This window comes from Pseudopodoces humilis, chromosome 1 (assembly GCF_049639895.1).
Source record: "Pseudopodoces humilis isolate 2021_Gansu_Grassland_sample_001 chromosome 1, ASM4963989v1, whole genome shotgun sequence".
Taxonomy (NCBI): domain Eukaryota; kingdom Metazoa; phylum Chordata; class Aves; order Passeriformes; family Paridae; genus Pseudopodoces; species Pseudopodoces humilis.
In genome coordinates this window covers 30,606,109-30,678,197 of record NC_142200.1, presented here as the reverse complement: position 1 = coordinate 30,678,197, position 72,089 = coordinate 30,606,109, and the positions used below count along the sequence as shown (strand labels likewise).

The following is a 72,089-nucleotide window of genomic DNA, read 5'->3' as shown; positions in this document are numbered from 1 at the left end:
AAGAGATTCTCATAAATTATCTTGTGTGTTCTTCTTCATTTCAGACTGATGTTACCCAGCAAGTCAGGGTGATCCTGGCAGCCACTGGAATCACAGTTTATCAGCAGCCATGTGACAGATCATAACCCACTAAGATTTCCTGTAACCTTAACTAGGCCACATGACTGAAGCCAAGTAATCTTTTACTTGTACTCTTCTTCATTATGGCATAAAGAAGAACTAGAAGTAAGCTATGCCTTTGCCAATACCAAAAAGAAGAAATGATGTAGCTTAAATTACTCACTGCATATAGAAGCTATCAGAAAACCAAAGAAAGTATACAAAATGAGGTGCTTTCACATTTTATTTGTTAAATAATTTCTGAAGGAAATTGTAGATGTTAATAGCTACTGTTATTTATAAGGGTAGGAGTGAAAGTGCTAGGAATCAGTCCACTGGCAAGGTAAAGAAGATGAGAAACCAAGACAAAGAACAAAAAACGAGAGTATTTTCTTCAAACCATTACTCAATGAAGACAAATTTACAAGAAATGTAGCAGTCAGTACAAAATGTGGATTGAGGTTTACAGATAAGAGAAGTTTGGAAGTATCACCAGAATCCATGAGAACACAGCTAAAAGAAGAGATACATTTAAAGTGTCTTTGTCAATACTTTGTTAAATGAGATCTGGTGATTTTCAGAGACACTGAGAAGAGGTTATTTGCACCTCCTGACTTCAGGCACCCTAAACTGGGAGTCTGGACTCGTGTACAGTCAATGCAGGCTGCCTTAGAGGGCTGGCCAAAATCAGGAGGTTAACTTTGATGTTTAAAGTCTCCTTCACAATGGATACAGAGGAAAACCATCCTTACTTAGCTACCTACCTCAAGTGTTCCTAGTAAGAGATTGTAAATAATTTCTATCAGATGCTGTCATGTTAATAGTCAGCACATTTGCTAATGAAGCAGATACAACATTCCAGGTATGGCCATTTGACCTTGTGTTAGGAATATGTGTTCTGAAATTGTCACTTCAATTCACATAATTAACAAATGGATTATTTGTGTTATTGCTGATAACTAGGTCTAAATAAGGTTATTGAAATAAATTGACTCTGCTGTGTGAGGAGAGTGAAAACCATGTTTGCCAATGAAAACATTAATAAGTAATCAAAGGACAGAATAAGATTTAATTAAAAAGGCATATAAAGGAAGGCAGAAAGCCAGAATAAAAAGACAGAAAAGTAGCAGTAACTAATAAATACAGATGAGGTGTTGTATTCAGCAGTCCAGGAAGGAAAAGAGACAGACAGAGACAAGAGTGTTTCACTTATTTTCAAGTACAAAGAATTACCAGCTATAGTACAGCCCTGACCCTTTATTCCAGTAAAATATTTTTTGTTTTAGGTATGAAAAGATGATGATGCAAATCAGAGTTCTCCATTAAATTGCTTAAAAATTGGCAAATTGTTAAGTCCAGATTCTATTAATAGTTTTCTGACTGGTACATTAATTCCCAAAAATCAAACATCTATCTGAAATTAGATCTGCAGAGATCTAGGATAGTCTTTTAAGTAAGGAGAATTATTTCACTAACAAAATATTATTATAGATTTTTTTTAATGGGGAAAAAATGAAGTTCATTAAAATCACTTTCCTCACCAGGAGAACATGGCCTAAAAATAATGTAATTTAATTTATTATGGGTTGTTTTCATCATCTCATCAATTTTCCTGTGCCACATTAATGTTTCTTTTAGTGGATTGAAATGCTTACCAAAGAATTTCTTTTTTATCAATCATGTTTTCAGATTTTGGTAAGACATCTAAAGATCTTCTTCAAAGACAAATCACATTTGAAATGGTTACAATTAAATGGCATACCTGAACTAAAAACAATATAAATATTGTAACAAGCATATCAGTTTGTTGCTCTTTGTGTATGATCACTGAAGATACTTTCAAACAATGAAAACATGAAAAACACAAGGTAGACTAAAGTTTTAAGTTCCTTACAGAGAAGTTAAATGCTTGCTCTAGTTCTTCACTCACTGATATTCCACAGTATGTTTAATAACAATAAATTAATCCATCAATCAAGGACACTGAAATCAGGATCCATATTATATCCTGTAGCCAAGTGAGAGACTGAAGAGATGGGACTGTCACCTGAAGGGGAGGGGTGGGAGGGTGGGATTTCCTAAAATCCTTTTTGTTTGTTTGGTCTGTGAGCATCCCAGGAAAGCTGAGATCCTTGTGTCTGACCAGTCTGTCTGTGTCCCATTATGGGCACACTCAGTGCTGGATCAGAGGGTGGTTTGAGTAATATGTTCAGGGTCACAGCACAAGAGGCACCCCTGCAGAGTCTCCACTCTTTGTCGAGTATGTCACCCGCTGCCGGTGACTGCCGTCAACACTCACTGTGCATGGAATAACACACTTGATTTATTTACACCCTGTTAGCAGAAAAGTGTGACAGGTTAAGGTGTGAAAATTTGAAAATTTTAAAAGGTTTGAAAAGGTGATAGTATCTGACTGCAAAAATGTATTCAAAGCAGTATGAAGACATGCTCTAATCACCAATAAAGTTAGCTCTAGGTAATAATTTAGCTAGCATAGAATATGGTTCTTATCCAATGGACATCCCAATGGGGGAGAAGAGAGGTTCAGCCCATCAGCTGATCCCAGAAGTTACAGTGGGGTCTTCCCTAACTTCTCCCCATTCTTAACTTACTCTTAAACTATTTCTTTATGTTTAGTTGGAGGTTGAGTGGCTCTAGTCATGCATACCCTTGTTAATGATGGGTTCACTCTAAAAATTATAATCAATAAAATATAGAGCACGTGCTCAGTGAAAGGCAGTTGTACCTTTACAGTGAGTAATTTGGGATGTGTGTTAGTCTAATAATTAGATTATAATGATCCCAGTTCATCCTAGGAGAGCCATTTCATCCCAGTTGCTGGTTCAGCTCCATACCCTCCCTACAAGCGATGCAGCTTCTACTTCCTCTCTATTAAATATTTTGTAGCAGTGATATTAAACTGATATTGTACTGCATTGCTACTTGAAGGGTAAAGATGAAAGCAGACATTGAAAGAAAGAAAATACAAACACTTTTAATGATCATTAAAAATCATTTGATTATTAAAAAAAATTAATAATCAAACTTTTTCTGAAAAATCTGTGTAACAGGGCCCAGTTGTCTTCTGTCATTGCTATATTTGGCATTTATAGAAGGAGGCATGTCTTCCTGAGTTTCATCCAGTGGTATTAGCCTGACCTACCATGTCAGGCTGGGGGAGTATGAGGAAAAGACAGATGGAGAGAAGATGAAAAATAAAGTCAAGTAAACGGGGAAAAAATGTTGAGGGATTGAAGTAAGAGCGACAAAGAAACAAATACCTGCTCTGTTCCAAGAATGAAAAGTGAGAATAAGAAAGGCAAAAAGGAAGATTTCAAGCTTGTAAAACAAAACTGTGGAATGAAAGAGACTGAGAAACTTCATTCTAGCAGGCAAGAACTGGCTGGAACAATATTGTGGTGAGCAGATAATGGGAAATATTTTAAACGTGCTAACTGGAGAAAAATACAGAAGGTGAACAAAGACAGTTGTAAGTGCCCAAAGTAGAGGGTATAGTATTGAATGCTGCACACACAAAACAATCAATACATTCCAGTAAAACTTAGTGGACTCTTTGTATTCTGTAGATGGTATGTAACTGTTTATAAGTTATTTATACAAGCCCTCTGGGAAGGTATCAAAATGTATCAGTCCTGGTTAGACATATTTTAGGCTCTGTCATGGGTAGATGGTTGTTTACAAGTTCTGAACCAGCAGCTGGTCTTCCTGAGGGTTCTCCAGGACAACCAGATACTTTCCACTTTCATAGGAGATGCAGTTGCAGGAGGCAATGTGCAGCTTGCCTTGGCCTATGTTACCAAATGTACCCTGAGATTAGGGAAAAATGTTGAACCACCAGAGGTCCAAAGCATGGTTTGAAGAATACCTGCAGTCCAAGAAAGAATCAAGTGTTCCCAAAGAGATTTGGAAGTAGCATCTCATGCAGAAGAAAAGGCTGGGTACAGGCATGAGGTATCTATATGAACTTGCAAAGGTGCTGGACTAAAAGAGCAGCCTGGAAGGGTATGAAAGTTGAATAAGCAGCTGGCTGTGGGAAATGAGAAACAGAATAGAAAAATTTTCACTATGATATTTTAAATAACTCTTCTACACGTGAAAATATATACAGTATAATTAAGCTACTTATTACAAGCTTTATAATTAAGAGGACTTTGGGCTATAGTTTCCTATCAGAAATCCCTATAGACATTGCCAATTCCAAAACATCTTTCTGCACTTAATGCTCTTTACTTTATGTGCCTTTTTACCTTAAACTGTCTTAAATGTTGAAGAAACTGCTTTCTTAGCATTTTTTAAAGAAGCATGATATTTATTCCACATCTGGAAACAATGCATTATATAGCTCCCTCAGAACATTTTTTCTAATGTATATTTTGGGAACCTTAGAAATTTCTGTTATTTTTATCATGATATGTTAAGTATAGATGTTGAGTCTTGCTGACAAGTCGTTTTTCAAAACCTTATCATATGTCAATGAGTGGGTGGTCCTGATGTCAGGAAGTGATTGTGAAGGGAAACCTGGTTGAGGTAAGAAAACACGAAGAGTTAAAATCTGCCCAGAGGCAGGTGGGTCACCACATTAATGTTGTGTGGCTTTTTATTATGATAGTATAATTTTGAGTATTTGATATGGCATCATTCATACATAGTAATTCCGTTGTAAATTCACGTGATATGAAATATTTAGGAGAAAAAGGCCACAATATATAAAAAATGTCATCCACAAGTTTTCACCAAAACCACAAGGATCAGTTTTCACAATCTTCTAAAAAAACTTACAATTTCTGAGAATTTTCTGTGAAGTATTTACCCCAGGCATAAGAACCTTTTAAGAAAACCTCCTTAATATGCACCTTGACAACTCTGCACATAAGTGGCAGTATTTTACTGTTTTACTATTTTTCAAGGTCCTATTATGAGACTTAAAAACAGCACAAACCCAAAACCAAACTGCTGTACACCTCTTGCAGATTATAAACCCAAAAGTACTAAAACGTCACTTTCCTAATAACAGACCCGAGACCAGAAATTTTGTGCTATTCTATTACAAGACTGGCAAGCAATAGCAAAGGACTCAAACACAGCAGTATTTTGATTTGCTAACTGCTATCAACAATATGTGAGGGATAACTCCTTTTTTTCTTCCATTACTGAGTCAATATGATTTGCACGGAGGAAATGAAGAAATCAAACGTTGCCCTTTTTAGCCATGTACTCACGTGTGGGCAGATCTGGTGGTAACATCTGTGACATTGCCAGCTACACACCTCCATAGCACGGTCATGCTGTGACAGCCACAGTCACTTTGGCATCCTATTTGATGTGTGCCAAAAGGATGATGTGAGGAAGCCTTTCAAATCCCTGCCTCCTGCAAGACCCAGACCATGAGTCCTACTGCAGTTTGAACATTTCACACCTCCTCCCTCAAATAGTACAAACTAATGAAAATAAAACCACATCAAATTTCTTTCCCAAAGGAAACAGGCTTCGAGTAAATGTTGTTATGTTGATTCCACTTGGCTGCACTGAATTTTATAGCATCCTTTGGAGGATCATTTGCAAAAGACCATATGGCTCACAAAGTTTTTCCTCAGATAGGTCAGGTACTACTGCAAAGATGCCAAGATCCCAAAGCTCTCCTCATCAGGAAAGACCTGTCCCTTTTTCCCTTTTTTCAAGGCAAGAAGGAACTGTGGTGTGTAAATATTGCAGTCCATACCCTCTGTAACTGTCTTGTTTGCACATATGAATACTGCTTCTTTAAGAAAAACAGACACTGGCACCAGTGTAAGAATGTATGTTTTAATATTTGCACACACAGATATCGGTCTGTTCAGAGCGAAAAGGCTGAAGAACAGGCACACACAACTGGCACAAAAGGGGAGCTGACCTTTCAGTATTTACCCTGGTGGTGTTTGCAGTGGCACCTACCTGGCTGACGTTGGCGACGCCGTTTTGGAAAGCGCCAATAAGACTTTGCAAACCTGAAAGCTTCTTTGCAAAGCTTACTCTATACTGCTTGCTTGAACTTCCTCTGCTGGGCCCCCACTTTCTGTAAGCAACTAATTATGTTTTATAACATAAACAGGTCAGTATTTTGATGTGTATATCCTGCACTCCCTTAAAGGTGCTATTCCTTCAAAGCAGCAACTCAAATCCTCACATACCCTCTTGCGGCTGTAGCTGTAGCAGTAGCTGTGTGGATTTACCTTCCACTGCAGCAGCTGTGGATGCAGAATTTTCCCCAGTCCTTGGCTGTGGTGCTCTGTTTTAACAGTGGGTTCAAGGAAAGAGGAAGTTTGCATTATGGGATGCAGAACATCAGAACATGGAAGACTGATGAAATGGGAGCTTCCTAGGAAAAAGCAGTTCTCTAATAAACATCCCTTTATATTTTTCAGCCACCTGTATACCCAGGCCCATACTGCTGCTGAATGTAGGATTTTTTTAATGCACAGACTTGTTATACAGGCAAAAAAGGTAGTAAATAAATGACATATTTATTTAGAAATGTGTACAGTTATTCTCAGTGGCAAGGGAGGAAGTTAAGGAATTGTAAAGACATTGCTCCTGAGGAGTATTCATATTTCCCAATATGAGGCAGGTAAGCAAACTCAGTAACAAAGTTGAAGATAAAATAAAGGGCTGGGTCTTGCTCTGAGAGATTACAGAGTGTGGTTTCTTGTGGGTGGAAGGACACAGCAGACATGTGGAAGGAAGGGGAAGCGTGGGACTGGGATAGAAGAAAGTAGATAGGAGAACTGGCTGATTTCCTTCAATTAACATTTGACACTGTTTAGTTTAAAGAAGAAATGAGGGAAGAATGTACCTGCACCACCTGCATTGGAGGCACAGAACTGAAAGCTGCTGCTGCTGCTGAGGGTGACAGCCCATCCACATCATGGTATCCTTGCACTGGTTTTAGTCTTCCATGTTAATATCTGCATCTCCTTGATATTACCAAATGTGCCACATGAATCAATTCCCAAAGCCACCATTGCCTTAAAAAAGACACTGCAGAAGAGCCCTCTTCCTGATGCTGGAAAATAATTTACCCAGCATGAGGAATGAGTATTTAGAGGTGCTAACAGTCAAGGTTACACACTGAATTGTAAATGACTGGCAAATAAGCTATTAATTAAAATAGAAATTGATTCCATCTTGTGGGATTTAAGGAGAAATAAGATTCTCACAAGGTCTCTTTTGAGTGCTCTTTTAGTACAGCTAAAGGCGGTATTTTAATTTTCAAATAATCCAACCCCATAATTAAAGTTACATTTTTGCCACAAATTTTAAAATATTAATGAAACTTGAATAAGTCTGGCTGAAGTGCTCCCGGGCAAAATATAGAAATATGCTAATAACCACCTTCTTCAAAGTTCTATTTATGAAAGAGCCATATTCCTACTGACAAAGTTCATTGCTTTCATTGTCCTTCATAGTTCTAATTAAAACTTCCTTTATGAATCAATTTTTAAAACATTCCTTCCTTTCATGAGCTTGTGGAAACTTATATTTAATTACATTTATCTGGAAATTTACAGGGAATAGTATAATAACAAAAATTAATAATATTAAAATATTTTTTTAAATATTGTGTTGATTTTTGTCATTTGCAATGAGTTGGTATTGAAAACTGAGGCGATATGTAGGATGACATAAATTAATTCTTAATAAGTTGACCATAACTGCCCATACTGGTATAATCTATAAAGACCTTGTTTTGCACAGCAGGGTATGAGTGCTTTATATAGAAGAAAAAAAAAAAGGATTACTAACAACCCATAATGGCTTATTCATGCCAACATAAAAACAGAATTAGATATTCTTACTGATTTTGCCCACATCAAAAAGATGTGATTAAGACCAAACAAGGTCTGAGACTTGTAAATTATACTGTTTTTTACTGTCTGATCTGATAATGAATATCGGGTACCTCCACCATGGCAAACAGATTTCAAGGACCAGGATGATGTGAGAAGAAGAAGATGAATCCAAGACAGCGGCACAGACATGGCAGGGTCTCTCCCAGGGTAAAAATGTGTTCTTTAGAGATTATTCCTGACCAGTCAAAATCCTCTGATTATGTTGCAGGAAGCTGTGAGTAAAGAGTAGCAGCCTATGTAGAAGCAGTTCCATAGGTCCTTTTCAATATGTGTCTGATTTCAAACCAAACAAATGACACTTGGGGATGTGTTCCAGTGGTGGACTTGGCAGTGCAATGTTAACAGTTGGCTCGATGATCTGAAGGGTCTTCTCCAACCAATGACTCTGTGATTCTGTAAGTAGGTACATTACAGGTACAAAACAGACCAAAGGATTTCTGTCAGCAGGAAGCATTTATGCCTTGCACCATTTCTAGCTCTGGGGCAGGGCAGTGCTATTTCCTATACTTCTCATCACCTCACCCATGCATATCTCCCAGCTTACTTACAAGAGCTCGGAACCTGCAGGGTTTGGAGCGCTGATATTTGTTCAAGGTACCTCACAGTGCTTCATTCCAGTGCTGCGTAACTGCTGCTTTTGCCAGAGACAGGGTGATAGCGCTGCTGAAATCTGACAATTTCACATGAAGTTAGAGTTTGTAACCATCTGCCTTACTGCTACCATGAGGGACAAAGCACACTAACAATAATAGGATGCCATGTCTAACACCAATGCATCTTCACCTTCCTTAGAGATAGCAAAATGCACAATTCACATGCAGTCACGCAGTAAAGGTCAACCCGGAATTTGCTGGCATGATAATATTTGGAATCCTAAGATGGTGGCTTCTAGACAGACACAGCATCTTCTTCACTGTCAGTGGGACACTCTAGTTTGCTCAGTAGTTGAAGTAGCTCAGCACAGATTGTCTGCATCATTTTTCCCGCACAGTAAAGATCACCGGTCATTTCTTCTCCAAGATTCCCGACCACTTTCAACACGGAGTAGAGATGAGGCCCTGCAGACATCACCATGGGTAATGTGTGAGGCTGACACTTGCAGACTGTGTGTGCCATAGCTGTGCACAGTTTGAGCTGCACAGGCCATGCTGGAATTCTCCCCAAAGAGGTCACACCTCTTCCTGTCAAGCTGCTCTTGCACAATTGTTCACCGGGTTGAGCGATATCTCTCTTCACATTTCATATAAAATATGAGAAAAATAATAAAATTTGATACTAGGTTTTGTTCCAAACTTATCCTGAAAAAACTCCTCTCTTGAAGTACAAGTTAGTTTTTGGCAAAATGCTCCAGCCCTGTCTCTGCAGCAACACTGTGAACAAGAGCAACACTTAATTCGGTTAATTTCACAGGACAAATAACTGGAGACAATAACCTCCAACAAAGTTCTCAGTTGTATTTCAAATCAATCAGTGGCAAAGGGATTTAGAACAAAGTGTTTTGGTGCTTAAGGCTTGAATTTATTGGAGCTGTCTGGGTATGTCTGTCTAGGCAGAAAAAACAACATGCTCATAAGTCCCCTAATCCCCCAAAACAAAAAGCATATATTTGTGAGCTTGAGAGCGAGCATAAAGTGAGACTACATCAATAAGAATATATATGGTATCATAAACCTGCCCCAATTAGTACTTTATTTCAAATACATTAAATGTAAATATTGTTTTTCAATGTGACTTCATTTCTACCAAAAGTACTTTCATCACTGGGTTACAGAAGTGTTACTACACATCCTTCTGGCTCAAAGTATACTTGATTATTTTGTGAAATAGAAGTGACAGAGAGAATGTTGTTCTGACTCACTGTAATGTACAGGTTGGGGAAATTAATCATGGGCAATCTGGCCCAAATTCTTTTAGAGAGGGGTGGAAATGGAAGCCTACTCCTTCAGATGCTGGCTGATTATCTCTTGTGATACTGTATAAAGGAAAAGGCAGTATGCATTTGTCTTTTGTTTTATTTTATGAACGGCCATATTGAAATCATGATTCTATGTGCTAAAATCTAATGTCAGAGACTATGTCAAAAGAGCCCCATTGTTCTTTATTTCAAGAGTTTTTGTTTGGTAAACAAAATACTTTTTATCTTGATGCACTTAAGAGGCAAGTGGAAAAAATTAACCAGTTTTATAACAAACTGCAGTTCAGAAATCAGAACAATTTCCTGTATCTTTCTTATAAAATGTATCTTCGGAGTAATTTAAATCATGACATTTTTCTTTTTAATGATATCCTGCCTCACATACACCCCAGCTCCCCAGTGGCCTGCTGTTCTGACATCTCCATTGATTAAACTCTTTATTGGATTTAATACCAGTTGAAGAATGTTAATTGATGATAACTTTTGTTCATTGTTGATCTTAGACAAAATCAAACTAAAAAATTAAACTGTTCTTAGTCTCAATTAGAAGCAGAGTAGAAGCTCCCCTTAGTAGAAATAATTGTTTCCATCCCTGTAAATACACTAGAATGCCTTTTTCAAAGTAATACAATTATATAAAATAATAGTTCTGTCCTCATGCAATCACTGTATTAACATTTTAAAATGAAACTTTTTGAACTAGTAAAAAAATAGTAAAATTCCATCCATTCATAACAAGTATAAAAATCTTATGTTCAACTAATTGTTCTAGGAATCATTGCATGACTTTACTTCATAGATTTCATATATCTTTATATAGCAATTTATATTTGACTTTTACAGAACTTTATGATTACTTTTTCAGTTACTTTTGTGAAATAACTGGTGAGGATGGTGCAGAAAAACATTTCTGCCAATCTTGTTCTTTATCTTAGCAATGGATAGTACATGATAATAGATATGGTTAGTGAAGGCCAGGAACTGTGATGACCTACAAGAACCTGTTAAATGCTGTTCTTTTAAATATTTTTCTGAGAGACCAATGGGGAAACACAATCCTTGTGAACTCTGCTGGTACAATACCAAAAGCAATGAATACAAAGTTTTCTCTATGATGCTCCAATGTCTAAAGATGACCTACACTTGAATGAACAACATGTAGCACAAGCTACTAGGGAAAGTACAGTAATACAGAAAGGAAAAGGTATGGAAGATAAAGGAAAATGCATGGAAATGCTACCTGGTAAATGCAATATGTCCAGGCACTTGTCCAACTGCTGATAGATGGTATGGGATATTAATGAATATTTTTATTCTGGTAAATCTAGCCAGAGGAAAACTATTCCCCATTGTTTTATTGTGGGTTTTTTGGAGTTTTTTTGGTGTTTGTGTTTTTGTGTTTGTGGTTTTTTCCCCCTGAGTTCTGTCTCTGAATTACCAATATAGCTGTGCTTCTCAAGAAGAAGACAGTTCACAAAGTCCTTAACAATGGATGTGGCCAAGGCATTTTTGGCTGAAATAATGTATCAAAAGATTTTGAAGCACCGGAATAATCTTGCATATTACACACCCAGAAGAGCAGGGATACTGACCCCCGTTATCTCTTTACTTCATTTTTTGTCCTCCCCAGAAGTTTTTGTTTGTTTGTTGTTTTGTTTTGTTTTTTAATCATAAAAAACCAAAAACACAGTTTGGGTAAAAGCTTAAAACAGTGCTTTAAGCAGAGTTCATCCATTTTAGTCACCAGCCTTCACATGAATATACTTACCTTCTCTAGTTCAATGTATATTTAATTTTGGAAAAAAAATGAAAAAAAAGAAAAAAAGAAAAAAAAACCAGATTAAACAAAGGTCACCAAAACCAAAATCAATTCAGACCATTCAGCGCCATGGCAGGCATACTAGATCTCAGAAAAGGAGCATTCAAGAAACTGCTCCACATTAGGAAGAGATTGAATCTGAAAACTGGTCTCTCACCATACACACATCTCTCTTGAAATGTCTCCTGCTTGGCCATTTTTGTGTGAGTCTGAAACAATTGGCTGCATTGCTAGTTCAGACAGACAGATGGGGTCCTGATTTGGGAGTCACTGGAGTTTGTGTGCCTGACAGCAGTTTTGTGATATATGCAGTAATGTACACCTCCAGGGCTTAAACTTGAGGTGTACAGCAGGTCTTCCTGGCAAAAACACTTTTTTATTATTGATTATTAGTTGCCTTTTTAGTCACCATCAGGACCAGGTAACAACTAAACACTGTTTTTGTGGGTCTAGGTTTTGGGTAAAAAATAAGATGTTCTCAACTTTCTGTAATGGATCAGACTTTTTAATGGGTATTTTAGTCAATACAGCACTGTGATGTTATCAAGCAAAAAATCAAAAGGTGGATTAACTAAAGACACTTAAAATCAACAGAAAAATGGTCTGGATCTGGATTCTTCCTTCTGTTTTCAATTAAAAGCTCAGCTTTTAATATTCCTAGAATTCCTTCTGAATTTAGCAGATTTGTTAAAGATTCTTTATATGTATTGCAAGTCTTTCCTTGCCTTCTTTAATTGGCAGTGTAACTTTCTTAGCCCAATTATCAATGTATTTTTTCTTTTAGGAAAACAAATTGATGATGAAGTAAAATTTCTTTTTTTTCGTGCCCTTGTTTACTTACAATGATTGCTGGAACTTGCTCTCATCAAATGCAGGAAAATTCAGACAGCAGAAGATATCTTTTTCCCTCACACTTTAAATCTCTTTTACCCAAAGTTCAGAGTAAAATCTTCCTTTCCAGGATTTTCTTAGTGTCATATTCTCTGTGTTTGTGCAGCATGTATCTGGTGACTTCTTACTAATTTCTTTCAAGTGGGTTTTTGGTTGCAATTTTTGTTGTTGCTGTCACAACTATTCGGAAAACAGTTACTCAGTCTATCAGTTTGCATATGCACTGTGCCTTTGGTAAGGGAGGATATTTAGTTTTAGTTTCAGGAGATGTAATGGTGCTTAACTGTTTATTATAATAATTTTTAATTATGCATCACAGTTATATATCCAGTGGCAGAGGTTTAAACCAATCCAGAAAAACAAAAACAAAAAAAAAAAAGAGAAAAGAGCTTCCCTCATTCTAATTAAGAAAAGAGATCCAGCAATGTTTAATTATATTAATACACAAAAATTAGTAGATGTGTCAAAATATTGTGAAAATCATATTACTTTTATGTGGCCACAAACCATACAGCCATAAATCAAACTCAAAGGGCACAGTCATTGGGTACACAGGATTTATTTATTTGCTGAAAAATTATGAGAACAAAAAAAATCCCAACAATTTCAACGAGGCCTACCTTTTTTTTTATTAGTATTTATTTTAATGAATCTAAAACTTGCATCTTAAAACAATGTCTTCAATTTGACAAAGACCAAATATAATCAAGTTCTTTCTAGAAGTATGATGAATAGTCAAAATCAAAGACAGTAAGTGATTTTTGACCTATATTCTGTTTGAAGCACAACAACTATCCAGTGCTGATGGAAAGTTGATGTGAACCCCATAAATATCCTCACTCTTTTAACATTTTTTAAGTTTCTTTTGTGCAATCATTACTGGGTCTAATAATAAAGCTATTCTGCTGCTTTACAATGAAATAACACTTGTGCCAGTACACAGAATAAATGTCACATACTCTTTACTAGGTGATAATGCTAAGCTATGCCTCGATGGCACAGAATCTGCATCTTGACCATCTTTAGAGGCCTAAAGAGGATGGAAACAAGATATAGCAATACAAAACAATGTGAGTATTAAAAAAAAATCCAGATCTGACATATAGACTCCATCAAGTACTTTGCATTTTTTTGTTTCTTTCCTGTTCCTTTAAACTCTTCAGCATGGCCAGTCTGTAAGTATGGCTCATTCTTCTGTATCCAAAATGACAAGTGGTAAGTTATCCTGGTGTATAAACAGAGAAAAAAATTGCATCTAGTCCGTGTATCCAGCTGCACAGTGGCACTTTACCTCACAGTTTTGTTACAAAAAAAGTTTAGTGCCCAATAGTTGAGCACAGAAATCCAGTTCCAAGATTGCAAGAAAAAAAGTGATAAAGATCAACCAATACGGAGCATAAGACTTTTTGCATATCACGGTGTGTGAGTAAAAGAGTACCTATAGCATCCTGCACTTAATTCTAGAGTCTTTAGGGAAATTATAACTAAAACTGAAAAAGAGAGAGCTCAAGAAGCAGCAGTGTGTTACTTGCATGGCATTGTTTCTCTTGGGCCCATGAAATTTGGAAGCATTTATAGGGCTGGTCTGAAGCCAGCTGGATTCTGATGAATTTTAACCTCAGCCTCTCAGTTTCTGAAAATGAAAATACAGAAAACTTTTGGAAGCTGATACAGCAGTCCTGTGAAGACTGGAAGTTGGTCAATCCTGCCGTTAGCTCAATGTAACAAATTATACTAAGTAAATGAAACGTCAACCCCATCAGCTCGTGAAAAATTTCAGTCCAGAAGACTTCGATACAACAGAAAGTATGTATCCGATGCCTATTCTTGCTTGGCACAGAAATGAGCGGTTACAAACTTTTGATTTCTGCTTTGTAAAGTCTCATGTGGCTGGGTTTGAACCCACAATAAAATTCCTGTCCTGTTACCTCCAGCCATATTCATACGTTCTGGACTTTTGCGGAGCTCACAGCCTTTTCTCTTTGCTGCGTCTCAGCGGGAACAGGCCGGTTTAGCATTCTCTTGCCTGCTGCCAAGGATGGAGGCGGTTGGGGACGGGGCCCCCCTAAACTCTTCTGGGCGATAGCTTTTGCAGGACCGCGGCCAGCTTCTGGCTGAGGCTGCGCTCCCGGCCAGCCCTCGCTGCCCGCCGGACTGCAGGTATCGCCCCTGGGGCTGGTGCGAGGTCCGCCGCCCCCGGGTGCTGCTGCCGGGGCCGGGCGCGGAGCCCGGAGCGCGGCCGTCCCGCCCCGCGGGGTGCCGGGGAGGGGTGGCCGCCGCACGTCACCGCCGCCTGCCATAAATGCCCGGCGGGGCGGGAGCCGTGGGGAGAAGCGTGGAGCGACTCGGGGCGGTGGTGGCGACCCGGAGGCGGGCGGGGGAGGCGGCGGCGGCGGCGGCTGAGCTCGGCGGCAGCCCCGCTCCGCTGCTCCGCTGCTGGACACGTCCGCGCCCGCCGCGCCGCTCCCAGCGCTGCTCCGCCGCAGCCGGCGGGACAAGGCTGTGCCCTCGCCCCCCGGCCCGAGGCGGGCGTGGCGAGGAGGCGGGCGGCGGGGCGAAGCTGGCTGCGGGGAGAGCAGGCAGCCGCCGCCGGAGGGGTAAGGGCAGTGGCGGGGGGAGCATCCTCCCCGCAGCCCCCTCCCCGCGGCGGCGGGAGGACGGGCGGCCGGGCAGGCCCCACGGAGAGCGGGGCCGGGTGCGGGAGGCGGCGGCGCGCTGGGGAGCGCTCGGTGGTGCCCGAGCGCCTCTTTGTGTTTCCCTCCCAGCGGCTGGTCCGGTGTGGCGGGATTCGCGCCTGCTCACCCGGGGTGAAGGAGTGACCTCGGCTTTCCTACCTAGAGCGCTCGGTCGTTGTTAGAGTATCGCATTCTTGGAAACGGTACTACTTTTTCTGAGTTTTCGGTGCTTGGGAAAGCCCGTCTCCCCCGCTTTCGTGTACGAGATCGATACCTTTAGTTTCATTAGGGTTTTGGAAATCGTCAAACAAAAGCTTTAATCAAAGTCATATTTTGAAGTGCACTAAGAGGCGATATTTTGCATCAAGTTAATTGTGGATTTCAGTTTACTTTTTGGCAATGACTGTGAGCCCTTAACCTTAAGTTCCAATACTGGAAGACCTTATCTACAGTCTAATCTTCATTGATGTCTGGCTCTTTTTAAGTAGCTATGAAAAGCATGCTTTTTGCATGCAGGCACTGAAATGTGCATGCCAATGTAATGTGTAAAACCACTTGAACAAACTGAAGTTAGTAAGGCTGAAGATAAGCTCTCTTCCCAAATCAACAGTGTGCACTTTTAGAGTAAAAAATGCAGCACCCTGCTTTCTCCCCCTAGAACAACAGTTACAAAATCTGTATGAACTAGAGATTCTGTTGCTTCATAAGGACAGGCCAGTCCTTCAGTCTACAAATCACATTACTCTCTCTTATGCATTTGCAGCCAGCAAACCTGGAAGAAAGACTTTGTCTTGGAGCTAACTCCTGAACATTTTGAGATCATTCATCATGAAGTATGTAGTACAGGAATGGCTCAGAGTAACTACCTTGCTATTCATAGCTCAAGCAGTTTCTGCAATGGTTCTTCCCAATGCCACGCTCTTAGAGGAACTTTTGGAAAAGTACATGGATGAAGATGGTGAGTGGTGGATCGCCAAGCAGAGAGGGAAAAGGGCTATCACAGACAGTGATATGCAAAGTATCTTGGATCTTCATAATAAATTACGGGGTCAGGTGTATCCACCAGCTTCCAATATGGAATATATGGTAAGGAAAAACGGATAGTGACATGCAGAAAAAATGTTTTTAGAATAGTTGCTATCACTTTATAAAACAGCATACTTTCAGTCTTAGTTTGCTTGTTTCCTCATTTAAAGAACTTGTCACTGTTTGTCTTTTTTTTTTTTTTGTACAGGTATGAACTGTGAGATAAAGATGCTTGTTTGTGGATCAAGTGTCATGCTCTACCTATATTAATGTGTTTAATTTCTCATAGCTCTCCTAAATTTAAGTGGCAGTTCCTCAGTGTTAAGGGCCAATTTCCAAAATTGCAGTACTCAATAAAGTTGATTATAATTGTGACCTAAAAAGTTACCATCTGAGAAGAGTACTGAACTATGAAGTTTCACAATAGCATGCATGTATATTTTTCCCATGCTTCTAGGTTGGATGGAATTTATGAGCAAAATGAGAGTTTTACAACAAGAAAGTCTTCTATTTAAGTTGGCATGTGTTACTGGAGGGCTGCATATTTCTGTGTTCAGATTAATAATGTAATGCATAATATCTGTTTATTTTTTTTTTCCTTAAGAAGCGTCTGTGTTTGGACTATTATTAGTGGCATTAAGTTCCATGTTTCTGAACTTTGTTTTTATGCCATAGTTCAAGGCTATTTCTATCTCTCCTTCCTAAGTAGATCAAATCAGATCATTAGAGCTTTTAAGAAGTCCAGAGGTTTGACAAAAATGGGCAACTTCTATTTTTCTGCACTTTTTTCCTGTATCCACACAGTATATTGTTGACTTATCTATCCATGCACCAGAGAAATAGCATTGTATAGGTTGTGTAGGTATAGATTGAGTTGTTTATATCAAATATTATACAGGTTTTTTGACAGTTTCCGTGACAGAAATTTATATTAACACATTTCCAGATCAAAATATCTTTCCTAGACTGGAATGGTTTCAACTCTTTCAGGTTGGATATTTGGTTGAACTGAGCATGTATATGTCCTGGAAAAATCATGCTTGCTTAAACCATCAGTAGAATCATAGGATGGTTTAGGTTGGAGGGGACCTTTGCAGGTTCTCTAGTCCACCCCCATTACAGGCAGTTTAACTTAAGTTTACCTATATGAGTGTCACTGTATTATACTTATATAATTATAATAGATATTATAGACTAAGAGCCATCAGAAAATTAGTTCATGGAATCACAGGATATGTTGCCACATATCATCTCCAAATAAAGGCATAATAATACCTGAAACCCCTTTAACCTGTTCAGTTACAATTGTCTGCAGTATTTGTAAACTTTGTTTTCTCTTGTGACTTTTTCAGACCTTGTTATAATAGAGGTTAACATTTTGTTCCCAGTCACTCAGGTTGATTTTTTTTTCTGGGAAGCTCAAGAACAAGCTATTAAGTCTCTTTGTAAAAGAAGAATTAGGAAAACTGTTGCTTTCCTGTGTTAAAATACTGCAAGCCTTTTTCTTGAGATTCTGTGAAAGCGCAGCTGATTTGTAGTTATGCGCCTTTTTCCATTCCTAATGCCATACTACATTTGCCTGTCTTATATTTCTTGGAAAGGAGAATTTGGATATATTCACAGAAGTAAGGTTTTTAACAGCTATATTCAAAGATTCCTCCAGCACTGCACACACTTGGGCTTAGACTCTGTGTTAGGTCTACATCTGGAACAAGTTTTTTTGGTTTTGTTGTTTTTTCTGTGCTCTCCAATTATGCCTGAGCCAGAGAGTACAAGTAGCATGGAAAAACAATTACCCAATTTTAACATCAAGGATGTTACTCAGAACAGGGCAGCAGCTTTCAAGGGGGTGGGATTCAATTTTGGCATAATACCCAAGGGAATGAGGGATTAGGATAGGCAAGGGTTTGAGACCTGTGAAGGCAAAGGTAAAGTGTGTGGTCAGAGAGATAGATACCTGTGGAGGGACAGGGACCCATGAGAAGGGTCTGGAGAGAGCCTGAGTGGTCAAGAAGGTGTTGAGAAATCGTTGTGATGGAGAGAAAGAACATTTGAATAATAAATATGGTTAAGCTAAGACCAGTAACTGTGATTTGGATCAGAAGTTTGTGGTAGGAGGTTAAGAGCACAGAAATTTGCTAAGAGTGGCTATTTAAAAAGTCTAAACCTGTTAGTAAGTGGGGAGGAAGATTGTATCTGGAGGAAGCAGGTGGGAGTCAGTATTGGGAATGGAGACAGGAGAGTTTAGAAGCCTACTGCATGCTTCTTGAAGGAACTACATGCTGCTTGAATAGAGCAAGGAAAGGACAGGACTTCTGAGTGTATGCACATATATTTTTATGGTGCTCTTAGAGATTTTCCTTTCAGTGTCTTACCAAAGATAATTATTAGTGCTCCAGAAGAGGGAAACCATCCCTCTAAATGCTTGCCTGATGTTTAGTGAGATAGATGAGTGCAGCTGAAATGCTTTTGTCTACTTTTGATGTGGTTTATTAATATAGACATGCTGGCAAACAGGTCTCCTGCTACTGGCGCAGTCATGACCCTGTATTCATGATGAGACTGATCCAAGTACTTAAAGAATCAGATTTTGTTTTAAAAAATGTAATTTCAGTGGTTTTTTCATTCTGAGTCATGACACTGTCTCCCTGCATGGCAGAATCAGATAATTACCAGTGCTGATAAAAGAACATTGGAATGCATAACTAAGGAATGGGTGGGATGGAGAACCACGCTGGGTAGGATCTATTGGCTTGATTAATTACTCACTTACAAAGTCCAGACTTACCTTTGAGATAAGGCCTGCAGTGTAAGATCTTGGTTCTATTAAAGACAAACAAAAAACCAACCAAACAACAACAACAACAAAAAAAAACAACCCAAGGAAAGCTAAAAATTTGCATGACTAAGCTGTACACTCTTGCCATATGCTTTGGAAAAGCAAACATTACTTGGCTGTCATAGTTCAGAGACCTAAAGTTACAGTGCAGTAAGGTTCACAGTAGCTAGGTCTAATGAACAAAGCGTTCTCATGGTTGTCTGGCTGAACTTACTGGATGAAAAGTTCATCTTCCCGAGTACTGTGACTCTGGTGGTGAGCAGTAATGGATTCCTAAGATAAGAGGATAAGAATAAAGCATGTGAAAAGAGAAACTTCTGCAGTGAAGCACTCCAGCTTCCAGCAAACAGCAGCTTAGGGACTTCCTTAATCTGCTGTTGTTCTTTTTGCATCAGATGGAATACTCTCACATGGAATTTTCTTCATGAGTTTGAAAGCTTCTGAGTCCACTTGTATTTTTTAAATCCATGGCATCAATTTGCAGAGCTCTATAAATTTAATTATGCAATGGGTGAAAAAATACATTTGTTTTCCTTTAAACTTGCTCTTCTATTTGATGCCTTATTTTTCTTTATCGTGAGAAATAGTAATTTCCTCAGTGATGACAAGGTTTTCAGCTGAAGAATCCTATTTCCTTTACTTGAAAACTGTTCTATCTGAAAAGCTGTTCCATTTTGCTATGATTCTCCTGTTTTCCTTTTAATGCAAAGGGGACAAACCAAACTGTGGATAGTCATGGCATACTGCAAATTGTTATTGTTGTATTTATTTTCTTCACTTCCTAATAGTTTCTAACATTCTTTTACTTTTTGACTTAGTGTTCTACAGCTGACATGTTTTATAGAGCTATTCACAATGACTTTAAGATCTTTCTAATGTGCTAGAGGTCATTTACTACACTACTGTGTATGTAGAGTTAGCTGTTATCTCCAGCAATGTTCTTATTACTTTGTATTCATTCACATTGAATGCTATAAATAATTTTGTCTTCCAATCACTTAGCATTAATGAGTCTCCTGTCTTCATATTTTATTTTTCCTATCCTGTTTTCACCTATCTTAAATAGTAAATACTATACTATGTTATCTTTTCTTGGGCTATTGTGGAGAAGGTATGCTGCAGAGACCATGAACACATCTTGCAGGGAATCTGAAAAATTGTTTTGTATTCTTAGATCCCTTTAAAGTAATTTATCACTTCTTTCTTTACCTTATGATAGCTTGATTTTGTTTTTTTGCTTGTTAATTTTTAAGTAACTTGGGAACTCTGTGGAAAACTTAACTGCACTTAACCCTCTTCCACATGTTGACACTTTCAAGGTGTAATATATGGAGGACTAATTATCTGTATATTTCATTTTTTTTTTAGCTTACCCTATAAAGTCATCCCAATGGAAGTCAGTTTTAAGTCTGTGGTTTCTCAGGATCTTTTGAAGCTTTTAAAAAATATTTTTAACAATGTGCTGGTTTTTGTTAATGCAATAACAAGAGAGATAGTGTACTGCACAGTAATTAGAAGTTCATTTAGCAAGTTCTTCCATGTTCTTGAAGGATATTGTTTGGTCCTGGCAATTTGATACTGTCAGTATTTTCAGTTTTGGCTACTGTTTCTTAAGGCTGATTTGGATCCTTCACCTTGTCTTCTGTCTTTTTTCCTGTATGGAAGGATTCTGGTGTGAGAATGTGCATAAGCTCCTCTGTAGGAAACAGTATTAGAAAAATTCATTAAACTCCTCTGCAGTGGCCTTACACAACCTTATGACTGCATGTTAGATCATTCTTTCCTAGACCTCCTCATTCAAAGCTGAGAGAGTCTTTGGGCTGTTGACTTAAATAGAAAAAGAAAAATCTTTTTCTGAGGTTATGATGAACAGTGTGTTATGAAAATGCATGGCAAATGCATATTGTGTATTTTTTTTTATCTGGATTGCTTCCTTTTAAAGAAAGATGCAAGGAGCATTTCCTTTTTGCTGCACACATGTATTTAACAGCACTGGAAAGAGAGGAGAGAGGAATGAGCTTTCCCTGCTCCCTTTCTAAAGCACCTGAACAGAGCTTAGAGCAACTCCTAATATTTTTTTTTTAATTTTTTTTTTTTTTGGAATGAACAGAAATTGCAAACTTTTTTCCTAATAATTTCATTAGTAACATTGCATCTTAGTAAATCTCAATATATTAATGAAAACTGATTTTCTTCATGATTATTGCAGTCAAGACTTTAAAAATCTTCATTATTATTTGGATAGTGGAAGTTGTTAATTCCTCTATATTTCAAAGAGTTGTAGTTTGCAAAATAGAATGGTTCACCAAGAAGAATATTCACAAAAGTAGTTTTGGTTCATGAATTTATAATGCACTCTACCTTGAACTTTTCTTTTAGTATTTGTTCCTTGATTTCATACATATTTTCCCAAACAAATAAGTCAAATGATTCATGTGAGATCCTCATTCCATGCATGTGCCTTTGCTGTACTAAAGAGTATTCAGCTTTCAGCTTGATAGTTTGCAGAGCATTTCAACTTGGTATTTCTTGGCCCCAAGCCATGCACTGCATTTTATAATTACTGAAATTGGAGACACCGGTGTCTTCTAGGGCAAGGAAGTCTTTGCTTATTTCATTATCTCTAGTCTTTTGGCCAGACCCTGCCAATAAATACCAGGGATGTCATTGCAAAGCCCATAACTTTCTTCTATAAAGTTTTACATTGGAAAACTCGTGAGGAAAACACAGAGTTCTAGAGGTGCTTTTAAAACAGTTCAGATTTGAACATTTATTTGGTATAGTTGTGTGGTTCTTCAGGAAAATTCTGGATGCGTATCTGGCAGCAGTATTGGACCCATATTTTGTTCACAGAAAGGGGAAAACCATTTTTTTTTCTTAGTTTGTTATAATTTTGGTATAATACCTCTGAAGGTCTTAGTTTGAAAACCTTGATAGTGATGTGTTGAAAGTGCTGACACCATATAATTCCTTTCAAAACCATGACTAATTCAAAAATTCTGTGGAGGGCCTTATATTTTGGGAGGCTTGAAGATTTGCCTCTCCATTTCAGTAGCTTCAGGAAGAATTGAAAAGAAAAAAATTAAGAAATATAGCTTATTTAGATTTTCTTAAAATTTTTCTGTAGGCAGTCTTCTGTTATAGTTATATAGAAACCATTGGACTTTGGATTGTATGAACCCAGTAGTGGATAGAGCTCTTGCATGATAATAAAAGGCTATTCATGGCATCATAGGGACTGAATAGGGATCAAAATAAATTTTATTGCTGTTTTGTGATGCATTTGGCTTCCATGGTCAGTTCAAGTCAGGGAGTAGCAGATCCTCTGTATGTGTATCTGTAAGTTCCCAGCTGAGATTTTTTTTTATTTTTGTAGTATTCCTAGGAGACTTGAAACAGCATTAGGAAACATAAAGGAAGACCTTGTAGTGGACATACATGTTTTGGTGAATTCTTCTGTTCTGATGTGCCCTGTTAAATTTCTTAGACCTTTCTGACAAAATATTTTGATATCTCTGTTTAGTGTATCTTACCCATCTTGCCAAAACTCTTTGGGGATGCTTGATTAAAAACAATTCTTATTCCTTTTGAGCAGAGGGCTTTGGTTTGTGGAATTCCCTAAGTGGCTGAAGAGCACTTTTGGGTGCCAAGAACAGAGCAGCTCTATTCAGAGTGAACCTGCCTGCTTTCCCTCTGGTTTTCCACTTTTCTGCTTCACTTCAAAGATTGGTAGAAGTTCTTCAGCTTCTTTGCCTGTGCTCAAAGGCTACTGACTCTGCATCAAAGAGCGCAGTGACGTTGACTTATCCTCTTATTCTCCCTGGCAGTTTTAGCAAAGGATTGTGCAATGTGAAGTGGCCAAGAAAAAAAGTGGCATGACTTCTATTGATGTAATGCCAACAACAACTAAGCAACTCCAAGTAAAGAAACTGAAAGTGGAAAGCAGCAAAAAGGCTCACTGTCTCAAAGTTTAAGGGAGCCTTCCCAAAATAAAATAATTAGCAACACAGGACAGGCACTGTTCATCTTTTATTTTTTCTGTCAGAGAACTCCTTTGTCCCCAAATTAAAGAAGATCGTTATTTTTTATAATATATATTATATATTAAAAATTTTAATATTAATCAGTCATAGCAGAATCTAAGCTTAAGTACAAAATATGAACAGAACACATAAAACAATAAATGAGATTTATAAAAGTAGCTCCCTGTTTCCTGTCATCTTCATGATATTTGCCTCGGAATCTTCCTTAACTGATTTTTTTCTTTTTAAGTGAGAAAAAAACCCCAACTTATTTCTTAACATTATTTCAATGAAATGCTAGATATGAAGTTATCCTGTTCTATGTCAATATAATCAGCCTTAAATTTGGCATCAGTGACCATGATAGAAAAAGGATCATTCATTCAAAAGATATCCTCTGATAATACACAGATGGATAAATTTCACCTTATTGTGGAAGAAGATCAGAGATTCTTAAAATGAGGCTGTTAAATCCAGAATTTGGCTGCCTGATACATATCACAGTAGATTTTTCCTGAATTTCCTGTTGGTCAGGGATTCCTTTAATACATTTTCCAATGTTTATTTTAAGATTTTATATGAAAATATTTCTTGACAGTAGTGCCAGGTCACATCATATGATAAATGGATGCTTTCTGGCAGTAAGTTATATTCACTTATGTCAAAACACAGTGGTCATCTTTTAAAAGCATTTACTTTGACACGTATTTGAGATACCACGGCTAATTCGTGTTCAAAGTCCAGGAAATTCTGTAACATCTCTAAAACTGTTGTATGAAAGCAATCAGTTACAGTGAGTTTAACCTGGTAATCACTACTAGGATTTGAGGTAAGGACCTGTGCTCTGGTCAGTTTGTGATTAGCTATAAATATTCATGAATACTATTTGCAATGAATGCGTGCAATTCATAATTTGACAATGGACAAACTAGAGAAGTCAAGATCACCTTTCATGCTGTTGCTTCTCTTCCATTCCTGTTAGAATATAGAAGTAAATAGATGATTTTTAGTCATGTTCTAATAGGAAGCCTTAATGCACTGCTTTTAAAAAGTAGCAAAGTAAATGCAGTGTTTCAGAACACCTTGGAAAGCTGAATATTCCAGCAAGGTTTTTTAACATGCTTAAAGTACACAGAGAATTAAATGTGATTACTCATGTCTGCTGGTTCCTATTCCTGGTTTTCCTTCTTCAACACAAAAAGCTCAAACACATGAAGCTGTAATAAGGAGATACTTCTAAATATTGGTGCAATTTTTTCAGTGTTTGGGAACAATATTTTTGGCGTTATACCACTTTCCTGTTTCCAGGCAAAAGCCACAGTTTTCCTGCTTTTTGCTCTTTTCCAAGAGAGTAGCTGAAACCTCAAGGTCTATTCAGGGATCTCTGCCCGGTTTAAAGCTCTATAAACTCCAGTCTGCCACATGGTAGCATGTAAGTTCCTTACCATTTCACTTCTAGCCAGGTAGTAGTTTTCCAGCAGAAAATGCCTGTCTTAACTTTCTTGGTAGAGGAAAGTTTTAGCTATTCTTTCTTTGTGCTTAAAGAATGTATGGGTACTAGTTAGTATTGTGGGTTGTTTTATTTTCAAGGGAATTTTGCCTGGTGTTGCAGTACTCCTGAGTTTCTGTGGTCACTGCTGCATAAGGGATCTCAGGCTGTGGGGAGGCCACATTTTTTTCTGACTTAAATGACTGGAGGTAAGCATCTCCACTGAGTGCAAGTTATTTACTTTTCAGATGTGCTAATTATCATTAGTTTTCATGGACTTCCTTCAGCTTCTTTGATGAAATTGCCTCACTGAAGCATGACTGAAAGAAAAGCTAATGAAAACTGCCAATGCCTGTAAATCAAGGAGAGATCATGTCAAATCAATCCATTTTATTTTTTAATGACCCAGTAATTTAGGGAAGTATTAGGTGCAATATTTTGACTGGAAAGTTCTTGATACTCTCTACCCTAGTGTTTTTGTGAGAGAAAATTGTCAGAACCTCCTTTTAAACAGGTGGAAGGTTGCAGGTGTTGGAGCCTCCTTGGTTTTGGTTTAACACTTCTGACTTGTGTCAGCAAAGAGTACACCTGAAAACTTCAGTATATATATATATATATATATATATATATATATATATATAATGTGGGCACAGGATAGGATTGTTTTAAAGAACATGATCAAAATTAGAACTTGAGAAGTAGAAGTAATGGCTAGGGATCAACATGATGAAACTTAACTGCAAGGCATGGAATGATGAAGAAATTAAACAGGTGAAATACAACGGATAAAGCGTAGAGGTAAAACTGCAATATAAAGATGCAGGAGTTGCACTGACTTAAAAAATTATATGTGGCACCAATCTGTAAAAGGAGTTGTGTGTGAAACTGATGAGAACTTATCTGAAATGCAAATGTCCATTTTTGGTAATTTTAAAAGAATGGTCTGCCCATTCTAGAAAGTATGAAAGAGATTAATAAGATTGATTGTCAAGACAGAATATGTGATTTATGGGATGATTCAAGGAATGAAACAGCTTAATTTGGTTAATCTGGGAAATAAAGAAAGGCAGATTCAGGAAAGAGAGAATTTCTTTTTATATGACAATAAAACATCAACTACTATTGCAGGGCTGGAGGTTTAAGTTGCATACCAAGGGGATCCTCTTTACTCTTATAATCATAAAATTGAGAAGAAAATGAAAGTAAATAGGTTTTCTGAAAATACTGTTACTATTTTAAATTATAAAAATGTGGATAATGCACATGTATTTGCCTCAGTGGAAAAGGCTACATTACAGTCAGGATCAGCCTCTGGAAGTAATTTTTAACTGTACCTTTCTGCTTCTCTGTGTTGGTACCATGCTGGTGATTTCTAGTTTTCAGCTGTATTTCTGTCAAATTTGCTCATGGCATCTCTCATTCTATGTTTCATCTTCCCTTTTTTTTCCTTCTCAGTGTCATTAGTCTTAATACAGTGGATTCTTTAAAAAAGTAAATAAATACCCATACTGTACTGTGGTATTTACTTTACCACTCTTTCCCTATATTTAGAATGTATACAGCAATGAGGTATTTATACTATGCCATGGTAAATGTTTGCTTTCAGTGGTGCCCACTGTACTTACTTTTCCATCTTTGCTGAGCTTAAATTTTAGCTCTTCTTTAATTTCCATATAGTCCCAGTCCATATGATTTTTTCTCCCTTCCAACATATGTGAAAATATCTCCAATTAAAATGTTACCTCTGTTGAGGTGTTTTTTTTTTTTTTTTAATTGCTTTTACTGGAAAATATTTTTTGAGCTAGTGGCCTTTGCAGTTCTGTTGCAATACCTTTTGGTGTAATAGATGGCCTCATGCTGGTGTGGCTTGGATGAGAATGCACATTTTTGATTTAACACTTGCTCAGCACAAATGGTGGGATTTATCTCACAAAACTTTTGTTGTCTGTGGTGTAGATGTCTGTATTTAGCCAACCTCCTTTAATTAATACAGAAAAATGAGAATCTCCAACATACAGTTTTTCTCAGTTAAAGGTGGGTGGCTAAAATTATCTCCCTCTATAGATGCCTATTTGTCTATGTAACTGCAAAAGTTTAGATAATTAGCTCAGATATAGCTATCTGCTTTGAAGCTGTTTAAATTCAGGTGAGGTTAATTCCACCCCATTGATGTTGATGGCTGTTGATGAATTTTAATTTAAGATGTTGTAGCCTCACTGAAACAGCAGCTCCTCCAATAAGCAGAACATTGGTTCAGGTCTACACTCTACCTGAACCCCATGTTGACAGAGGTTAAATTCCAAAATTTGTCTGTAAAGCTAAACTGGCATTAGTTTTGGTTTGTTTTAGTGTGATAATTTGTAAACCAGAATCAGGCAGAGGATCTGTATTGTCTGCAATATCCCTGCTGCAGAATGCAGTGAAATCTTCTGAGGTAGAGGAAGAGTCAGCAGCTGGAGGCAGTAACTGCTGCTACCACTCAGTCTAACCTGCTCAGCTGGGTTTTGGCTTCAGCCAGGGTAGTGTTTGAGAACATTTGTGAACACTGAGTGTCCCATATCTGTGTGTCTTCGATGGTGCACTAGTTTTAACAGGATGCTGATGAAAGAAATGTCCATGTTGACAAGTGCTGTTGTGCCATTCAGATTTGTAGAGCAAAATAATTGATGCTGAGAACCTGACATTCATACTAATTCCATTTCAGGGTTTGTTTTTTTTTATGCTGTGTCTTTCTGTGTGGAATGAATACCCATGAACAACTTCAAAGTGCACTCTAGCAGTGTTCTGCAAAACAAAAGGAATAGTTTCAAGGAGGGTCATACCACTGAGCAGTTTGTGATATTTTCGATGTGTGCCTTGTCTCAGTGTAGAAAGCCAACTCTGATGATACCCTTTCCAAAAGATAGATCTCATGTCGTTTTCTGACAATGGGAGCTATACTTTTTCTTGATAAACAAGTTGAATTACCTTGCATGTAGTACCAAATGATTCCCAGTCAAGGTGCTTGTCAGACCTGGGAATCAGCTGCCTTGTTGCACTTTCATCTTCTTGTGCTCGCTTCAATACCCTGTATTTACCAAGGAAATCTGATAGAGCAAAGTCATTGAAACCTGGTCACATCAGAGCATGAATGAGGAAACTAATGGATGAGAAATCAGGAGCTATGCACACCTATATTTCAAAAAACTACAGTCTCTCTTTTTATGAAATTTCCAATATTTTTAAGTAAAGGTGTTTGAAGATTTAATTCATCCTTTGGCAAACAAAAAGAACCTTGCCTACAGCTATGCAGAGATTTCTTTTCAACTTTACCATTTCTTTCAAAGAGTTGTTTTAAAAGTGTCCTTAGTTTAAATCTGTAAAATACCAACTTTTTCAGAGTAGTGTGGAAGAACTTCTTGAATTAAGCTTAAAGCTTAATTCAGGCCAGCTCAATATATATTTCAACAGTCAGATTTTAATATCACTAATGACTTTGTTGTTAAAATTTGAGAAATGCTTAGTTCTGGTAGGATGTAAAATAAATAAGTTGCTGTGACTCTTCATATTCTTCCATTTTTATTCTGGCTTCCTTTAAAATGCCAAGCATTTTGGCATTTTAAAGATCGCTAATTAATTTTGTATTTGTTTGATGTTCTTCATTGTTATTTGATCTGAATGAACATGAAAACTTAGGTGTTTATCTTTCTTTGTATATGGAGATGCTTTCATTGTTTGAAGCACAAAAATTGCTATCAGTGAAACAAGGGAATGCTATTAAAAGCACAAGAATAAAATTCCTGTTGCAGTAAAGAGGTATGTTTTAAATACTTAGGCAGATTATTGTACATGTTTGTTTCATTTAGCCTGCTTTGTGAGTGAAATGCATTATATTTAGAACTAATCTGACACCATTAGTATGAAAAAAACTTTAAAATAAACAGTCTTTTAGCCTGTGTAGTAAGATACACAGTTTTTCTTCATATAACTTCAATTAGAATAATTTAGGAGAGAAATTTGGATCTCCTGTTTTAATTGCTGAAAGAAAAGAACAAAATTCAAGGTGCTATCAAAAATGTAAAGCAACTTCTTTCTGTTCTTGATCTCATCTCTGATGCAATGATTAGGCAATTTGATAATTTAGTAGAAAATCTTCTGAATTCTTCAAATTCCACCTACGTGTAGACTTGGCCTTTAAAAATACCTTTAAGCCAATTTTCTTGGAGTAAGATGTGATACGGCATTGCAATCTTACAGATTTCTTGTACAAGTTTTTAATTTATATTTAGAAATTTCACACATATTCATCTTACTAGCACCTGTGTATAATTTTTTGCATTACTGGAGTAGTCAGATACAAACTGACGATCATTTTCCTGGTGGTTGCACCAGGGATTGTGATACCATTTACAGAATCACAGTGTGGGTCAGGTTGGAAAGGACCACAGTGGGTCATCTGGTCCAACCTCCCTGCTCAAGCAGGGTCATCCTAGAGCACATGGTACAAAATAGCATCCAGATGATTGTTGAATATCTCCAATGAAGGGGACTGTGCAACTTTTCTGGTGTGTCTGTTCCAATGTTCAGTCATCCACACAGGAAAGTTATTCCTCATGTTCAGGTGCAACTTCCAGTGCATCAGTTTCTGCCCGTTGTCTCTTGTCCTGAGACTACCCAGAAGAGCTTGGCTCCAGTCTCTTGGCACCCTCGAACCTGGAGTCATTATTCCCAGGTAATCTGCATTTGCCTTTCCTGAATTTCAGTGGTTCTTCTCTCCACCCTGTCTAAGCCCTTCTGAAGGGCTGCACAGCTCTCTGGGGTATTGCCCACTGCTCCCAGCTTTGTGTCTTCAATGAACCTCCTGAGAAGACATCTGCCCCTTCATCCAAGTCATTGATAAAAAAAAACTAGTATTGGGTCCACTATTAAATCCTGGGGGACACTATGTGTGACAGGCCTCTATCTAGACCTTGTGCCACTGATTACAACCCTCTAGGATCTGCTGTTCAGCCAGGTCTCAGCCCACCTCACTGTTCACTCCTCCAGTCCGCAGTTTCTGAGTTGGCCTATGGGCATGTTGTGCAAGACAGTGCAAATACCTTGCTGAAGTCAAGGTAGATGATATCCACTGCTCTCCCCTCATGCCTGGTAGTTTGCTTATCATAGTGGGAAATCAGGTTGGTCAAGCATGATTTACCTTTAAAGAATCTGTGCTTACTATGCCTGATCACCTTGTCCCTCACATTGGTAGAGATGGCCTCCAGAATGGGGTGCTCCATTGCCTTTCAAGGGGTTGAGGTGAGGCTGACTGGTAATTTCCTGGGTCCTCACTTGTGTTTTTTGAAGGCTGGGATGACGTGATTTTTTGCAGTCCTCAAGCACCACTCTGACATCCACAAGCTTTCAGACATGATTGTGAGCAGCCCCACTGTTGTGTCTGCCAGGTCTCTCAGCACTTGTCAATGCATCCTGGTAGGGCCCATAGACTTGTTGATGTCAAGTTTGGCTAAATGTTCTCCAACCCAGTCCTCCCTGACAGAGGGAAAGCCTTGATTCCATTACTCTGGTCTCCTAGATCAGAGATCCCTGGTCTTGTCAGTGAAGCCCAATGCAGAGGTGTTCAGTACTGTCTTCTCTGGGTCCTGCTACCAGGGCCTCCCTCCATCTAGTAACAGTTATTGATATATTTGAATAAGTCCTTCATTTTGTCCTTGTTGTCCTTGACCACATTCTTGAAGGGCCTTGGCATTCCTTCTCTCATTTTTGTTTACTCTGGCAACCTCTCTATATTCTTTCCAAGTGGCCTGGCCCTGTTTCCATCTCCTGTGTATTTCCTGGCTATGGCTGAGTAATAACAGGAGCTCTTTATTCATCCACACAGGTCTCTTGCTCCTTTTGCCTGGTTTCTTGCTCATCAGGATGCCTCATCCTTGAGCCTGGAAAGTCATCCTTGGTCCTTGAATATTTTTTTCCTCTTTTTATTGAAGGTCATTATAGACATCCTGGAGATTGGGACGCCTTTTCATTTCTACATGAGTTTGATTTGTGATTTTTGGCTTCTGTCTTGGTAGGTCTTGGAGACACAAGTAACTGGGTCTTCTAGCACTTTTATCTCTTTTTAGTCTGTTGGATGTAGGAGATTAGTGATGCTTTATTCACATTTTTTTCTTTGAAGCCTCTGATAATCAAGAAAGTGACTCTAATCTCTAGAAAATTCTTTGGAACTGGGACATTTGGACATTATTCCAGAATGTTTTATAAAATTTTCATTCCTTAGTAGAGTTTGTTGTGTGTTTTTTAAAAAAAAATTAACTTCTATTTAAGACATTTCAAGAAGTGGAGGTTTTGATGAGAAAATAAGCCCACTTAAGGAGTTTTTTTTCTTTATAGTGCAGTTTACACTTGACTGATTTTTTTACACCTGAATACATAACACTTTTGATATTTATTCCAAGTGATTAAAATGAGAAAGAAATTAAGTTGTGTCTTGGTAATCAGAAATTAAGCTTCTTCAAGAAAAGTGCATTATGATGAGGTCTAGAAAGAGGGAAGTGTGCTTATCTGGCTAGGTAAGGTAAAGGGAGTAAAGACAATATTTTATACTGTGGATGAAGGCAGGGAAACAGTTAAAGAAGATGCAATTTTTTTTGAAGACCATATCCAATTTCAACAGTACTTAGAGTGTGGGTGTTCATCTGTTGGGAGGATTGATGATGAATTTAAGTTTTTCATCAAAAAGCTGTTCTTTCAGAGTTCTGGATGGCTCTGTCATGCACAGCTTTCATTACTCTTTAAGGAAAATTTTGTTAAAGGTAACTATTTCACAAGATTGAAGAGTTGATTCAAGCAGCTACTGATTGCCTAGCTCTAAACATTTAAAAAAAACCCAGTATTCTTATTTCAGTTAAAATAGCTGCATAAAATATTTTTTTAAATTGGTGAGGTGAGAAAAATAGAACAGTAGTACAATTCCTTTAACCATGACTTCTGTTTTAAGAGTGGAAAATGTAGGGGGATGCCTTACAAGAGATTATCTTCTGGCTTTCTGAAGGTCATAAGAGCGATAAGAAATTGTAGCTAGCCCTGGAGGTAGGAAGTTCTAAAACTGAGCAAGTGCCGAAATTTTGTTCTATCATTAAGTCTAAATTATTCTAAATTTGTGTTTCGGAGTCCAGTTGGCAAAACCATTCTTAATGGCAATTATTTGGGAAATATATTAACTTTATGGCTGGCTCATCCTAAGAGCTAAATTTACACATTATAAGATTTTTAGATGACTTAATATCATACAATATATGCAACAAAGATGAATTGTAGTGGCTTTTATATTAAAATATTGTGGTCTGGTGGTTTTATGGTAGAAGATGAAGCAACTCTACTACAGCTTATATGAACAAAGTATACATGTGGAGGAAGTGTGTTAATCTTCATGTGTTTTTACAATGGGTACAATAGGGAAGAACATTTTATGGTGGTGTGACAGCTAATGGGAAGAGGAAGAGAATTATACAAACTATCATATAAGACTTCAGGATTTAAAATTAGAATATTTTCTTCTGGTGATTACAAAAAAAAAAAAAAAGTAAATATGGTTTATGACACAGAATTAATGGCCCAGGAGAGTGAATGGAAAATTCATGCAGTTTTCTAAAGTCAGTGGTCTTTATATCCATAAGTGGGTTAAAAGATTTATTCTGTCATTATTATATGTTTATTTCTGTCAAAATAAAGGTTGTATTTTGAGAGTCAAAATATACCCTGTAAATTGTTTATTTGCTGATAATATTAATAATAATAGACAAAATGCTTTCCAATACATTAGAGACTTCTGAAGAAGAGAAGCTAGAACAAATATTCTAGGATTAAACTGAATGATAATAAAGTCTTTACATAATAATGGTCTTGCATAAACAAGGACATACTTGTTTTTAATGTGTTATCCGATTAATAATTTGAAAACTGCATGTCAAAATCCATAGAAAAATAAATTTTAGCACATGGAATTTGTCTGTTATATTTGTGTAATCTTTGTCTGTGTTGAGGAGTTTTCTACCTTTCATCTGTGCCAAAAATTAGTAGACATGATCTCCAGTGTCTGCATGGGAATTTGGATCTGGAAATATTGAATTACTGTTATTTAAATAGCATAGTCTCACTTTTTGAAATTTGGTCTGAATGTATGATGAAATATTCCAAGTTCCATCAAGATGTGATTATTTCCTGGAAATATTCTAGTTTCCTAACCTGAGTGTTGGTATTAGAGAGTCAGGAATCTGGAAACTGTTTCTGCAGCTATCAGGAAATTGCAAAAGCCAAGAAAAAATATGGATATTTTGGGCTAGAGTGATGGACCGCTTTGAGCAAACCCCAGTTTAATGCATAAAAACTATGCATTCACAGTATGGTATGACTTTTTAAAAAAAAAGTATGTCTTAGTATGCTTTTGAAAAAAAGAATCTTGGATTTGCCTTTCAGCTGCAAGCCTATTCTTCCATCTCCCTTAAAGAATAAGAATTAAGGATAAACAACAATTCATAAGCTTTTTTTGAACTTCTAAGCATGCCTATTTGCTATCATGGATGCCAACCTATCCATAAAATCAATGAACCTTAATCTAGTTCTCATATTTTGTGTTTTAATTGTGTATTATTCCAAGAAAAGGTGGTTATAGAAAAGGAAGAGGAAGTCTCATTCATTCCACATAAACTATTAGTTTAGACTAAATAAAGCCTTGTTTGAAAGCAGGTTGGATAATATCCTTTCGGTTAAGAAAAATGCCCATTACTGAAACAATCTCACAAGACAGAAAATGCACTCAATTTAGCTTGGAAAGTTGAACTAAGCCTTTCAGTTTCATATTTGTGCTTTATTCACTGCAGTGTGGCTGCACGTGGTTTCTAAAGGGAATGCTGTGAAGGGATTAAAACTTTTTTTCTCCTGGTGAAAGCATTTTTCCTTTTTATGTAACACAAATGCAACACACATTTTTCAATTCTTACTTTTCGGTCTTCTGCCTCAGTAAAAAAAAAAAAACTTCAAAAATTAAAAAAATGGATTTTTTTTTATTTTTAAAAGAATAAGATACACACCAAATATCTCTAAGAGGATTTCCCTTTCTTTTCTTTTAAATTTCAGACATGGGACACAGAACTGGAGAGATCTGCAGAGTCATGGGCTGAAGCCTGTCTGTGGGAGCATGGACCAGCAAGCCTTCTTCCATCAATTGGACAGAATCTGGGGGCACACTGGGGAAGGTAGAAGATTTTTAAAAATCTAACAAAATTAGCTTGTTATTGAAAGGAAAAATGGTAGAAGCTTCAACTTTTGAATGATCTAATACACTGCTACTGGCTTTCCTAGGTACAGACCTCCAACATTTCATGTCCAAGCATGGTATGATGAAGTGAGAGATTTCACTTATCCCCATCCTCATGAATGCAATCCATATTGTCCATATAGATGCTCTGGTCCTGTTTGTACACATTACACACAGGTATGTAGGTGTGCTTGGTTTTGATCACCTATGGAAAAGTGGCAGAGACTTCCAGCTAGGTTGCTGTCTGACACTTAAAGCACACTAAACTCGCAGGAAATACCACAGCAGAAAAGCCCAAAAAGGGCTTGTTTAGACTCCATAGTTACAAGCACTAGGTATTACAAATATTTAGATTTCATCTTTATAAATATCAGCAGGATTGAGGAAAAAGCTCACAAACCCTAGTGTTAAACTGAGTGTTACTGCTCAGTGCGCTTTGCATAATATGGACAGCCCTTCCCATAATATGTTGAAGAAACAGCTCATTTAAAAGAAACCAAAAACTTTACTTAGGTGAATCCCTCAGATCAAACACTAGTTTTTAAGACCTTGTTTTAACTTCAGGAAGTTTTTAAAATTACACAGTGATCATTTATTTCATACTTGTGAAATCTGTGTATCTAGCCTGAATTTTTTTTCAGGGGTACCACTCATGCTCTCAGTGAATGGGAAATACATGATCTTCAGATTATACTATGGTCCACATATGATTTTTGATATAACACTGGAAAACTTAAAAATTATCAATTTTCAAACACTTATTTTCTGTTTACTAGCATAATTTACAGTCATACTTAATTTTAAAATAAATTTACCTCTCTATTCTTATTTACCGTGTCTATAACCTGTAATTACATTTACTATTACATGCAAGATCAATACATATACACAGTTTTTTGTGGTACTAGTTCTTCACAATACTTATCTCTTTCAACTCTTAAATCTTGCTAGATCTACAAATTTGTCTTACCTTAAAGGAATAGATTTTCAACACCTGTCATATTTTTATCATTTGAACATTACAGAATTTGTCATTTTGATTATTTTTGAGATCTGCAATAAAAGGTGAATAAAAGAGTACAGCCACCTTAGATTGCAGTGCATGAAAGCATGTTCATTTAAAATCCATTACTTGGGTCTATTCAGTATATTAGTATTTTTGTTAATGTTTTTATCCATTGTTACCTCCTTTTACTGCTGAAAAATAATTTATTGTCTAAGTCCAACCAATCCAAACCCCTCTGGGTCCTTAGGTTGTAGTGGAACTCCAGCACACAGGACCGTAACTTCTAACTCACAATTATCAAGTAATTGCGGTTCCAAGAATCAGTTCTTCAGATCATGTTTTGTAAATGTTTTGAGACACTTTCAAATATATGCTTAGAGCATTTGTATAAAATGAGAGCCATATCTTTTCCATCAAGGTGAAACTTTTCACTCTAATAAGGGCATAACTGAATGGCTTTTTGACAGTTGTAATTAGGCCACTTCGAGGCATTTATAACAGAGGGGAATACGTCACTTTGGTAATTTGAGTTTTGTATATTGGTGATAATTTTGATTTTAAGTTGATCATCTTTGGTTTTCATGTTTTCCTCCTTTATTTTCCATAGGTTGTTTGGGCTACAAGTAGCAGAATTGGCTGTGCAATTAATTTGTGTCATAACATGAACATCTGGGGGCAGATTTGGCCAAAAGCAGTTTATCTTGTATGCAATTATTCTCCTAAGTAAGTACATTGACACCCAAAAATATCTTGAGGGGGCAAGATACTTTATAATAGTCCAGGAAATAATCTGCAAGGAAATCAGTCTGGATTTTCTGGTTTTTGTACTGTTGTTACAAAATAGAGCATTGTTCCCAAACAGCCTTCAGCTGCACAAATACTCTTGTGAGATCTCTGGTGCTTCAGTTTTCTGGTCTGTGTTTTAGTGCATATACAGCATCAGAGACCTTTATTATAGTGTGATATTTTTCTGAAAAATAAAGTTATCTCCTCACTGTGACTTAAAGGAAGGTGTAACAGGAAGCCCATGGTTAAGGTAAAATTTGATAGAATATTTCATCTAGGAGAGAGTGGTGCCTGTTCTCATGAAGTGGAGGAATTTTGTCTTATGCTGCTATGCAAGTCTGAAAAGATCTTACAGCAATTTATGTTAGTTTTTAATTTTTTTGCTTCATGGACTTCTCAGTGAGATCCTGTGTATTTGGTGTAGAATCATAGAATCATTTAGATTGTAAAAGACCATTAGGACCACTGACTCCAGCCAGTTGCCTAACGCTGGCAAGTTCACCATTAAACCATGTCCTTGAGTTCCACATCTACACACCTTTTAAATACCTCTAGGGATGGTGACTCCACCAATTCCCTGGGCAGCCTGTTCCAGTGCTTGGCAACACTTTCAGTGAAAAATGCATCCTAGTATCCAATCTCAACCTCCCCTAGCACAACTTCAGGCCATTTCCTCTCATCCTATTGCTTGCAGCTTGGAAATATCAGAACAATGTTATGGTCTATGTGCCTGCTGGTTTTCATAATTTATTTCTCAATATATTAAATGCTGTTTAATATTAATACATTAATACACTCATTGATTAATGCATTTTTTGCTATTTTTTTCTGTAAAGGGGTAACTGGTGGGGTCATGCTCCTTATAAACCCGGCCGTCCCTGTTCTGCATGTCCCCCTAGTTTTGGAGGAGGTTGTAGAGAAAACCTTTGTTATAGAGGTATGTACTATTTCACCATTGCAACTAGAAACAGGAATAGAAATGTAACTTTTCTTTTGATTTTTTTCCTTATTGTGCTTTAACATAGTGGAATAAAGTATATTATGTGTGTGCCCAAAGACCAGTTATGCCCTACGTTGCTATGATGAATGGGAATACGTGCTTGTGATACGTGGGGCTGAGCTCTGCCAGAGGGAATGGAGTGCGCTGAACTCCTGCTGATAAGTGCTGATTCAAGGGTTTTCAATTTGTTCTCACAAATTTGGAGACTCATTGTGTGCTCTTTATATGCCTTTCTGTAATTACACTGGAAGTCTGTGCAGTCATTTGTAGGGAAACATTATCTCAGTGACACGGTCCTGTGGTGTGTGTGAAAAATCAGGAACAAAGCTAGAAGACGTTAGTAATTAAAGAAAATGTCAGCTAGGATGATTATTAACTTACAATTTTTGAAATAGCATTTGTAGCATTGAAACACAGCGTATTATGAAGCTGCTACTTCTTTTTGTTCTACCCTGTGAACAACCCATTTAGCAATTTTAATTAATAAAGCTGCATGTGTGTGCCCAAATAGCTTCCTTATGCTTCTAAGTAAGAAATGTAGATACAGTTATGAGCGTTTCAGAATTATTTTCACTATATATGAATAGAAGGGTCTCATTTTCATGTGTATGTTACTATGAAATAAGCTTTAATTGCATGATATCAATGAACTTGGTAAAACTTTGCCCACGTGTAACAGAGATTTTCTTTGTCGAATTGGTTTTCTGATGGCATAAAAATATTAAAACAGGAGTGTTAAGAGCAGTTTCATACTTCAATTGTGCTACATTTGCTGGGAAAAAAAAGTATAACTTTTCTCACTATCACAAACATGCTTGAGGTGTTTTATTAATCTTGAGTTCTCCATCTTATGAAGTAGTGGAGAGTTTTCCTTGCTTTCTTCCTTTTGTCCACCATCTTATGAGAACAAAGCAATTTTACTGAAACATGGTAAGGGATTTACATTCCAAACTGATATTTTTTTTCTTTTCCTGAGAGATTGTATTTTTTTTTTTAACCCATTTTCTGACACAGAGGATTCAGAAAGACCTTATTCCCCCCATGAACCAGAAGAGGAAACCAATGAGATTGAACGTCAGCGATCCAAGGTCCAGGATGAAACTGTGCAAAGCCGGCCAAGAACACATCAACCTTCAGCCTCCACAGGCACTGATGACAGTGAGAAAAATGAAGTGATAAGCACACAGCAAATGTGTAAGGAATTTACCTGATGTGCAAGTGGTCAACAAAATTGCATTATCTAGTATCAAATTCATTGCAGTGAATTTGCTTTTTGCTTGTTTTAGCTCAGATTGTTTCATGTGAAGTAAGGCTAAGAGATCAGTGCAAAGGAACAACTTGCAATAGGTATGGTAAATTTTACAGTTGTCATTTTGAGACTTTTCTGAAAGGCTATATTTGTACGTGAGCTGGAATATTTCCACTTTTTGTAATCCCAGGATTTAAAACCAAGTTGTATTTAATTCTCTTAGGTATGAGTGTCCTGCTGGCTGTTTGGATAGCAAAGCCAAAGTTATTGGAAGTGTACATTATGAAATGGTAAGTACTTTTAAATTGGATTTTGTACCAGTACAGTGTTTAATGAAATGTCTTTTCTGTAGGCATACTAGTTAAAATCGTATTAAAAATAGATTTTGAGGATGTCAGCATTCACCAAAAGTAAAAGCTTGCACCAAATGTTTAAGAAAGCATAGATGACCTAAATATGCATCTGCTATTCTGTGTGTACTGTACAAATGTACTCCATATTTATACATACACAGAAGTGGAACTTTTTCTGTCCACATATTTACATGCAAATACGTGAAGGTGCAACTAAAGGAGGAGTACAGCAATTTGTGAGTGTGCTTGTAAAAATTGTTTCAGTAAGATGGGCCTGCTTATGTATAAGCTTAATACTAGCTGAGAGTATTCCATTTACAAATGGGAAAACAGCATAGGAAATGACAGCTATTGTGACCAAGTATACTGAAAATGAGAATAGTTTATCTCTGAGTAAGGCAAAGTGGTGGTTTATTTGCTTGAAATAACACCTATATGAACCAAGTCAAACATAGGAGACTCTCTACCAAGCTTTTAATGACACATTGTCATTAAAACCTGCTTTTTTGTCTGACATGGATCTGCTTTTCCTGCTCTGTTTTTCAGCAATCCAGTATTTGTAAAGCTGCCATACATTATGGCATTCTAGACAATGAAGGTGGTTGGGTTGATGTCACTAGACAAGGGAGGAAAAATTACTTTATCAAGTCTTACAGAAATGGTGTTCAGTCAATTGGGTAAGTTTTTTCATAAAATTAAAAATGAAAATGTAAAATGTAAAATAATTAAAATGTATTATGTTCATCTGTTTATTTTTATTTCATACGAAATATATCACATTTTTAATAACATTTTGCTATGCTTTTTTGTCATAATGAATATGAAATTGCTATAAATAGGCATGTAGATATAGAGATATTGTATTCATTCTGAAGCTTTAGCCAGTGTTTAATGGTGAACAGAGAGTTGGCACAATAATAATGGGAAAGAAGGTTAAGTAATGTACAGGATGACTCAGGCACTAAGTTAGCATTTGTAGTTGAATAATGTTGGGAGTATTCAGTTAATTAATTGGTAAGAGTATATATTTACTGGCAAAAGCTAGCACATACTGGCAGAATATTTTATGTGTTTTGGACATGGACAGAGCAATCTATGACAGTTAAGCAATAATATTAAAAGGTTGTGTTTGTAAATGGCCCTCTTGTAGTGTGCGTATGGAAGAAGAAGAAAATACACCTCTTCCTGTACGGTTCGGTAATTTCATTACAGTTCCAAAGTTTACATATGACATTTTGCACAAATATTTTACACAATTTCTACATTGGCTGGTGATAGAATAATATTCCATACTGTGGAAACTTAATTTGGAGGTGTACTGCACTTCTGAGGTGCCTTCCCTAAGACTGATATGTGAAAGCAGCTCCAAATACTTGTAGACATGCTAAAGAAAAACTGAGAAAAGCAACACACAGAAATGGAGAATGCTTAGCTGTTTCATATGTAATTATCCAATGATAGATAAACATCAATATTAATATATTTGAGTCTATGATATTGTTGGTATTTGCAAATTAAACTTCACTATATCATAATGTATTCTTTAGAGCTTTATATTTCTGTATTTATTGTATGCATGTGTACTATGCTGTATTTAAAAATTTATGTATGTATTTATTTTATGTATTTATTTCTGTCTAGAGTTAGTACATGTGTAATACTGGCATATGTGTAGCTCATAGGGGTAATATTGAGCTGAAAGAAAACAGAATTTTTCTGAATGATACATTTAGCTTCCATGTAAACCCAAGAGTCAAGGAGATAGGTAATCATCAGAGGCTGTGCTTTCACTCTGTGCTGTGCAAACAAATGACACAGGCTATGACACCTGTCATCATTTCTCTTTTCAACAGATATGTCTAACCCAGCATAGAGAGGAGCATTGACATGGCAGACTAAATTCAGTGGCCTATAGTTTGGTCTACCTGGGTAGCACTTAATGCATTGATATCAATCAGTTTCTTTGGGTCATCTGATGACCTGACTCTGGTTTGATTTACCTGCCTAAAAATGAAGATAGAGACAAACATTTCTCTTTTTTTTTTTTTTTTGCTTGATACTTGCTCTGATACAAGGAGAGAAGTAGATATTGATTATAACAGAGCTAACATATGAGAAGCCAGCTTACTTACAAATATAGGAGTAGATAAGCTATAAAATCTCTCTGAACTGGAACCAATTGATTTCCCATCAGCTGAAATCTTTGTGTTTCTATGCTATATGGAACAAAACTGTATGATTGTCCAGCCTGCATAGTGTATTTAGCACCTGTCCTCTGAGAACTGGAACTAAGGGCGAGTTATTTTGGCTATGGGATAAATAAAGATTATTTGCCAAAGTTTCAAGCCTTCAAAAGACTTCAATAAGGCAGGGGATATCTTGCAGCTTCCTGACTCTCACCAGTTTCTGCAGATGGAGCCTTGCATAAACTACTATTTAATCTACTCAAGAATAAATGAAATAAAGTGAATCTCATCTCTACTGCAAAACAGAATAGAGAATACAGAAAATTGTCCAGTGCAGCATACAGCAAATGTCAGCTCCTTTGATTTCTTATCAGGATTGCTAATACCAATGTTTTTTCAGCAGTTGAAATTTCTTAGGATAGAGTACTGTTCTGAATGTCTCAACAAGTTTGTCAATAATAGAATACATATTCCTGCATCACTTTTTGACACTGCTAGGGCCACAGAAGTCTGAGCTACATCAGTGAAAACAAATTTGAATCCAATAAATGAGCAGTGTGAAATTGATGGTTCATACAAGCAAATAAACCAATGCAGGCAAAAAGTGGAGTCCACAGGGACAATTTTCTCCAAAGGTGAATAGGGAATAATTTCCTTGGTTTGTTGGGTTTTTTTTTAAATTTTTAATAAGTAACTTTATGGGTGCCAAAGGCACCATCAGCTTCTTTGTTACAGATGAAATATATCACAATCAGAGACATATTCCAGGAGATAAAAGAGGAAGAAAATAGAAGATGAGGGGAATAAAATAAAAACATTCATCAATTTGTAATGAAACAACATAATCTATGTACCTGACTTTTTATACCAACAGGAAGCAGATACATCTGAGTGTCATATATTTACAGGTTAAAAAAGAACTCTTACATGTTATCCTGGGTTTTTAATGATGCTGATGATAACAGGAGATGCAAGATCCAAAAATAAAATTTAATGAAATGTTTCAGAAAGGCTGTGAGGAGAAACTCTTCTCAGTGTTGCAGTTGTTTATAGGAACGGACCTTTAGCAAAAGGTGAATGAGTTCTTCTGGCAGATGAAAGCTTCTGAGCAACCACATGCTATTTTATGAGGGACCAATATATTGCTTAATTGGTTCCTATCATGCATTCTCTTAGCAAACTAAACTCCTGAAAGAGATTAATACACATTCCTATTTTTGAAACAGATTCACTGGGTGTACAAAGTAAATGTGTCATTGCAATAAATATATTCCCATCTGGGGAGAAGGGGGTGCAGTAAGTAAAAACTGACTGGGGACCTTCTCTTGGGTTTATTTCCATATTTTCTAATACAAATTATTCTAGCTAAAAGAAATCACTGAAATATGTTATTTACTGATAATTTCTAATATTTCTTCTTCAGAAAATACCAATCTGCTAACTCCTTCACTGTGTCTAAAGTAACAGGTTAGTATTTATTCCTTACAAGCCCAACACTACTCTGTTTTTTCTAAGTATCACACATTTACTTGTATTTGTTTTATTTTCTTCAGTTCAGGCTATCACCTGTGAAACCACAGTGGAGCAACTGTGCCCATTTAAAAAGCCAGCCTCACACTGTCCAAGGTAAAGTTCATAAAATGTTAATAAAATGCTGATCTGTTTTCTGCCACTTAGTAATTATTTTAAGTTACATTAAGTTGTTGAGAAAGGAGTCAACAGTAGCTGTAAAAATGAAGTCAGAAATGTTCAAGTGATATTTTAGTCTTTGGACTCAGCAGAAGGCAAAGTAGGTAAAGATGATCTGCAGGATTTTTCATTAGAAAAATCTCTTTTTCTCATTAAGATCCTGTTGCTAATCTTAGTGAAATTATTACACTAAAGACTGTTAATAAAAGTGCATTTGCATTTTTCATTGTCCGTTACTATACATATACACCTTGGACAAAGTACGCTTTATTTCAATTTATTTACCTGTTAAACAGATAAAATAGAAGGATAAAATTCAGATAATTATCATAGAAGTTACCAATTTGCATGGCAGTTCTGGAGAAACTGGATAAAAAAAAAATTAATATATGTGGTTTAGGTAAGGTCTGGTCTGCAGGTTGGTTTTAAATATCTGTGCCATTTCTTTGAAGCCTGTGTTTTAACTCTTCAAAAGGTGCCTGTACCGCAATATTTTGACAAAGGAATTTGGTAACAGTTCTTAAAACCATAGATGAGTCAAAGGTAAATACACTGTAGCATGATTTACCACAAATTAAGCTGAAGATATCCACAGGATTACTTTCATAGCAATCCTACAGCCAACACAGGAAACAAGTACAAAGCCAAAACTGCTAGGAAAACATCCCTTCATGTGTAGCACTTGGGTCCATGGACTCACTTGCAGTTTGGCTATGACTCCTGGCTTTCTAGCTGGAAGATGTGGAGAAGGAAGCTAAGGAGTGGAATACAGGAATGGATGGGTACAATCTTCATGTTCCATCTTTCTCTTTTTTTTTTTTTTTTTCATTACTAAAAGCTAGAGCTAGTTTCATTAAGAGAAAAATGGGTTATGTCTTTAGGAAAATGAAAAAATAAATACAAAGTTAAAAATTCTGATGTGTCAACTTAAGGAACTTCACAATGGCAGTGATTTATTCAAGAGTCTGTGCCTGCTCTTAATTCTGAAAATTAAATTCTTGGGAATTACAAGCAGTAATCAGCCATGGCATTGATTACACAACCTCATTTTTCCCTCTTACTTCCAACTCATAAATCAGCAGGTCTTCAACAGGCTTCAACTTCTTGATTCCTTCTGACAAAAATATATTTCCTGACTCTTATCAGCATGTTTTAGTTACCCATCTGGCAAGACTCTAGCATGCCCAAGTGATTTGACTTACCAAATATTGATTGGAGCCTGGATAACATTTTAGAGAAGAACACTTGCCCAGGGCTATCCCATGTAGGGTGGCACTGTTATTCAAATTAAATAGCTCAGAGTAGACCTAGAGTCAGCTGATGGTTCTTCCTTGTAGCATTTCACAGTTAGAAAATAAGATGCTGACACCTTCTGTGTTACTCTTAGGTTCCCACATGGTTTTCCTGTGCATTTTGAAGCTACAGAAGACATGAATCACAGAGAAAGTTTTCCTCAAATGTTAACAAAATGAAATTAATAAAGACAGGGTTTGTTTTAGAAGGTTTCTGACCTCCCAGAATCAGCTAGGAGTCTGACTACTTTCCAGTGTTTTACATTCTAGCCACGTATCTAATGCTCAGCTTCATGATAAATTGCTAAATTGGCTTGTGTCACCAGGTCATCAGTATCAAAGCATCAAAGCAGGTCCTCAGTCAAATCTGCCTCTTCTGAGAAGGTATCTGACTGTACATTTTGTTTAGGGCACTTAGAATCAGGTAAATTATAGAATAATGAACAGATTCTCTTCTCACTGACTTTACTACTTACCTCACCTATGCTGAACAAGAACAGCATCTGCTCATCCAAAGGAAGGAAGACTAGACTTGTTAAAGTATGATTTTAAACACTTCATTATGAACCTCAACACATCAGCAATGCTTTCACCTGTATGGTCAAAGCCTCAGAAACTGACAGCTTTTAAATATCATTATGGACCCATATGTACAGACAATCAACTTGATTTATACTTAATAATGCTATCATTGAACATGATGTATTAATCCTCTGATACTCTTCTTAACTGTGTGTGGTTTGTTTTTGATCTTTCAGGGTGTATTGTCCTCACAACTGTATGCAGGCAAATCCACACTACGCTCGTGTGATCGGCACACGAATTTATTCTGATGTAAGTATAGGGATTTACATTGTGTTAAAAAATGAGATACAAAATTCCATGAAAACAATTATAATGTGACTATAAGATAGAATATTGATATATAGCTTTCCTGCATATGATGGTTTTACACAATGTTTTCAAAAGTTCTTTTTCAGAGGCTCCCATTTAAGTTAGTGGTCATCAGATGCTGAAGATATGGAAAGTTATTTGGAAACTCATTATAGGTATCACCAGTCTCTGGACCCATACTTTAAATTTTTTATCAAATTCCCACTGTTCAATATTTGTTCAACATTAGCAGTGTATACTCATTTAAACCCTTGCACTTTAGATCCTGATGCAACCATAATTTCTGTCAGACTATACAAAAAAATATTGCTATAAAATAAATGTCCACAGTGACATTATTTTGAATATTTCTGTCTGTGGATAGCTAAGTATTTGCAACAGTCTTTTGCTGTATTTGTGTAAAATATCTCACACTGTCATATTATTTTAACAGACTTTTTTTTTCTGTTTGTTAGTCAACTTTTTTCCCCTGTCTTTTCTGCAGCATGTTTAGTTCTGAGGTGGGTAGAAAGTCTGAAAAGAGATTTCTAATTTATGCCCTCCTTTGTCATATCTCTGTGGAGAAGCCAGGATAACAGAGAAAGCAGTTCATATTTTTGGCAGTAAATTCTGGGGTTTAACAGTCGTATGGATGTCATAAAAGTGTAGTATGGCAAACAACTGAGTCAAATAATGATTTTTCAATTCTTTCCAGTTCTTTGAAATGTGTGTAAATAATATGCAAATATTTACTCCTCAGCATTTTGAAACTAAGTGATGTCCATTAGATTACAGGAGTAATTGTCTTGTCCTGAAAATGCTCTTGTCCATAAGCAGTATCATGGGTGTGAATAGTATTTCCAGTTTAGAAAGATAACTGATTTGTGAACTGGACCCTTAAGGTGTATAAAAGGGGCAGTGAAAATAGATTCAATGCAAGTCCAGTTTGTGGAAGATGATTTTCTTTCAGCTCTGTCATTGCAATTATGGGCTACAGACAAAGTTTCCCAGTGAGTTAGAAGAGACTGTTGTAGGATAAAGAAGATGTGCTTGTGTTTAACCTTGACAGGAGGAAATCTCAAAATATGTATTTTCTTTGGCTGAAGTCCCAGGTGACTTTAATTAGTGTTATAGAGGTATACTTTAAAATTATTTTAGGTGTACTATCTATTCATTGCCATTATATAGAAATGTGTTCGTTCAGCCATACTGCTTTTAGGAAAAAATGGACAAAAATACAGATAAAAAACAGAGATGGGAGTCTTCTTATCAACTTCAGATGCTGTCAGGGTAAATATTTACACTGAATGTTCTTGATTATGTTTTTAATAGTTTGTAGTACAGAGAGTATAGTGGTAAAGGACATAAATAGGTATATGCAGAGCAGAATTCATTTGAATTTTTCAGTGTGTCTACCTTAGTTCTTCCAGGGTCTAGAGACCAACAAATATCTTTTATCTAAAGAGTTTGATGTAGTTATATAATTTTATACCATTTGAGGACCTTGGTCATACTAATTTTTGTTTCAATAACCATATATAGAAATATTCCCTGAAACTTTTTGTAAAAGTATTCATAATTTTCTGCTATGGTAAAATATAGAGAATATGATGTAGAAAGCTATTAATTATCTCCATATTTTTATAATGATATGTTAAAGACACTTGTGGTTTAAATGTCTTTGTAGACTAATGCTATGCTGTGGTAGATACTGTTTTTTGTTGAATATCTGAAGAAAGAAAATAATTGACTTGATATTCAGATCCTATGACCTGTTAAAAGTAGTAACAAGTTTAGGAGTGCTCACACTCCTAATAAATAAATAAAGGAGGTGTCCTGGTTTAGGGCAAATTTGGGAGAAAACCTCCAGTGGGGCTCTCCCCGGGAAGCAAACCCATGTGGCCCTTTTCTCCCACCCCCCAACCGGTTCGGGAAGAGATTTCTCTGAGAGAAGTGGAAAAAACTTGTTTATTTCACAGGCACAGCACTACCCAGCACAAAAATGAATGATATCAAATTACAAAACCTCTCGCCCTTCAGAAGAGATGACAAACTTCAGAGGGTCTCTTTCCTGTGGGTGTTCGCTCTGTTATCAGTCCCTCTGGCGCTGGAAAATGCCGCTGCCCAGGCTGGGCTCCCGGTAGTCCACGGGTGCAAGCTCCCGGTGCTCCCCCGAGTCCCCAGTCCAGAGCAGGTTCGATTCGTTTCAAAAAGGGAAAGAAAACAGTCCAGGAAGACCTCTCTGCTCCGGCTAGTTGGAAAGCCAAGGCGATCTGTGTCTTGTTGTCTGTCTGTGCTGTAGTCAAAACTCCCGATGCGGGGGGAGCAAGTACAGTCTCTGATAACAGACTCGGTGCTTCTTTTCCACTCACTTTTACTCTCAGATGGAATTTTAAGAATACAAAACCTGTGTCTGGGTTAGGTGGACGAATGGGGATACAATTTATACTTGCTTAAATCAACCCAGGACAGGAGGTAATAAAGCAGGGCTGTATAATGCTGTATGAAGGGTTCATAGTAACTTAAAAATACTGCCTTATATATCCTTTGGAATTTCTTCATCAAAATTAAAGAAGCAACCCCAAATCTTTGAAGTTTTCCAGAAAGTGACACAAGGATACTGATATAAACTGCAAATAATATGGTGAAATTTGTGATAGACTTAGTGAAATCCTGTTTTGCTTAAATCGACAGGAGGCCTGCCTTAGTGTTTCAAGTAAGTGTGATCTGGATGACATAATATTGAGCATTGGAAATACTGTTGCATCACTGCTGGAATCTGATGCCATTTAGATGCATGTCTAATAGTCTTATTTCAAGACAATGAGAAGTTCTTGAGAGAGAAGGATAAATAATGCTTTGTAAAAAAGAAAATTCTGTATATGTTTATAAAACTATATACATTTATTTGTAGCTATTCCTAAAAACTAGTTCATAATTATGAATTTATACTCACTTAATTGTTCATTTATTCAAAAACTATATGCATTTGTTCTCCAGTCTCATCTGGAATTTAGCATTAGAATACCAGTTTATTTTTCATCTGAAAATAGCCTCTGAGCCGGCTTCATGAAGCCCAGTTTTCTGACATCTCCTTTTTCACATATTCCATTTAAGTGTCTTGTCTTCACCTTTGGAGTGCTGTGCATTGGCCCAGCCATACTTGATTGGTCCAGTTGTGGTGCCAGCCCTAACAATGGCCCCATGCTTTGCTGGAGATAGTTTCCAACAAATATAGTTGGAATATATATATCTCCAAACTATGGAGATAGTTTCCAGTCAGCCTCTCTGTCAAAATCTCCATCCTCTGACTTTTCCTTTCCTTTTTTACTTGACTAGAAACTTCCAAACAATTTGGAACAGCCAGTATCTTTGCCATGCTCAAATGTGATTATGAAGGTATATCCCTATCTCGTGATGTAAAGGGTGTAGCATTTTGGTTACTATTACAGAGGTGAAAAAGCTGATCTTTCTTTTCCCCAATTGTACCTCTAGCCTTTTTTTATATCTCCAGTGGGAACTGAAAATGAAGTTACTGCTGTGTTATTGTATTAGGAATGAATAGAATGACTAGTATTCTAGTTCTTCAGTGTAGTTAATTCCTTGTAAATATCTTTTATGTCTTCTGACTGTAATCCTGTATTGCAGAGCCCATTTTTTCCCCTGGATATTTAAAATTGCTCATGACCAGTCTACTCTTTAGCTGCTCCACAGTATAGATAAATAAGGGGTGTTATAATCTTAACAATAAGGCATCTATTGGCGATCAGGGTATAAAAAAAGTTTTGAAACCTTGGGAGGAAGAACAGAACAGCATAAATAGTATCCTGTCTGACATATTCACAAACTGTGCCCATCAGTGTGGAAAGAAAAACTTTAAAGCATCTTTGCAAAAGATCATTTGCATAAATTATTTCAGATCTTTACTGCTTTAAATATTGTAATGTTAAAAGACAAATGATGTATGAGTAGACTTGGCAAGTCCTGTGCTTAGAATGATAGTAGGAAAAACATTGCTATTTTAAATTCCTGATTTTGTATAGCAAAATGAGATTGAAAATGGCTATGTTAACATATATAAATTATTCCAATTATAACTGGAAAAAAAATCAGTTTTTGTTTAAGTCATGACCTGTTTGACCAGCTATTTATATGTATATTGGCTTAATTTTTTTAAGGTTGCTTGTGGAGAAACCTATTGCATTGAAAACTTCTCCCACCAAAAAAACTTGTCTATAAGGGGAGATACACTGAAGCTGGAACTGCACTTTGTTATGCTATGTTTTAAAGATAGGGACCTACCTTCTGCAGTATCTAAGAAGTTTCATTCTTCTGCCAATTAATAAAATGCTGAAAGAGTAATAGAGTACTGCAGGTTAAAATCAGTTATTTAAATTTCCGTTATCAAGACTGTCACTGAGAATTCCTTCTGTGGATATTGTTTATTCCTCATGGGTTCATGAGGGGAATTCGTGGTCAGAAAATAGAAGTTTCAAGCAGCTATAAGTGCTGTTAACTTCACAGAGAACTTTCATGTTAGACCTCTATCTTCTGTCTGATGCTCACATTATACCCTTCATTTAATTAGCTTTTAGTGGTTACCCATGCCTGGATAGAAAACTGATACTCCCTTTAATTATGGATCATTTCACTGATATTTGAGGTTTCGGTTGATAGATCCTTTCATTTTGAAAGACTGAAGAATCAAACATCTTCCTGATCCTTGAACTGAAATAGCCTGAAATAAATGATTTTCACATCATGGTGAAAGTGATCTGAAATCTCTTTCTGAATTCCTATAAAATGGCCTAACTTCCTAACGAAGCTGATTTTAAATATTGTAAGACTAATAAAATTAGTCATGCAATAAATATTTTATGTTTCCTAGACTTGGTTTAAATGCCTCTACTTGTCTTCTTCTTAAAAATGATGAAACAAAAGGATGAATGCAAAGCTGATCTTTCTCTTCACTCCTTCTCAGATCTCCAGTATCTGCCGGGCAGCAGTGCACGCTGGTGTGGTCCGAAACCAGGGCGGTTATGTTGATGTGATGCCAGTAGACAAAAGAAAAGTCTATGTTGCTTCCTTTCAAAATGGGATCTATTCAGAAAGGTACCGGGCCCATTTGCAAAGATTGCACTTTACTCTTGACCTCCATAAGGTTCACAGTCTTGCACTGTGTCTGTTTGTCCCTGGGGCAGTGCTAGAAGCCAAACAGGCCACAAGGGGTGATTTACAGAGCTTGTGTAACAGCAGCTGCAGTGACTTTGGAGAAGCTGTGGTAGTGGAGGTGCCTGCCTCCTCTAAGCTCATACATTACCCTGAAAAGCTGCTTATGAAATAAAGTAAACCTCTTGTTTGCTCTGCTGGTTCTGTTGCAACTAACACAATATTTAATAAGAAAATGGCATTTTCTTCCTTCGGGAGCTTTTAAAAATTTACATCCATGATGCAGGTTCATTGGTTCCTGATGAACTACTCATTAGTGATTTACATGGTATCAAAATAGTGATCCTGAATCATACTTAATACTCACAAACATTAAAATTCACAGCCATTTAAACATATTTTTGACATCCTTTTTTTTTTAATAATTGGTTGTTAACAGTGTTTTTCTGAAAGACATGAAGATGCTGTGAAATTTCACTAGCTGTATTGAGTGTGTTTTTGCATTGTGTGATGATAACACATGGCTAGATGTTGCAGATTAAATTTAACCCTCAAAAGGGTTCTCCAGGTTCTAAAGGAAGAAAGAGAAATCACTTTAAAAATATTGTACCACTCTTTTTGTCCTGTAAAGCTAAGATTGTTTCTTAGACTAAAAAAGATTGTTATCTAACACGACTATAGTCTTTTCAAGAAATTTGAGTAGGAAAAAACCTCAAAAGGTTTCTGCAGGAAACTCAGAAGTAGGAAAATATTGAGCATTTTTATCTTGTTCTTTATTGTGGGTAGGAGAATCTCTTCTCTCTCTCAGACCATTCAAATCTGGAAGCTTGTAAAATACAGATTTTCTTTGCTCAATGGGTAACTTATTTTACATATTTTTTTACTTTCCTCTGTGATCATTTAATTCCCTTAGAGAGCTTCCTTACTGACATTTTTGCTCTCCATATAAATCTTCTTGAGTAGAGAGGCAGACAGGAAGAATGTTGCAAATTTGATCATTATTTATACTTTATATCTAATATACATCTTATATACTATCAATAAATACAAATTTTAAAATATTTATGAATACACATACATTTGCATATAAATCATCTTAGTAAAGTTTTGGAAGTCAGCAGTTTGGAAAAGAGTCCCATGCAAGTTTTCTGTGAAGCAGAAGACGATGAATTCTAATGCTGTTGTAACCAACCTGGTCTGTTGTGCCTTTCCTTGCTTCCACCTCCATTTCCTGTTCCTTCCCAGATAATCTTCAGACAGGGTTTGCTAAGGAAAAGACAATGGACCATTAAATAGGATGTGCTGGTCCAACTTTTAAGGCAGAAATACTTATTCTAACAACATTTCTTTGGAATTGGGTATTTTTGTTTATTTTCTTTTGAAGCCAGATACTTATCCATTCAGAAAGCTTTGGATTTTTTAGGCATTAGGTCTCAGTAGAAATCTATTCTTCATTGTATAGGCAACTAGCAAACAAGTGATCTCCTGGGTCTGCAAGTTCTCTCCAAATACAGTTGCTAGAATAGTAAGCATAAGATGTGTGTTTTCTCTATTTTCAAAACACTTTTTGTATTTTGCTTCAACTCTTTAAACCAGAACCCCTCATCACAAAGGATTACTTGATTTTTTCTAATGCTGTATTTTGTTCCTATTAAGCTGTTTGGGAAAAAAAAAAAAAACAATCTGAAATATATGTATTTTTTATTTGTAGCAGTTTTAAAGAAATCCTAGATAGCTAAATTTATGAGTTGTAACAAGAAGTGCTGCAAGATACTAGAATCAACAATTAAAAATTTAAAAAAAGTTGTTATTGGAGTTTTATGGTCTTAAAAATAACATAAGAAATGTTTTTATGTTTCAGTTTACAGAATCCTCCAGGAAGCAAGGCTTTCAGAGTATTTGCTGTTGTTTGAATCTAGCACGTAAAACATAAAACAGGCAAGTGAAACCAGAGCACTTGGAAAAGATTAATACAGGCCATTTCTTGTGATTCCTAAAATTTGTATAAAGCTGTAACATTATTGTACAGAAGATGTATACTGCTTTCCACCAAAAAGTTTAAATTACATATAAATCTTAATGAAAAAAACCTGTAAAAATAAACATGGGAGAAAAATTAATTTGAAAATCTATAATGATATATAACAATACTTTGAATCCTGTGTTAAATATTGCTATATTTTCTTAGCAGTTACTCCTTTACAGTTAATTCAAAGCTCATAAATGTTCTTTGTTTTCTTCATCTGAATATATTATTATATGGTGCTTTATATATGCCACTAACAGTAACCTTGAAACTATACCAGAGGGAGGCCTGAGTTTTTATTTTCAATGTTCATAAAAGAAGTCATCCCAGTATTTTGATAACATCAATCATGCCTTAAAGTAAAATAAAAGCATATATAACTTTTTGATGAGCTAAAGTAACATTAGCCATGAAAGCATAAATTAAGAGCTAGATTGTTCTCAATTTCACACTAATCACAACAAGCACAAATACCTATTTTGAAATAAAATGTGAAATATGAAATATAGGAAGAAGCCCCGGGTCATGCTAGCATGCTTTCCTCTACAAAATATTCTTAAGAGACTGGGCCATTCATGTCTCTTATTTTTAAAATAGATTAATAAAATATTTATTGGATGCTGCTAAGCTCTTTATTTCAAATAACCATAATTCATTATGGCGCAGTCCTTCACAGATACTCCACTGCCTTGGGATGGGTGTGTGAAACAGACATAGATTACCTTGAAGGATCTCATAAAACCTTTGTATTGAGAAGTGCAGAAACCTGAAATTAAGGAATAAGCCTGCAGTTCTGCCCAATCTCATGCTTTATTTTTGCCATGTGATTCCTTCAATTTACCTAAATTTGGGTTCAGAAAAAATGTAGAATTGTACGCATACAAAAGATTTTGCAAGCTTGTAGCCTTGAGCTATACATGTTATCAATATGCTAAACATTAATATGAGAGTAAATGTTCAAAAAAACCAAAGAAAATGGTAACAAAGGCTAACCTTGCTCCTTGTGACCTGGCAAGTACTCCTGCAGGCCAGGAAGTATAGTGGTACGAAGCCAAGTGGCAATTATGTCATTTGTTGCTTCACAGTTTTAAAGAATTCATTTATGGCGAACAGCTTGGTACATTAATTTTACCATATTCTGGTACATGAAGAACATGTAGTGGTGATACATATGTTTCTTTCTATGAAAAGTGTATTGGTGCTTTAAGACTGAAAAGCTGTTAAACTTTATTTTTGGTATATTTTGTTTCTGTTGTTGAATTTATTTCACTCCAACTTGTAAACTTATTCATATTCTTCATATTTCAGAATCCTATATTCTGCCTTCTCTTTTGCTACATGTACTACCTCATGTAGTTAGGCAAGCTTTGTTAGGTTTTTTAATCTGTTTTGAATAAAATTAATTTACATTGTAAGAATACCTCTCATAGCTTTTTTTGTTGTTGTTTTTTTTGGTCCTGATTCAAGAGAAAGAAATTAATATCTACCCTAAATATATATCTTTGTTTTTCTGACCTAAATTTTGCAAGCAGCCATAGTCTGAGTAAACTGTAAACTATAAACTGTACTCAACTGTAAAGGCAGTTTAGACTCAAAACTTCCACTAATTGCATCACAAGTCTTATGGAAAAATCTCATTTTTTCAAGTTTTGACCAGGGTCAAATTGATGAGGGAGACAAAGAGTCTTTTATGTATAACTCTATTTTTTTCTGCAAGTGGTGGCCATTGAAAGAAGCTTTTATATAGATTTTGCAATACTGGCATTAACCATTTTTCAGGATTGAAACCAAAGTGCAAGTAGACTTTGACTGTGATGAATCTCCAAGTCAGTCAAAGGCTTGAGACAGACTTGCACCACCTTTTTTAAAAAGCACCAAAGCAGTAACACAAGAAGGAAGATACTGCATACCTGCAGCTAGGATTATCAGAACATAGAATGCAGTAAAGCCACCCTTGAAATTAAGGACACACAAGGAAAGCTTCCAAAGCAAAACATTTCCAAACAGGCAGGATGTGCTTCCTTGCAGCCTGGCCTTGCCATCCAGCAGCTCTCCATGTCCCCTGCCAGGTCTATGGTCCCCAGTAGGCTCCTCAGAACCCCTGGAAAGCCTGAGGGGTGGAACGTGGGTGCTGAGCCTGGTCCAGTGCAGAGCCTGGTCCAGCGCTGAGCCTGGTCCAGACACCGGGCAGCAGAGCTCATCCCTTCCTGTGGGCAGAGCAGAGCCAGCAGGGAGGGGAAGAGCAGGCAGCCAACCTTCTGTCATAGCCACAACTTCCTTATTTTGAGTAGGTGGGTGAATGGAGTCCTGCATGGAAACACAATTGCCACACCAAGTTTCTGCCCTTTTCCTCCATTTTTTTTTTCCGGCGCCTTTGTTTGTTCTTTGGTGTATCTTTGCTTTCTCTTTTCTGTCAAGTCCAGCCTGCACTTCCTGGAAGTTCCTGTGCAATGGGGCAGGGGTGGACCCTTGAGGCCAAAACAATAAAATTAGTTCTTGGTGGGAGGAGAAAGAGAGATATCTCCAACATTCCATGTATGAATAATTGCTGTGAGCAGCTCTACTAATCAAGAGTGACAAGAAGAAAGTTACTCCTCATCCTTTCTCCTCACATACTCCGTTGTCCAAATTTTTTCAGTTCTGTTGCTTTCCCACATGCAATGACTAATTTGTTCTTATCTAAATATTCCAGGTCACACTGGAGTTTTGAGAAATTTTCTTCTGTATTTACTGCAAGCAATAAGTCAATGAGTAGACATTTCCAGGAAGTTGTAGAGTGGGAGCTGCACTTTGGTATTTCTTTCTGCAGCAGGAGCAACTGTAGGCCAGATGCTCTCAAATAATTCATACAAAGCCTGAAGAATAACTAACAGTATTGGAAAACTTGTAAAACCTGGCTGATGAAAAAAAAATACAGAAAGGTCAATTTTTAAATTCTGAATAGTGTTTGATTAGTTAACCAGCAGCTTAAAAATTGTGTTCTGAAATTGAAATAAAAAAAAAAAAATAATGGATAACCAGTAAGAGAGTAAACCTTAGTTAATATTTAGCTTTCTTCTCAGGGAAGACCTAGAAGTAGCCAACAAGAATTATTACAACTTATACATAACAAAAATGCATTAATATGTCAATATTGTTACTATATTAATACACGAATACTGTTCTAATATTTGTCATTTTTAATTTTTCAAAGGGCTCAAATTCCAAGAAATATAAGCCTGCTAAATAAAGTAGGCCCTTAAAAGCATATATGAAACAGCAAAGGGTACATATGAACCTTTTCCTGTAATCTTGTGGTATTTCCCATTAAGACTTGCTTCATGAGGAATCTTTTCCAAAGAAGTGAATAGAAATTATTTGGAGAGGAGCCAAGCATAGGTTATTTGCCTGGTGAGCTGTTCAGTAAGGACCAGTTGATGCATTGCTCTGTTGTGCTGCATCCCATCCAGACAATGTAGCTGATTTCATAACTAAAGTGGTCAGACCCAAACAGATGATTCTTTTAACAGTTTCTCACCATTTTGGAAGCTATGGGAGGATACTTTGGCTTTAGAGAACTTGGGACATATTGTACTAGCTGGACATGAGCTAAGGAAACTTCAAAAACATTTCCTAAAATGTGGATGCTGGGGAATTTTTATTAAAGGGTTCAGAGACTTTGTGTTGTCTTGATTTCAGCATAGAGGACAGTCTGATCTAAAAACTTTACATAAAGTGATTTTGAAACCAAACCTGAAACACAAGTTGGGATAACCTGTGTATAAGTTTACAGTTTTTTTAACTGAAGAAATAGGTTCAAGTTTCATGTAAGTGTCAAGTGTCAGCTGCCTGTGGATTCTCAGTGGATTTGAAAGAGAAAAAAAAAATCAGCTTTTTTTGCATGTATTGATAGTTATGTTCAGGACAACGTATGACACTTCATATGGCAGAGATGTAACCAAGTTACTTACATTAACAGTGTCTGCTATGTGGCAATTGCTTTGAAGTATGTTTTGAATTTGGTTTAAAAGCCAGATAACCCAGATTCCTGTGAATACACAAGGGAGTGTTTATTTCCTGCAATTTCTGTAGTCATACAAAGGGTAAGATTTAGGAACATAAATATTTGGAAGTTACAAAGATTATTCATACAGTGCAATATTCTGTTCAGAAATGTATATAAATACTGTATAAAATACTCTCCTGTCATACTTCTATGGCTTAAGGGTTTTTATAGCATCTGTGGAACTCTAGGGAATTATACAAGGAGTGAAAAGCCTGAAGATTTTTGTTTCATTCAGTGTATAATATGCATCCTAGAGAGCTTTAGATATACAAATGACAGCACACTTTAACACTCAGAAAATTGCATATGATTTTTAAAAACATGCATTGTGAATATTGGAAAGGAAGCCATGCTGTCAGTCTTCACTTTAGCCTGTCTTTGCTGTCAGAAATAAATGATGGAAATAGTATTTTATATCTGGTCATAATTTATAATATTGATATTATTGTTAGTAAGGCAGAAGTCCTTGACATGACAAGTGAAAATACAATAAAGTGTAATTGCTGCTCCATGTTAGCATAGGATGATAATGTGACACCTGAAATTTGCCATCAGCTGTTCAATGATCTATGCTGACTTGTTCATCTTAGACTTTTTGCTGGGAGACAGATGCCTACATCATTAAACCATCATAGCAATTTTTAAAAAGTGCTAATAATGAATGTTAAATATTCAGAAGCTAGCAAAGCCCCCCAGTCAGACCAGCTTGGTATGATAAGGCACAGGAAAATATAAGAGATGGAAGGAGGAGAGTCAAGAACATGCAACCAAAATGGCCAAAGTGCTCCTATGTGTTACTATCTGCATTGATTACTGCAGTAATCACCCCAGTTATTCAATTCAATATCTGCCCCCGTGCTCTATCCAATATTGGTTTTGTCTTTGCTAACAATAGGGCTGGTCTCTGAGGGCTGGCAGTGAAGCTGTTGGTTAAAAACAGATATGCTGGCCAAAAAACACTATGTCTTAGTAGGCACACAAAAAAACTATAGTTGCCAATATCAGTAACTCTTGGACTTTTAAATCTCCAAATTTCATTTAAAGCATAAGCATTTATAGCAATATTAGCAATAATCTTGAAATTTAATTTAAAGTCTGGTAGGTCTGGTTCTGCAGTTTAAAAAACTTTATTTGATGTGTTTGCAGTTATTTCTGAATGAATTATTTTCTATGACAATATCCGTTTTAAAAGTACGATCTTAGAATAAATACAAGAACTTGCATTTAGATTTTCTCAAATATAGGCAAGCTGAGAAACTCATATGACTTCATAGTAATATTAATTATTTTTAGGATCCTCAAGAAATTAAAAGTGCTAGGAGGTAGTAGGGCTTTAAACAACCTACACAGTTTGAAAAAACAAGTACTTCAGTGGTCTAATTATTCACTTAGACTTGTTTATATGCAATGTAAATAGCAAGCTGGCTCTGACTTCTTATAAATTGCTGCTACTGTACATCCCAAAGATAAATTGGAAACAGTTGCTAAATAAATCTTCCTGTAGTCAGTTCAATCTTCATTCTGTATTTATCAGTTGAAATCCATCTGTTTCTTGTTGGTGGTTGTTTGCCTACTGAAGATCATGTCCTCTGAATAAGAATTTATTTCATTGTGTCAGAGCAACTCCAAGACCTTTGAGGCTGCAGGCTGCACTGAACACAGAAACAGAGCAATCATTTTATGCAAAAGGACTTAGTCTCAGATTTTGGATTTAGCTCAGTTCAGTACACAAAGAAGTGCATTGTATGAATTTATTTAGCGCTCACTGTACCGGAGGTGATAGTCCTATTCCAGCACAGCTATAAAACTGAGCCAAGGAATAATTTTGTGAAATACTCTGAGCCTTTCTCTCTTATCCAATAAGAACTGTGGGGTAAAGTAGATCAGTTTGCATTTTTAAATAACAAGAATAGCTAGAGAGATGGGTTTGGTGGCTTATTAATAAAGACATACCCTTCTGCCAGTGGTTGAGGGTTTATGCATGTTATACAAGACATGTTTGGTGATGTGCAGATGCTGTGATTTTTTTGCTTGCCATTAATATTAAAAGGATTTAAATTTAGAGTATTGTTCTTTATTTTCTGCTAATGCTCCAATTCAATTTGTAGTTTTCACTGCAAGTCCTGGTGAAGTATAGTCCAATCAAAACACCTAAATATACTTGAGGAAAATCATCATCTCTACCAAAGTCTCTGAGAAGACATTGAGCTCTTATTTATCTCACATCAGTACAGCACCCAAACAGCAACTCAGAACCACTCCTACAGGAATGTCATTCTGTGACTCCTGAGAAGGCTGAGGCTCCAATCTAGCTCATTATTTAACATAAGTCAAAGACATGGAAAAAGGTTTAACAAGAAAGGGAGACAAAATTGCAAGTAAAAGCTAGAATAGCTGAGATATCAGAGAATATGAGAAATGCCTCTTAAGGAAAACAGATCACTAGGAGATGAACTGATGTGCTTGTATCACATGATCCATGAGTAGAGCTGGTAGATGCTACTATAAAGAAAAGAGTAAATATTAATAAAGATTGATCTCAATACCTTAAAACTGTTTGTTCCCAGACCGAATAACTTTTAAGTAACATCTCAAAGCTCATTGTTTTGTATTTTTTGTTTGTAAAATTAAGCAAATACTGAGGTCTGGGAGGCTGAGAATGAGAATTTTTTGAAATTTGAATGGTAGGGGGTAAGAACTTGATGAGGTATACTGATGCAAAAAATCTGATGTAAATTGTCAAGTTCACTCACAACTCTCAGACAACAGTTTCCCTGTGAGCTGTATTTTTCTGCCAACAAAACACTTAAATAGGTATCCATTTGAGTTGCATTTCCCTGTTTTGCAGGACTGGCAGAAGAAATTGATTTGCAATTAGTTTTAACAAATGTGAGTCTGAAGCCATTTCGTGCTAGCTGTAAGATGAAATAAGAAATATCCCTCAGATATACTTCCTAAGAAGTATTTCAGAAATACTTCTTAATGCCTTGAAACTGCTTATAAATACAGAGCTAGAGTTGTCAGTGTTCTCTGATGAAATAAGACTGTTGTGGATCTTCCACCTTTAAGAACTATTCTGAGTTAGGAGGCAACGGATGCCAAAGATGGGGTGGAGAGTTGTTTGTTTTACAATTTTGCCATAACAGGTTTCCCTGATTGCTTAGATAAGTTAGCAAGTATATCTTCATGTCTTCTAAACGGAATGATCTCTTAATTTATAGAGTCAGATATGCAATTATTTAAATTTATAGATATAGAGGGGCCAACCTGTAATTTTATTTTAAATAATTTACAAAAACTTAAAACTGAACTTATATTCCTGTAGTCTTTTCAACTCTTCTCATTGCTTCTTCTTTCCAATCTTTAATTCACTATGTATCTCTGCCAGTTTGGTCAGTAATACTCTCCTGATATATGTATTTCTAGGCAGCAGTGTGTTAGGAGTGAAAATCCAGAGAATATACATTGGTAAAAAGTTATGAAAGTTAATAATATGTGGGTTATCTTCACAGTGCAAAGAAAGTAATCTGCTTGTGTGAAATGCAGTTTGTTTCTCCCAAAAGCCAGTGTAAAGGAAATGGCATCTTTCAACCTACTGACTAACTGATATGTGATAGTGAAGGTCTTGTTATTCAGTAAAACTTCTGGGCTTGACCCCAGAGTTACAAAAAGGGTCTGCACAGTTGAAGTTTCTACCCAACTCTCATAACTCATGCCTAGTGACAGAAGTGACTGTGAAACAGAGGCAGTGTCTCTCCTCCCACCTAACCCAGCTGCTTTGTGTCTCAGCAAGAGCATAAACGCCTCTTTTCCTTCCTAGTCAAAGGTGGGAGTTTCAAAAGAAGAGAAAATCTTGAGAGGATGTCTGTGGTGATATCGCTCTGCACAGCAGGGCTAGAGGGATGGCAGACTCCTTGCAGAGCTCTGCCGCTGGAAATGCTCATGTGAAATCACAGAGAGAGAGGGAGGGAGGGAAGGAAGGAGGCCTGCCACAGCAAGCAAGCACAAGGAAGCATGATAGCAAAGGCATCTTCAGTATTGTAATAATAATGACAACAGACAGTTTTTTAACACTAGGCTATTTAGCAAAAAGTATTATGAAGTGATCAAGCTCTTTATTGCTAGATATAATGGTGCAAATTTGATAAATGAGAGATTGGATTATTTTCTTAGTTAAACTGGTGTAAGTCATTTGACAGAATAATCACACCAATATCTGTTATGATCCTCAAAAACTGGAATAAGGGAAACTAATACTTCAGCTGTTAAAAAATCATGACATCTAAAATTTTGGCTATGTTGCTGTTTCAAATGTTTTTAGTGGAGGAAGGATCAGCATTTCCTGCTCTGAATGATGTCTTATGTACTAAGTGCTTTAATATGAAGAGAGACCTTTATAAAAAGGTAGCTAATCTACTTTGCTGGGACATTCAGGTGGAGCATGATCGTGGAATCACAGAATGGCTGAGGTAGGAAGGTACATCTTGAGATCATCCAGTTCAGTCCCCCTGCTCAAGCAGGGCCACCTGCTTCTTGAGTTTCCCAGAACCGTGTCCAGAAGGTTTTGAGTGTCCCCTAGGATGGGGACTCCACAACCTTCCTGGGCAGCCTGTGCCAGTGCTGTCATCCTCACAGTAAAAATATGTGTCCTGATGTTCAGAGGAAATCTCTTGTGTTTCAGTGAGTACCCATTAACTCTGATGCTGTCATGGGCATCACTGAAAATAGCCTGGCTCTGTCCTCTTTTCACGCTCCCTTCAGGTATTTATAGACATTAATAAGATCCTTCCGAGGCTTCTCTTCTCCAGGCTGAACAGTCCCAGGTATCTCAGCTATTCCTTATTGGAGAGAAGCTCCAGTGCCTTAATTATCTGTGTAGCCTCTTGCTGGACTCTCTTTAGTATGTCGATGTCTCTTTGATGATGAGTAGCCCAGACCTGGACCCATCACTCCAGGTGGGGCTTCTCCAGGGCTGACTAGAGGGGTCAGGAACACCTCCCTCCATCTGCTGGTAGCACTCCTCCTGCAGCCTAGGAGAACACCATTGGCCTTCTTTGCTACCAGGGCACACTGCTGGCTCATGTTCCACTTGGTGTCCCCCAAAACCCCCTGGTTCTCTTCAAAGCTGCTTTCCAACAGTATATACTGGTGCACAGAGTTGTTCCACTTCATTTGTAGGACTATGAAGTATGACCTGGCACTTCAGCCACTCCTCTCAGTTTGTGCCATCAGCAAACTCACTGAGAATATGCTGTCCCCCTTAATCTAGGTTATTAGTGAAGATGTTAAGCAGGCTTGCACCCAATACAGATGCCTGGAGAGCACTGGCCCTCAGTGAGACTTTGTGCCACTGATCATGACTCTCTGGGTGCTGCTTTTGATCCAGTTTTTAATCCACCTTACTCTCTGCTCATCAAGGCTGTAATTAATTAAGCTTCTCTGCAAGGGTCTTAAGGGAAACAGTGTTGATCTATTGACAGAAAGTATCCTCTTTATGCCTTGCCTCTAGTGCTTTTTACTAGTCTGCGATTAATCTGCTCAACCAGCGGCTGCAGGATCAGGAAGTTTAATGCAGGGATTAGTAGGGATTAGTTGATGCTTTTCATTCTTAAGGTGGGGGCAGTCTACAGACACTGGGAAACTATTTTTAATGTTCAATATATATATATATAAATAGATATATATATGCATGTAGTCATAGTTTCATATTATTTTCCATAAAAAAACCAACCTTTTTAGTCTCGTCGTATGTCTCTTCAAGCTGGATGTATGTCTGTGACCTTCATCTGGTTCTAAACAGTGTCCCAGATTTCACTGTCAGGAACCCGAAATACCCACCTCAGACAATGTCCTTTACGAAATGGAACAGTAGGCTGAAAGTGATGACAAGTTTTACTGTTTCAAGTGGCTGTTATTGAGTCTTACAATCACTGACAGACATATTGAAACTTTTGTCATTGTGAAACATTGTGTCAGTCTATGCATACCTATTTGCATCAACTCAGGCACAACTCAGAAGACAACGTAAAAGTAGGAGGTGTTGCAGGACCATGAGATGAGACAAAACTCAAAAAAAAAAAAAAAAGAAAATTTTTTTTTACATTATATCCATAAACTAAGTAGAGAGATTTGAGTGTGATGAATGAAATGATTTCAAAAAAATGTTATTTGACTGATTTCACCAGTACAGCTCTATGAGGAACAGAGGAAGTGAAGCACTTTGGTTTAGCAATGTTTGAGGAAGTAGCATGAATGATAGAATATTCAAAACAGTATGAAATAATTTCAGAGGGAAAAAATACTAATAAAGAAGTGTACAGATTATTTGACATACTCTACTTCTTGATTGCATAAGAGTGACTGACTCTCATTTTACTTCAAACAGCCTGAGTAGAAATGTTTATAATTCCATGAGGAGGCTTAATCTTAGATCTCACTTCTTTCTCTCCACTACACACATTTCCTCAACAGTCTTATCCCTGTATGTCTTTTTGGGGTGTTTTGCTATGATCCAGTTGGGTATATCTCTCTGTATGCCAGCTTTTTTGCACAGCAAGGCGACTAATCTGGTTACCTTCTACACTGTGAATAAGAACAGTACAAAAAGACACAGGAAGATCTTCTTCCAAACAAGGTACAATTTGCTCCATCCAAAGGAATGAAGCAGGGGAATGGTGTCACTGCAAGAGGCCTTTCTGCCCTGGATAAGCCATGACCTTCCCTGCCTTCTCTTATGTGGGCTGGTCCCAGTCTTGGCATGCCAAGTTTGGAGATGAAGTTACAGTTCTTTTGGCTTTCAGACAATCTCTGTGCTTGACACAGCTGCCAGCTCCCTTGCTCTCTTTCTGCCAGGGCATAAATGCCCTAGCATAATGAACAGGATTTATTGGTTTAAAGGACACAGATTTAGTAAAAAAAATAGGATCGGCTAACTTTACTATGGAAGAAGCAACTGCCTGTAATGGCCCATTGTCCCAGCTGTCTTTGAGCTGCATAGCTGAAACTCTTCTATCCCTGAAGCTTTTACTTCATTTTCCACTTTGGCAAACACTCTTAGTCAAGAAAAACAGCACCAACATTTTTTCACAGTGAGTTTTCAAATCTCAAGCCAAATTTTCAGCTGGTGTCAATCAGGCCAGCGATCTTGACTTCAAGGAAAATGTGCTAATTTACATGAGCTGATGGTATAGTTTAGAATTCTAAAGCTACAGTCTTGAAAAACACATGGAAAATAAACATTGGCAAAGCTTTTTAAAAAGACATCTAAATTGGTTTCATAGTCTGTCACTTCCATAAATTTATACAACAGAGCATGCATGCATGATTTCCTCTTCCCAGGCTCATTTCCTGATCAACAACAGAAAATGGTAATGCAGGAAACAAACAAAACTCTCTTTAAATTGATGGTATTTTAAAAAAGTTTCTGCTATTGAAATAAATGTTTCATAAATAACTGGTTATACAATGGAGCATATCTCTTCCAGCATGAAGGTTTCAGGAAATAAAGCAGGAGAGAATTGGATTTGCTGCATGGATGGGACAGAAACTCTAGCTTGCACCATGAAGTAATTTTACTGTCATTAATTTTCTTTGACTGAGAGAAAAGCTCTTTTGGTAACCCCTGCAGAGCCCCCAGCACAAAACCTATTTATGCAAGCTGAGCTCAGAGTCAGAGTTTAAGCTAAGCACAGTGAAAATAATGGATAATGTAAAAAGCCAGTTGTTTAGAGCAGTCTCATACAAACTAACAGGTACTTGTTTTTATAGGCGTGTCCTGGTGAGCCAGTTCTAGATTATATTTTTCCAGGCCCCCAAAATGTGCCAGATCCCATGAGAGTGCTCTGGTTTTCCTCTGTATCTAGTGAATATTTAGGGAGACTGAACAGGAACCTCTTCAAATTAGTTTTGTGAATTTGGTCTTTGCTATTATTTGGTGGAATATAGATTACATCCTATGAATATGTATAGTATTACAGAACCCAAACCTCTCCTCCTTAGCATTGCTTCAGGAAAACTCAGAGAGAAAAATACGCACACCTCTTGTTTTCTATTAATCAGAGCAAAAATCTAATGATGTAAAGGGTCCTAATTGAACCTGAATGTAGTAACAATGGTGAGTTTTTATTTAATTTATTTAATTTATTTAATTTATTTAATTTAATTATATGGGAACTTATATATGTTTGTTGGTACATAACCTGTACACTTACAGACAAATTTTCTAAAAAATCTGCTTTCTGGAGTACAGGGTTAGAAACTACAAGTAGGTACATAAAATCAGAGTAAAATAATTCTTAATGCATGTAGTTCTTTGAAAAATGCCTTGTAGAAGGCATTAGATAAGATCAGAGGTATTTTGACCTAATCATTTTTGCATGTGGTTCTTGGGAAAAAAGCTACTAAATCATGAACACATTTAAACTGAATTGTGATTGTCATATTTTCTCTTGTTTGTTTCCATCAGCCTTTTAGCAAACCAGTGTGCATATATGTATGTATGTATGTATGTATGTATGTATGTAAATATGCAGAGAATAGCAAGGAGGAGGAAAAGGAAGAGAATAAGAGAAAAAGAAAAAAAAAGGAAATATCTATTTTATAGACTGGCAGAATGATTTCAATAATAAAATATGTGTGACAGTTTTTGCATTCTGTTGGAATGGATAAGCAGAGCCATTTTCCAAACAGATAGTAAGTAAAACGTGCTAACAAATGGCCTGACATTTACTTGTTTAAAATCAAACCATTTGAACACTAGAAAAATATTATACTCTTATCTGCCCAGATGGTTATCAAATTTCAGTAAAAACTTTTTACATGGAATACTATAATTCATATAAACACAATTAACATTGCATTTCATAGAACCACAGGAAGCTGAGCTCAGAAGGAGTCTCTGCAGGTGTTCTGGTCCCCTGCTCAAGCAGGGCCATCTACGACCTGTTGCCCAGGACCATGAGAGATTTTGAATATTTCCAAAGATGGAGGCTTTTCCACCTCTCAGGGGAACCTGTGCCACTGCACCATCATTTAACACAGACATATGCTGGAAAATGCAGCACAGCACCACTTTCAAGGGGTGAAATCAAAAATTGTCCTGCTTGAGAAATAGGTAGGAGCTCATGATCAGTTTTGAAATAAAATTTACTTATTTCCTTTTCCATTACTGTCTATACTCCCAAGCCAACATTTGCTTTTTCTAAAATGTCATCACTCACACAGTCTTTTGTCCACATATTATTGGTTAACATCCTCTATATTTGGAAGGTCCTGAAGGGGTAGTTTAAATTGCAGATGATTATTTCTATCCCCACAGGCAGTGTTTCCTTTCTATTTGAATGTATAAGCAATCCAATATAATCTTGATTTTGTTGCTGCCAGGATCAGTAAAAATAAAATCAGAGCTATAAAGTTTGTCTGTACAACAAAACCAGATGTAATAATATGAGCGGTAAAAGTGAATAGGCAAATTTGAATGAAAGAAAAATCATTTGTCAATGGAGTAAGATGAGCCTCTAACAATGTTTGAGGGGGAAAAAAGTATGCTAGCCTTTATAATAATCTCTTTACACCCCTTAAATTTTACACAGAAGAATAATCTGCAGTTCCTATTGAAGAAGAAAAGTTATTGAAATGAAAATTGACATTTCACTGGAACTTGGCTGTGCAAATTCTATGGGCTACAACAAAACATTTATCTTGATATATTTGAATTACTAGTATCTTAATGTATTTCTCCCACTCTTATCTGAGAATGAGATTCCTGAATTTGGCATAATTAAAATTACCTTCAAAAACAATACCTTTAAAGAAGCTTGGGCAGTAGTAAGTATGTCCATCAGGTGTGTCATTGGAAGGAACACCTTCCCTTATATGAGCAAAACTCCTCCAGTTAGAAAAAGCATCATACTCTGGTGGTGTGTCAAAAGATTGCCCCTGGTGTTCACCACTCCCCTTTATCCGACCTGGAAATCATCAACTTCTGGACTTTCCGACTCTTGGCCACCCATGGGCCAGAAGATCCCTTCATCCAGCGGGCTGAGGACAGCAGAGGCTCTCTGGGTGTCAGGGCAGGGCCAGGAAACACATCCAGGAGCAGGGCATTGTTAGGCTGGGCATGGTGACAGTGGGGCTGCAAAGTTTCTTGCACCATGCCGGATTTCATCCCCTGTGGTCCCACCCCAGGTGTGATGATTCTGAAGCTGTCTACAAAGGGATCTCAGCTGCTCCCCAGAGGCTGTGCTAAGATGGAGGACCACAATAAGGCAACAAGCTCATGGGTAGCTGCAGCAGTTTCAAGACAAATCAGTTCTAAAACTGAAATAATTTTTTTCCTGACATAAGGAATTTCCAAATAAAGATTACTCAATAGAAGTAAGTGCTTTGCTTTTGCAGATTGACTTTTCCCATTCTATCTGCTACAACTTCTGCAGGATATCATTTTCCAACAGGGTCCCTTGAAAAGTGCTTTTGTTCTGAAACTGAATCAAGTGTGTTATTAATATTTACTTTCTACTATCTTCTTGTGCTTCATTCAACACTAGGAAAATTTTTCCATATATAAATCTACACTTACTTAATTTCTCTCTTCTTCATTCTATCAACACTCTAGCCTCCTATGACTTATGACATAAAAAAAAAGGAGGATATATAGAACACAGAGTCAGGTTTTGCAGAATGCATTATGAGACATGCAGTTACTTGTTGGAATGTAAAAATGTTATGTGTTCAACCTTCTTCAAGGCCCTTCTCCAAGAGAACCACTAACTTTCAATGTCATGTTCAGCTAGCAGAAGAAGTCGAGTTTTTTAAACACTTGTTGAGTTCTCACTGAATTTAAAGTTTCTCAAAAAATTTTGATGTTCTGGTCCTTAGAACCCCCTAATACTGATGAAACTCTAGTAAATAAATAAAACAAACTATCAAATTCCACTAAAGTGGTGAAGTAACTGGGAAATTAGACACTACTGCTAGTTTTTCTTTTCCCCTCTTTGGGACTTTAACCCATAAGGTTAAAGTCCCAAACTGAGCAGGCACTCAGTTGTGTTCAGCTCTATTGCTTTGCACTTCTGAATAAGCCAGCTACTGAAAAATCATTGAAATTCCTGTCAGATCCATAGCCCTTTACAAATACAGGGCTGTACACCAAGCATTTAACATGGTCTTTTGGATGGAAGAGTCAATAATATTGCCATATACATTCATTTAGTTGTAGTAGAGTTGGCTATAACCCATGAAACATGTAATTAAGAACCATTTTTCATAAGTCTCCTTGCTGTCCAGCAAATAAGAAGGATACTTACTGACTACTGTGCTTAGTGCCTGTTCAGAGATCTTTTAGAGACAAATGCCAAGCATGCAATACCTTCTAGTAAGACCCATCTGTGATCTAATTTTAGAAGTCATGAACAGGTTTCTTGTTTAACAGACAAGGTCTTCAGAGTTAGTTAATAGTGCAACATTTACGACCTTTAGTTCAAGTATTTTTGGGAGGTCCGAGGTGGTAGTCACATTAATAAATTGGGCTTTTAAACACTAATGTGAGTACTTGGGTTGGGGGCAGTTGTGGGGAGTTGCTTCTCTTAGAGGTTTTAGTTAGCACTAGTTAATGGAAAAACACCAGCCGATCCTTGTTTTGAGCAAGACATTGACCTCACTTTAAACTCTTAAGGCAAGATACAGAATCTTACATTTTCTAAAAGAAATGTCAAAAATTACCTACTTGGATCCACAGGTGGGCAATTGAATGATTTATTAAACATTCACTGCTGTTGAGCACTGGGGGTTCTTTGTGAATTTAATTTTTTATGGGAACACAAGAGTAAGCGAATCTAAATAAACATTTATTTTTCTGATTTTTGTAATTTGTAAATTACAAAATTTGTTTTGTGTATGTTATGTTTAACTCCAGTAGGCAGCTAAAGCACACAGCCACTTACTCACTCCCCTGCAGTGGAATAAGGGACACAATCAGAAAAACAAAAGTGAGACAGCTTGAGGGTTGTGATAAAAACAGTTTACTAAGGACAGCAAAAGCCACAAAAGCAAGCAAACCAAAACAAGGAATTCATTCACCACTTTGGGCTCCATCAGTTATGTTGATCACTCGGGACAGGAGAGGTGATGTGCTGCCCTAAAGTCGATGGGCAGCAAAACCAGCTCTGGTCAGGTCACTGTTGCTCTTGCACTGCTTCACCTGAGGCACATTCTCCAGTGGTGCCCACTGTTCAGGCCACCCAAACAGTAAGCACTAGAATTTCACAAAAAAACCCCAAAATTCCTGGCCAGGAGACCACAATAGATATTTCCTTTATCCATTCAAAAAGAGCAAATATCTACTCAATCTCTAAAAACTCCTTTTCACACTTAATAATAGAGTTGATTATAGAAGAGTGCTGGCTCTTCAGAAGCAGAGTGAATTGTTTAGACAATGTATTATGATAAATTGAGCTTTCATAAAAGAATGTTCACAAAGGGCACACCTATATTAGTGACAGAGTGCAGAGAAGGGTTATTTCTGGTGTGAATTTTCCTTATAGCTCCACTTGGGCTCTTTCTGTATATTCTGAAGTATATTACTGGAGCTCTGATGATGCACATTTTTATGGAAACAAGGTTGAAGTCATCCACCTAAGTGCTATCTAGAGTGCCTGGCTTCCAGTGTGTACATAAAGTTTTTTATCAATTTTCTCATTATTATTATATGGTATGAAACAGAACTGTGAACTGACAGGAACTTCCCTGCAGGCAAAATTGCGATATAGACATTTGATCTTGAAACCATAACAGATCACAGGAAATCAAACCTGTTGTCTGCACCATTTGCAAAGGGAGGCATCCAAGGAGTACCAGTGGGGAATTTCTCCCTTTGGTTCAATTGGTCATGAGCTACTGGTACAAAGTTCCATCATATTGGACTGCTATACTACAATCAAGTGAACACTTGCAAGGATAAAATCAATTTTGGCATTAAATTACCAACCAACAAACAAGACAGAAGATGAAAGGCAGGTATGCTCAGATTATTTCTTTTTGAGTGGGCAATTCTTGGTAAAACAGGACTCAGTTTCCCATTACTGCAGCTCTGAAAGATATTACAGAATCCAGGAAAATAAACTTCAGGTATAAAGGCTTTAGGATTTGGAAAACTCCAGTTATTGTGAATGCTGCTATGTATAAATCATTGAAGAACAGAGAAGGTACATTGTACTAATCCTCTTCCTATACTGTTTGCTGTGCTTTTCATCAGTTTTACAGAACATCATATTTAAATGTTTGTCTGTAAACTGAGAAACTTTCCATTGGAAAGTGAAAGACACTTACAAAGCACACCAAAACAAAAATTGCTTCTGTAGCGACCTCTATTTCTCTTTCTGGGGAGAATCACAAAACTGTAGAATCATTAAAGTTGGTTAAGATGCCAAAGATCATCAAGTCCAACCCTTAATAAAAGAACAGATGACACAAACCAGAAGTTACTGAAAGCAGATACTAATTGTATCAATGCTCAACTGGAAGATACTCAGATACAGTGAGCAGGACATCATTATAGAACCTGCTTGAAACAGAACAGAAATATAAATTAATTAGGTAGAATTCACATTTCTTAGATGCATAGAGGAGATTAGAAAAATTACTTATTTTATGAATTCTGTGCAATTTTATCCAGAAACTACCCTTGAACACTAATCATCATTGCTTATGACTCACACTTTTCCATGTAATTTTTAATAGCCTCTGTTCTTGTCCACAGCTTCATTTAGTAGCTGCCTCATTACTTTTCAAATTAAAGGGGAAAGTAATTCAATTTAATGAAAGCTACTAGCACTTTGAAGTCAATATTGATGTAAAGCTGCAGGGGAAAAGTAGCTAAATTTAATAAAAGCAGCAGTTTCTAAATTAATCTCTATGGCATCTATTCTTTTAAATTGTGTTATTCTTATTGTAGATGTAAAATCAAAGATATTTTTCAAGTACACACCTGGATGCCAGCTCTGGAATAGAAAAATTCTGAACAAGGCACAGCAGTGCTGGTTTTTCTGGGTGAAGATTCTAGATGGGATTTAGTTCATTTGTAAAACTCATATTTTACAATAATATAATTGCCAGTACAAAAGGCCAAGGTTGCCTGCAGGTGGAATTCACTCCTGTTTAGACACCAAGCATAAAGACTGCATTGCTTGCACTACTGGTCTTAATAAGCAATACAATCATCTCTGGTCTTTTTATTGTCCCATGAACAAAGGTGAACAGTGTTAGCAGAATTCACCTCATTGCAGTCATTGAACATTTTGATTGGAGAGGACAATCAAACCGTGAAACTTTGACTTTGCCTTCTGCCCTTTTTATATTAATGAAATATATACTAAAACATCATTGAAATCTCATTCATTCCATAAGAGGAATAAAAGGATGGTTATAAAAATCTCCCTCCATGAATCTACTTTGCCTTTTCACGTGCTGTGGCTAAGGTTAAAAGACATAACAAATATTATGATTCAATACCCAACACTGGGCAATTTCACAAAAGTAATCTTTCACGCCATTTTATGTATTTCTTTGGCTATAACTCAACAGATTCTAGGGTAGGAAAGAAAAGTTATAATAAATATATTTTTAAAACTTGTTTAAGTGTCCTCTGTGAGACTTACATTTATTACTCTTCATACCTCTCAGCATAAATCCTTACCTAGTGATTACTTTGCATGCCTGTTTGTATGCCTTGATATAAAGAAAAAAAAAACAAAAACAAAACAAAGCTAAAACAGGTTTTTATTTCAAATTTTTTTTTGTTTTTGTGTGGGAGACAAGAAAGAATCATTTATATAATTTCATTTGCTTATTCCTGGAATTTTTATACTATTTGTTCTCTTGGAGTGTACCTCTGCCTCTTATTTTGTATTGCTGATAAAGACTGATAAGTGCCATTCTTAAACCACTGCAGTTTTCTTTTCTGTATTCTCTAAAGATGATTTATTATACATTTTAAATGACTGTGTGGCAAAATCAATGTATATTTAGATTTGTGCATGAAATTCACCTTTATCTACAAAAATGTAAGTGTCCAAAGCCACTTACCTTGTATTATCTGTTTTTAGTCTGGGCTTAAATATATTCATTGGTCTTAGACTTATTTAGTACAGTGATAAATTTTGACATAATTCTGAATAATCAATTCCTTTTGTGTATCTACACCCTCATGCATATTCTCTATACAGAGGGATAATGATATTGCCATAAATTTCATTCTTAAATAGCCTTCTGTGAGGAATATTTATATAGCAAACCGTTCACCAGTTTTAACCATGTAATTAAAAAATACTGCAATTAAAAAAAAAAGTGTTTAAGGATCTGGTGAATGACACAGATATTGTTCTTTTCATATTGGAACTGTCTCCACATACATATAATAAAGATATAATGCAGAGACTTGTAGTTAATTATTAACTTTTTAAGCAAGTTTTGGTTTATCTTTTAATTGTCTTAAAATAGTTTTTTATTATGGGCATAAAATAATTTTAAAACTCAAAAACTAACGTGTATAGCAAACTGTACTTCTCATACCATTTTTGCAAACATGGTCAGTATCCTGAGTAAGAGAAATAATTACCATGTCTGTTTAAACTCTTGCAGTTACCCATATGGCAACCTATTCATCTTTACATAATTGGCTTGGGATTGGTATTCATCAGATTTAGCCTCACACAAGGTATAGAATTTCTGTTGTCCAAAAAGATGTATTTGGTTGTATCATTTATTTCTTTAGACACTCAGAATGATTATGTGAGGAAAAAACCCCAAATTTAACCTGACAACACCTAGACAAATTGAGGAAAGTTGTACATTCACGTAATCAACTGAAAAGGCACCTGGACTACTGCAAATGTGTTTTCTTAGAACATCTTTACTAATGTTTAATAAATATGAAACTTTGCCAGGACTAGATGCACATAGACAAGATGTTGAACCACATTTGATTTGCAAAAGGTCTGTAAGCAAAAAGGGTTGAAGAGGTTTATATAATGTTTGAAGTCTCTTTTACAATTGCCAATTACAAATTTTCTCTGCCAAAAATCTGGTGTATTAAATCAGTCATCAGTATCAGTCACTTGGATATCCCCATTCCTGGAACTGTTCAAGGCCAGCCTGGATGGGATTTGAGTAACCTGGTGTCCTTGCCCATGGCAATGGGGGTTGGAACTGGATGATCTCTTAGGCCCCTCCCAATCCAAACCATTCTATGATTATATTTTTCTATGTTTTCTATTACACTTAGCCCATACCTTAAACAGCCTCTTTTAGAAGATCTGTTTGGATGTTTTTCCTCTTATTTTTCTTTATTTCAGCTAACAGAAGACAATATCTATGTACTGTTCATCATCTCTATGAAACATTCCACTTAGAATCAATAATTTCAAAAATCTAAAAACACAAATAA

General features: G+C 36.7%; 1 protein-coding gene across 2 annotated transcripts; it reads left to right on the top strand.

The window, feature by feature from the left end:
* Positions 1–15,126: 15,126 nt before the first annotated feature.
* CRISPLD1 (cysteine rich secretory protein LCCL domain containing 1) lies at positions 15,127–52,865 on the top strand. Of its 2 annotated transcripts, XM_005517081.3 has the most exons (15): positions 15,127–15,228; positions 16,070–16,392; positions 33,797–33,915; positions 34,022–34,154; positions 35,591–35,706; positions 36,606–36,706; positions 37,784–37,963; positions 38,056–38,116; positions 38,242–38,308; positions 38,918–39,048; positions 41,981–42,024; positions 42,111–42,183; positions 44,297–44,372; positions 49,393–49,523; positions 51,442–52,865. In XM_005517081.3, the coding sequence occupies exons 2-15, from the start codon at positions 16,135–16,137 to the stop codon at positions 51,491–51,493; spliced, it is 1,542 nt and encodes a 513-aa protein (XP_005517138.2). In that variant the 5' UTR covers positions 15,127–15,228; positions 16,070–16,134; the 3' UTR covers positions 51,494–52,865. The 2 variants fall into 2 exon arrangements, with proteins under 2 accessions (XP_005517138.2, XP_014109347.2); XM_014253872.2 differs by lacking the exon at positions 15,127–15,228 and having other exon boundaries at positions 16,124–16,264.
* The last annotated feature ends 19,224 nt before the right edge of the window (positions 52,866–72,089 follow it).

Bases quoted from the DNA above. Each gene is read 5' to 3' on its own strand.
- CRISPLD1 (XM_005517081.3), top strand. From the start codon at position 16,135: ATGAAGTATGTAGTACAGGAATGGCTCAGAGTAACTACCTTGCTATTC. The intron at 33,916-34,021 runs GTAGAAGATTTT...TGGCTTTCCTAG, and splicing joins CTGGGGGCACACTGGGGAAG to GTACAGACCTCCAACATTTC. The intron at 34,155-35,590 runs GTATGTAGGTGT...TATTTTCCATAG, and splicing joins TTTGTACACATTACACACAG to GTTGTTTGGGCTACAAGTAG.